General features: G+C 35.8%; 5 protein-coding genes and 1 non-coding gene across 9 annotated transcripts; 3 read left to right on the forward strand and 3 right to left on the reverse strand.

Moving 5' to 3' along the window:
• Positions 1–2939: 2939 nt before the first annotated feature.
• On the reverse strand, positions 2940–10671 carry LOC147279426 (putative helicase MAGATAMA 3). 3 transcript variants are annotated; one of them, XM_086250590.1, is made up of 10 exons: positions 10574–10671; positions 9608–9758; positions 8327–9475; positions 7182–7370; positions 6905–7000; positions 6647–6809; positions 6396–6528; positions 4546–6306; positions 3639–4437; positions 2940–3499 (listed from the first exon to the last, which is right to left on the reverse strand). In XM_086250590.1, the coding sequence occupies exons 2-9, from the start codon at positions 9675–9677 to the stop codon at positions 4009–4011; spliced, it is 3990 nt and encodes a 1329-aa protein (XP_086106716.1). In that variant the 5' UTR covers positions 9678–9758; positions 10574–10671; the 3' UTR covers positions 2940–3499; positions 3639–4008. The 3 variants fall into 3 exon arrangements, with proteins under 3 accessions (XP_086106716.1, XP_086106715.1, XP_086106714.1); XM_086250589.1 differs by having other exon boundaries at positions 6647–6806; positions 8327–9758; XM_086250588.1 differs by having other exon boundaries at positions 8327–9758.
• A 9011-nt stretch (positions 10672–19682) lies between these two features.
• LOC147279427 (uncharacterized) lies at positions 19683–23298 on the forward strand. Its single transcript, XM_086251533.1, is given in 5 exon segments — positions 19683–20065; positions 20161–20720; positions 21145–21231; positions 22833–23077; positions 23080–23298. Coding segments are annotated over 5 exon segments (1275 nt in total). The 5' UTR covers positions 19683–19714; the 3' UTR covers positions 23112–23298.
• Positions 23299–23968: 670 nt separating this feature from the next.
• LOC147279428 (Glycosyl hydrolase family protein) lies at positions 23969–28885 on the reverse strand. The gene is made up of 6 exons (XM_086250349.1): positions 28426–28885; positions 27931–28236; positions 27040–27209; positions 26577–26674; positions 24909–25673; positions 23969–24770 (listed from the first exon to the last, which is right to left on the reverse strand). Exons 1-6 carry the CDS (start codon positions 28837–28839, stop codon positions 24178–24180), a joined length of 2346 nt encoding a protein of 781 aa, XP_086106475.1. The 5' UTR covers positions 28840–28885; the 3' UTR covers positions 23969–24177.
• A 9765-nt stretch (positions 28886–38650) lies between these two features.
• Positions 38651–44694, forward strand: LOC147279429 (Transducin/WD40 repeat-like superfamily protein). Of its 2 annotated transcripts, XM_086250504.1 has the most exons (9): positions 38651–38848; positions 39021–39357; positions 39578–39664; positions 42890–43024; positions 43113–43223; positions 43321–43412; positions 43484–43589; positions 43683–43769; positions 43866–44694. In XM_086250504.1, exons 2-9 carry the CDS (start codon positions 39025–39027, stop codon positions 44277–44279), a joined length of 1365 nt encoding a protein of 454 aa, XP_086106630.1. In that variant the 5' UTR covers positions 38651–38848; positions 39021–39024; the 3' UTR covers positions 44280–44694. The 2 variants fall into 2 exon arrangements, with proteins under 2 accessions (XP_086106630.1, XP_086106631.1); XM_086250505.1 differs by lacking the exons at positions 38651–38848; positions 39021–39357 and adding an exon at positions 41588–41664 and having other exon boundaries at positions 39649–39664.
• Positions 44695–58737: 14043 nt separating this feature from the next.
• LOC147279430 (ethylene-responsive transcription factor RAP2-4) lies at positions 58738–60778 on the forward strand. The gene has a single exon (XM_086250182.1). The coding sequence runs from the start codon at positions 59318–59320 to the stop codon at positions 60413–60415; it is 1098 nt and encodes a 365-aa protein (XP_086106308.1). The 5' UTR covers positions 58738–59317; the 3' UTR covers positions 60416–60778.
• A 6565-nt stretch (positions 60779–67343) lies between these two features.
• LOC147279431 (small nucleolar RNA R71) lies at positions 67344–67450 on the reverse strand. Its single transcript, XR_015123718.1, has one exon. It is a non-coding gene; the product is annotated as a small nucleolar RNA R71 (small nucleolar RNA).
• Positions 67451–72089: the final 4639 nt, after the last annotated feature.

Here is a 72089-nt window from a genome sequence, read left to right on the forward strand (position 1 = left end):
TTTATTTCTTTTTTATATATACTTTTATTTATATTTCTAAATATACCCCTTTAAACTTTCAAAATATTTTAATTCTTAATTTTTCTCTCTTTTAACACGTTTATTATAGCAGTTCTGATTAAAACAAAAAAAAACTCTGTAATTCTCTATTTCATATTGCAGCTCCTTTTTTTTTTCGGTAAGATCCCATGGATTTTTTTGTTTCTATGATGTCTTGATTATTAGAATATTCTTAAGGAGGGGTATTCAGACCACCTAAAATCACTGAGTTGACTACCCCCTTAAATTGTTGCCCATTTTTGTCCCTGCATGCCCATTCTTCAATTTTGGGAATAATTTAATAACCAAAACATCATTAAAACCTCAATTTCAAAACACAAAACCCACCATTAGAGATGCACAAAAAAATTATCACGAACAAACCCCCAAAAATATATGACAACCTATATATTCTCCCAATGAAACAAGGACTCAATATGCTGGATCAAATGTATTTCTTTGTTTCTTTCGAATTTATATATACAGAGTTGTTGATATTGATAATATAATGCAACAAATATGTCAACCCACTAGTGCGAAGCAAGATTTGGGGTCATATGAGTGTTTTCCAATCTAACCTAATTTAAAAGCATAAATATTATAATTGAAAACACATGCAAGTTGACAAAATAAGAAATCCGGCCATGATGGCTTAGCAAGCAAAGAGAGATGCAAGTTAATATGAAAAAGACGCACAGAGCTAAGGGCGATAGAAGATTATAATTTTTTCTTAAGGGCAAATTATATGCAGGTAACTCAAATATACATTTTTATTCACTTGAGTACTTCAATAAAAAAAAATTGTTTAGAGATACTTTAACTATTGATTTTGCACACTCAGGTACCTCAGTCAATTATTCCATCGGGGAAGTCATTAACTGCCTACGTGGCACACTGACATACCTTTAAAAACATGTCACGTGGACAAAAAAATAATAAAAAATCAAATAAACTTTAAAAAATCAAATAATTATTTAAAAAACTAAAAAAAATAAAAAACACAATAATTAAATTAAAAAATAAATACAAAATGCAGTCCCAGTACCCCTCCCACCCCTCCTCCGAGACCCACCCAACCCCAGCCACCTTGCCACTGACCCCACCCACCACGCCGCCGACCCACCCGGCCAACCACCACGCCGCCGACCCACCCGGCCACCCACCCCTCTCATCTCTATCTGCCTCACTCTCTCTCTTTCCCCGCCCCTCACTTTCACTCTCTGCCTCGCTATCTCTCTCCCCGACCGAGCCACCCACCCTTCTCTCTCCCCTCCCCTCCCCTCCCCTCCCCTCCCCTCTCATCTCTCTCTACCTCACTCTTTCTCTCTATCCCTGAAACCCCAGCCCCGACCCGCCCCACCCCGAGCTCTACCCTCCTCGTTCAGATCACAGAGAGAGAAAAAAAAAAAGAGTGAAAGAGTGACAAAAAGAGGAAAAACAGAGTGGAACTGGTGGCCGGAAAAGAGAGGGAGGTGGGTGGGTCACTGAGTTGGGTGGTCGACGCGGGGGAGGAGGAGGGAGGAGGGCTCAGGGCTAGGGTTGGCCTGAGGTTTCGAGGAGAGAGAGAGAGAGAAAGAGAGAGAGAGAGAGAGAGAGAGAGAGAGAGAGAGAGAAGATGAGCGGGGAAAGAAAGGGTGGGTGGCCGGGTGGGTTGGCGGCGTGGTGACTGGGGTCGGCGGCAAGGTGGCTGGGTTGGGTAGGTCTCGGAGGGAGGGGTGCTGGGGCTGCATTTTTTCTTTATTTTTTTTATTTAATTATTGTGTTTTTAATTTTTTTTAAATAATTATTTCATATTTTAAAGTTTATTTTATTTTTTATTATTTTTTTGTCCACGTGGCATTTTTTAAGGGTTTGTCAGTGTGCCACGTAGGCAATTAACGGCATCTCCAACGGAATAGTTGACGGAGGTACCTGGATGTGCAAAATCAGTAGCTAAGGTACATCTGAACAACTTTTTTTTATTAGAGTACTCAAGTGAATAAGAGTGTATATTTAAGATATCTGCGTGTAATTTTCCTTTTTTTTAATATATTAAGAGGAGAGTTATGGAAAGAGAATGAGTCATAAGTGGAAAGACAAAAAAATTCAAAACTCTTATAACCATACGATTTATTTTGCATAGAAATTAAGTCAAAAGCTATTCAGGTAGATTTGAAATTATAAATAATAAAAATATATAAAAAGAATTAAAAATAAAGAGTGCAAATAAAGAAAATGGAAGTGTGAAAATGGCCTCCCAAATTTGTTTGCTGTAATTGATATGTTGACTTAACTGACAGTGTGATTCAAACTCTTGGCTTCCTAAGTTTTTTTTTTTTTTGGCCAATGACTTCCTAAGTTAACTAAAAAGAAAAGATTCCCATTTTTTTTAGGGCTGCTATTTGCACACCCTTTTTTTCTTTTTACACACCCTTTCTTTAAAAAAAAAAAAAAAAAACTCAATAGAAAATACCTTATACCCCATCCATTTTTCTTTTTGCACACCTTTCCTAAACATAAAAAAAAATAAACACACAGCCACACACTCATCCCCGATCACCTCCCTCCCCACCTCTCCTCTCTCCGGCGATGGAGATGGGGAGATGGGGAGATGGGGTGTGTACGGGGTGGAAGATGGGGATGGGGGTGTGTGGGTGAGGGGAGGGGAGGAGAGGGCCAAATGATCTTTTTTCTTGAGTTTTTTTTTCAAAAAGAGTGTGCAAAAAAAAATTTAGGAGTATGCAAATAGCAGCCTTCCAGACTAAGAAAAGATTCCTAAGTTAACTAAAAAAAAAAATTCCCATAATAAGTTTAAATGGCTATTTAAATAATCAATAAAAAAGAAATGACTCGTACCATCTATTGACGATCGGTCGCATGATTCAACCAGTTAAAATACAAACAAACTGAAGGCAAAGAAAGCATCAAAAAATAATTTATATGATTCCACAGCTGAAAGATGTGTATGTACAACGTTAGTTGACACTACAAATGCCGCTACAATTAAATATATTCTAAAACAATTTCTGTACTCCCCCCATTTCTATACAGAAACATTGTAGTAGCAATGCCACCTTTGGCATGTATTGTATGCCATTAAACCTTCAAACTAACAGGAGAAAACAAGATTCAGAAACCCCCACCCTCACTAGAATTTTACATTCCCCCTTCCTTTGTATGGTCGTCATGCATTTTCTTGTCCAAAAAAATGTACATAGCATCCATCATTCAGTTGGGAACTTCTCTACATGGAAGCACACTAACTCTTATCATAGCACCAAGAACCAAGTTGTCAGCAGTATGTTTGTCGGAGTTATCATCAGGATTAGAAGCTTTCCCTTAATCTCATAGCAACCCGAAGTCCAATGTAAAAGCAACATGGGTGATATTACCATCACAGAGGTTGCAGGCTCAAATATTCTAGTATAGAAAGCTTTGCTAAACAGTATGGAAAGCTTTGCTGACCCCACCGTTTTGATTCCTGAGTTAATTGGTAACCAATACATGAGAACAATTGATAAACAACAACGAAAAGGCAAAGAAAAATTACACAGATGTAAAGCATCGCTCAAATTACAAATCTATGTTTTAGGCTGTCTTTTTTTAAGAAAAATTCTTACCTCTGAAGACTGTAAGCTGGTGGATCAAGGGTATGATTTTCCACCATTTACCCAAAAGCATCCAGCTCCTTGCAAGAAATCACAGGAATGAAATCAACCAAAACGACCTTCAGCAAAAGCAACTTTGTGCACAGGTCGATAGCCCCCGCCATCCCCCCTTTATTGCCGAACTTTTCAATTAACTGAAAGCATATCTGGCATAAAGTTCAGCCTTTCTAATTTAATGAGTCCAGCTTCTGCGATCAGCACAAAAGCTATTGCTCCAAGAGATTTGTGGCAGACCAAGGGCAGCATTGCAAGATAGGAAAGTAAAGAATGCCATGACGCTCTCATGATGCAAAAAGAGGATTCAAAAAACAACCATCAATAACTAGATATCTCTCTTTCCAACAACCCCGGCAGAACTTTGCTTCTTTTGTATACCATATTGCCAGGCATCTCTGGATTTATCACCTGACTGATCAAAATCATCCAACGAATTCTCGAATGGTGGTTTTTGAGGCCGGTAACTCCCATTCCTAGAAACTACTGATGCACCAAACTTCTCATCATCTTCTGATGGTGTTCCTGACCTGGATTCCATGTGCATATCCAGTGATCTATGTCTTGGTCCGGCAGACCTCAAACCCCTCATATTAGAGGAAAGCTTTCCTGGTAATGGAGTGTAAGAAGGTCCCTTCGGTACCAGAAATTCTTTGGGAAGAGTCTCCATGTCCACATAACAGTTCCTGGCTTTGGCATCAGTAATCAATGAAGCCCAGTCATCAGATTGAATCAAGGCATTTGCATTCCCCATAACCTGTCAAAACAACAAATTTAAAGGGGTAAACACCAAGGCATGTGCAGGTAGAGAATGTAAGGTTGTCTACAATAAAGCATAAATGAAAAAATAGAAAGAAATCCATACCCAAAGAGCCCTTCTTGCACGAGTGAGAGCTACATTCATGCGGCGAATGTCTGCAACAAAACCAACCCCATGACTTGAAGCCCGCACACAGGACATGATAATCACATCACGTTCTTGGCCTTGGAAAGCATCTACAGTGTTAATATATAGATCCTTTCCTTCTTCTGAATTCAAAGCATCCTCAAACTCACGTTGAAGGCATTTAAGTTGAAGTTTGTATGGTGTGATTATGCCAACAGAAATTTTCCCCATGCCCAAAGATTTTGAGGCTTTTTGGAGATGCTCGTACAAGCGAACGCAAAACTGTGCTTCATGTATGTTCTGATAAGAGACAGATCCCCCTCTATGTGACTCCCGCCCATGGGTAATGTCATAAAATATGTAAGGTCTAAGTAAAGGGTCCTTGTAGTACATCTCATCAGGTAAATTAGCAACACTTTCACTGTCAGTAAGACGTCCTTGGTAGAAGTACCTTGAAGGAAAATCACGGATTTGAGGATGCATCCTATACTGCACAGATAACAACATTGTTGGACATTTTGATTGCTGGAATCTTTCAAAAAGACTTCTACTGTATAACAAGGTTCCAGCCGCCTTGCTAATAACTGTTGCGGGGAGCTGCTGAGGATCCCCAACAAGAACACATCGTGCAGCACCAAGAGAAAGAGGAGGAAGAATTGCCACCTCACTGGCTTGGGCTGCCTCATCAATCACAACCATATCAAAACCATGTGAAAGACGAGAGAACAACTTGCGACCACTGCTTGAAACAGTAGTGAAAACAATTTCAGCCTCATTGGCAAAACTTGCCTCAAGATTAGCACGAGCTTCTTCCAAATTGAAATTGCTACCAGCACGAAACTTGCCTTCCAAAATGAATAGGCGAGACAACTCGACTAGAATTTTATCCCTGCTTTCAACCACAGCCGCAAGGTTCTGCAGCAATGCATCTCGATTCTGGTCTCGAGCCACCAGAACATCAGGATCAACACCAACAGATCCTTGGGAACGAACAGCAGCAGCTGTGACCGTAAGATCTCTTTGAAGATTAGTTATCTGCAGAGACAACTGAGCTTCACGATTTCTTAACTGATGCATCCACCCTAAAACTTCCTCACGACTCTTCACCAAAAGCTGTTCAGTTCTCCGCTCAACAGAAACGGCCTGGGCAGCACGTGTTTGTGAATCAACACCTACACGGGCTACATCTGGCCGATAAACTTTCATCTCACCATCAATGAATCCACGGTCAAGAACACGTGCAAGAAGCTCATCTGTTGCAGCATTAGAAGGAGCACAAACTAACATTCTAGGCTTTGGGCATAGTTTTGGTAGTGTACGAAAGAGATTCTGGTCCATGTTCTGAAGAACCTCATCAATTGATCCCATAGCAACATTATCAGCGCTGCTTTCATTATTTTGCTTATAGCTTTCAGGTGCTAATTTCTTAAGTAAAGAAGTGTAGTACTGCTGATACTGAACCAGATGGATGACGTTTAGCATTCCCCAGACAGTGTGTGTCTTACCTGTTCCAGGAGGTCCTTGAACAAGAGTGAAAGGCCATGGATCTTGCCTCTTTCCACCACTTGTACCAGCAGCTGTATGCATTGCAGCCCATTGGATTGCTGACAGCTGGGGTCCGTTGAAGGTCCTATGCAAATGATCAACGAAATTCGGTGTGAAGCATTCAGGCATAGCAGGGGACTGCTGCTCATATTTTGGGAAGTGTTCAGGACTGGGCTGAAGAATTGCAGCTTGCATCTATGAAATGTAATCTGTCAAATTATTATTCACGCAACAAATAGTAAATGAAAATATACAAAGCCACTATTGACCCAAAAATTTGTCACCTGCAAATTCAGACGACGAAATGCATGCAGTGCAACGTACTCCCGCTGGGTAGTTGCAAGAGAACCAAGCACAGTTAAATACCAAATTCCTTTGGGCTGCAGTTTTCTCAGAATATGATTGTCATCAACCAAGCTGGAATATAGTAATAAAGAGAGAGAAAAAAAAAAATATGTCAACATAGTTACTTGAAGAATACTAGAGGAAAAGCATCATCCAAAATCATAAAAAAAGTATAGAATTATGAAGCAACCTGTTCGACTCATAGGAGTCCCCAACATAAAAATGAAGGATTGCTCCTGGGGGATCACGAGTATCGATAGGAATATGTCGCCTAACAGTTCCAGCCACACGTCCACTGATTTCAGGCTCCTCATTGTCATCAGCTGAGGAGTTGTTCCTTTTGGATCTGACTGCTTCACATAAAATGAGCCAACATTAGTAACACTACCAATAGCATTAAAATCCAATAACATTATTTGTCAACCAGAAATGAATTCACATATCAGACCTGATCCAGGCCTAGGGGTTGAAAGAATTGCAACATCGCCCTCCTTAAATGTCCACTTGCATTCATTTGCTGGAAGGACTATTACATCATACCACCCTAAGCCACCAAAAGTTAGACCTTAGTCAGTTAACAGAACCAGGAAAACATAACACAGGTAATATTAGAGTTGCATCTATACTGGCTTTCTATAAATACATACATAATACTGTTTTACTTTGCCAAAGTTAGTATTGTGGTGTATCACTAAAACTAAGAAAAATTAGATTCGACTTGGTACCTCTTTCTCTCCTCTCAATGCTCCTTACACGAACCATTATATGAGCATCTCTTGAAACACCTTCTGTGAGTTCCTCCCATGTACTGTAAAGTTGTGCCCGACATTCCTCAAACAGCAAGGGTTCAAATACCCTGATATAGTCCTCAACAGATTCAAATCGGTCAGGAACACATTGGAGATCAGTCTCCCCTGGTGCACAGAGAACATTAATTTAGTGAAAAAAAAAGGGTTATGAAGAAAAAAAGGCTTAAAACCCCAAAGGAATGAAAGACAAATAAGTATTTGCCCAGGTATGAGAACACTAAATATAAAAGCAAATGATAACTCAAGTACCAATTACATTTACCCTGGTTGCTGCCTACCAAACAAAGAAAAATTCCATATGAACTGGAAGCTTTTCATAGCTTTCCCATATTCATTTCCACAAATATAAGCTTCAACTCCAAAAAAAAAATTGCACAATTATAAGCTACTTATAAGGATTACAATAGCAAGAAATCTAAAATCTCAGATAAATTTCCTGCCAAAAACAGCAAACGCAATATTTCTTTGTATTCAGTATGTCAATATGAAAGGACTATTCTCCCAATAGGCTCTCCTGATGATTGGACAGCCACCATGAAGCAGTAGAGATCCCCTCCACTAATTGTGGGCCTGGGCAATACAATATCAACTTTTACTTCTTCAAAAACTAATATAAGGAATCACAGTTCACCATAATTCCATATTTCAAATAAAAAACAAACCAAATAAAGCCTGCAGAAATATACTAGAACCATGTAAACATCAAATAAACCCCACCTCCCCAAAAAAAAAATAAACACTATGAGAACATTTGCACACAAGAGGCATATAATGGTGACAAGAATTACAAAGTGAAATTGAGAAAATCAATGAAATCATGTCAACTCGGAATCTCGATTTCACGCTATAATTGTCATCACCTTCCAAGTCTTTTGTGTGCAATGAGTCTCATAATGTAACAATTGGAGGGGCATGGAGCACTGGCATAAGAAAATCAGGAAAGTTGTCAATGCAGATGGACCAAAGCTCCCAAGAGTAACAAATTTGGTAAACCATGTCGCAAAGAACTTAAAGCAGTCAACAATGATGAACACAAACAGAAAAACAGCATTACTTTATACCTGGGTGATGCCAAAAATTTTCATTGGTAACCTCCCGTATAAGTCGCTCTACAGATGTGTCTTGGTATGCGTTACTGATTGCCGTTTGTTTCTTGGCAGGAAGAAGCTTCTTGTTTCCCAATTTGGAATCCATGGAACTTTGAGTGCTAAGAGCTGGCTTCCTATTAGCAACCTGTGAATTCTTTGGCTGCCTCATATCTGTGGGCTGCTTCCATGTACTCTGTCTTGGAACAGGTGGTAAAACCTCTGCAGAAGGATCAGTGTCACCATTTTGCCTTCTAGACCTACCTAGTAATCCATGACTAACATCCCCATTACTTTCAGATTTTGAATCGCTAGACTCTGCAGCAGTCCCTCCTTCACTACATAGAACATCAACTTGTTTCTGGTCCTTAATTATTGACTGTGACTGCTTTTCTCCAATGCGTTCAGTAGGTGGTGGAATAGTACGAACCTCTTTCAGAGTGCGGGTTGTAACAGGTGCAGGAAAGGGCTGTCTTCTTGGTGTTGAACTTTTGATTGGGCCAGCTTGCTTAACATCTTCCAAATTAAGGAACATTGTCTGTCTACTACGTTTCTTTCCCAGCTTTGCTTCATTCTGTTGGTCCATCTTCCTCTTTACTGGATTACTTGCAGACTTGAGTACATGGCTCGCTTCAATGCCTTTAACTTTCTCTTGTTTCTCCTGATAATCCATGGATACATGACCTTTAGCATTGCTGTCTGAGTTTCGGCTACTGTTGCTATTCTGATCATGATCCAATCCTAAAGAAGTACGACTGCTATTATCATCCCTGAGACTTTCAGAAATTTTAACATTAGAAGAATTACCGTCTTGAGCAACACCAAAAACACAACCATCAATCACTCCAGCTTTTCCTTGCTCTTGTGAAGTTTTACCCTGTTCATTCAAAGTGCCAGTTCCAAATGCATCAGCAGATCCCTCAGCATCCGACCACTCTCCTTCTTCTCTTTCCACAGATGGAGCATTTGCAGAAGCAGAGCCTAAAGTTGGTACCAATGTCATGTCCTCGTCATTACTTGGCTTAGACAAGTATGCATTTTTGGGATTCCTATCTCTTGCCTTCTTCTGCTCAGCACCCCCTTCAGAGCCATGGGCATATCTAGGGCGAATAAAAGGCTGAAAACCTGACACGGATGATGCATGTGAGAAAGCATGATTATTAACAATTCCTTGTGTAACAGCTGCTACCGAAAGCATTTCAGATGTGTGTGGATTTGTAGAAGGAAGTGCCTTTTGGGGCTGGAAACAGAAGACACCTTCACTTTCTTCATTGTCCTCAGACGGGGGTTCATTGAGATCAAATAATGGCTTTCCTCGAGAACCCATCTCATATGTAAATACATACAAACTAAACCGTATTTCCAAAAAGGTTGAATGGGAGCTTTTCGTGCTTTTCTTCTACACAGACTGAATAATCAAAAGAGGGTTTTTTAGTCCTAGTGAATTCTACAAGCAAAATTTAGCAAACCAGTCTATCAACAATGGTATGAGTAAGCAATCCAGAATCAAATAATTAATAATGAAACACACCACAAGAGACACTACATGCTCCAAGAAACAGTTATCAAACTGGAAGAATTAAATAAAATAAAAAATCAGAGAACACATAAATTTCACATACTACTATTCTAAGATTCAAAAAGCATAAATTGGTTTTCCAACAAGAAATGGTAGGAATTTTTGTTTAAGTCCCAATTAGCTCTTAAACTCAAACAAAGAATATATAACAGATATATAAGACCCAACAAATGGCACCAAATAACTTAAGCAATAATAAGCAGTTGAGACAATACATATAGAAAACCCTAGACAAAAACTAGAGGAAGGCTTGCAAAACTGATTAAACTAACAAAAACCCAAATCTACAAACACAGTGCCTGATTCAATTAGATTAAATCCACAATTACCTAATCAAATTGAAATCCCAATTGCAATCCCAATCCTCACCAACTGACCTAGCATTCTGCTCTAGGGTTTCATCAACAACCCAACACTCCAAATCCCAAGACCCAACCCCCAAATCCCACTCACATCCAAACAGATCGAACTCACAATCCGTTCAACAAATATTAACGCATTAATCAAATTGGTCAGACCCCAAGATTCAGTCTTTCTCCAATCCCATTATTCATGCTACTGTTCTTCCGCATCACAACAAATCCCCAAAATAAAATATTTAAATTTAAATTTAAATTTTAAAAATATAGCAGATGGAATTGTACCTCTTTTAGAGCTTCTTGTATATTCAAGAGAGGAAAAAAAATATTATCAAAAATAAATTAAGAGAAAGAGACTCTCTGTAGGGTAAGGGTTAGAGAGAGAGAGAGAGAAGAAGAAGAAGAAGAGCAAATATGAGAGAAAACAAGGGCCTGGTGACGGGTTTATATAGGAAATATCAAAGCACTTCGTCGGCCGGTTTTTTCTCCGGCCACCGTTATTTTATTCCCGGCAATTTTTTAATCTGCCCCTTATTTTACTTTATTTATCGTTTCGAGGATTCTAATTTCCCAAAAAGCCCTTCTCTACTCCTACTTATTGCCGATTTGTGTTTTGCGGGGTTTGAATTTGACTGGGACTCCTTTCTTGACAAGGAGAAGGGTAGTTTCGGGATTTTGGTAGCTACGGATTAGGGCAATCCAATGGTTTTGTTTGCGTGTACAACGCTCGCACGTAAGAATCTTACGCTTGAGGACGGTAGTAGAGAGTGTTTGATACTTTGATCTGAATTTCACAGTGGACCCACGGGAGTGCCACGTGGGCGGAGTTCATTGGTGAGCGATGTATGATTCCTTGATTGGATACGTGTGCGGCTTTTAACTCTTTTTATTATTTTTTTGCTTACGCAGGGAACGGTGGAGTTCTCCCAATGTTTGAGGGTAGAAAGGTAATTCGGCGAAAGGAGCGAGAGTACAACCTCACGTGCTTTTAAAGCGGAGGGAAAACACGAACGGAGTGGTATTAGGTGCACGACACGCCAAGTCGAGGCGCGTGGGGAACTCAGTCTCTGTTCCCTTTTGTTTAAATTTAGAAAAGAAACCCTCGTGTAGGTGGAGACCTCTCTATGTTATTCCTCGTTTGTTTGTTGGTAATTACTAAAGTTCAATTGCTAACGTATAAATGTATAATGTCATGAATCGATAATCATAACATTTTTACATAATAAGAAATTAATATTAAATAAAATATTAAATTAAATAGAAATACAAAATTATGGGCAAGAAACTAAATGGAGATAGATATTGGGAAGGCTATCATATATAGCCTGCCATGCCATGATAACATTGTTGAGAGTGGTTGGTTAGATATTCATTTAATTTTGGACATCGCAACTAATTTAGTTGTGGCCAATTCTCCATAGATGGAATTATATCAATGCGGTGTAGACACAAGTACAATATCATGCTGCTAAATTGTTCTATGATTTATTGTTGGGATGATTCACGCATGTGAAACTTGACTTTAAATAGGAGAAAAATTGGTTCCAATAATTTATTTTGCATTCAATTAAGTTGGTTGGTGATTTCCTTTGCATCAAGTGATAAATCTAATAAGAGACCTTGTGCATGCAAATCACAATATATATTTCTATATAGTGATAACTGTGATATACATACTCTGACTTATTTTAGTAGGAATGGTAATAGAGCCGTATTAGGCTAGATTTGTAATTAATACTTCCGTCAAGTTTGCAGTTAACTTTCCCGCTAAATTTGCAATTAAACGCTCCCGCCAAATTTGCAATTAACGCTCTCCGTTAAACATATAATATACTAACACACAAAAATGCTCTAAAATTAACTGGTTAGTAAGTTAATACAAAACTAAACACCTTGTTAGGCCCACCGCACAATGTAATATCAAAATCCGAACGTCTATTTTTTAGGCCATATTTCAAAGATCATTCCTGGAAAAAATCTCCAAAATCGGAAGTCATTTAGTCATTTGATTATAACAACAACTATTTATATGCTTTTATCGAAAACACTGATCGTCTATTTATTTGATCTCAATTAGATGACTAAATAATTTCCGATTTAGTTGATTTTTTGCAATGATAATCTTTGAAGTATAACCTAAATAATTGACGGTTCGGATTATGAGATTAGTTATGTGGTAGTCCCAAAAGTATGATTAGCTTCGTATTAACTCTAACCAGTTAGTTTTAGAGCACTCATCTACTAACACATATCATTTTTTTTAAGGATCATCCATATAATAAAACACAACGGTTTAAATTATCTCCAGGTCCGAATAGCTGAGATCGTTTTGGCTTAAATCTAATGGTCGGTTATCTATTTCTCAAATTTACTTTCTCACCCATAAGGATTGGTTTGCCGCCTCTCTCTCCTTAATTAATTGACGCCTCTTCTCCTTAATTAATTTTTTCAATTTAGTTTCTATTATTTATTAAACTAATTACTCTTGTCAAAATATCGGTGTTTGTGAAATAAAAAAGTTGCTCACGTGAGTGCGGAGAGGCTAGTATTATAATATAACAACATAAACTTACACTATTAAATATAAAATATACACTCCAGTTAACATGAGGGATAAAATATGAGGAATGAGTGAGGAACGACACATATAAAGGTTAGTTTTACTTCAATTAAGTATTGGTTTTACAATCATGTTAAATCCAACTTTTGGATATGTTGTCCTTCATTTGTCTATCGTTCCTCATATGAGCCGAACTCATAAAATACAAACAAAAATCAAAACTATAATTTTAAAACTAATTGTAAAAATACACATTTATTTGCAAAATTAACAGGGTTAAGGTGAGGAGTGGTATCTCAATCTTCATCCCATTAAGGACGGGCCCGAAGGAATGAGGGATCAGATTTACAGAAAAAATAAATAAATAAATTGTCATCCCTATATTTCGGATAAACTGATAAATTACGCATATTTTGTATTTTTTAGAGAATTATATATGATAATGTTTGGGTTTATATTAAATTAAAGTCCAAGATGAAACAAAGTATCAAACCATGTATCCAGAAAATTGTATTTAAAAACAAAAAAAAACCATGCACCATCATCCCATTACGTATTTAGGATATACCTAACTTATATTTTCTAATCAAACTGGCCGGGTCAGGTTATATTTTCTTTATTCTTTTTTGTCTTTTTGTCAATTTTAGAACAGTGAGAAGCCAAAACTCTTTATGGCCAAAAAAAAAAAACAAAACTCTTTGAGATGTATCTGATCGACAATAATCATAATGCTGTCTAGCCAGTGCATTAGGAATTTTCTGCTCTTCTTAGTGTTTTAAAGCTATTATCTAGGGTACAATACAACGGACATGTTATCCAATTTTTTTTTTTTGGGGGGTAACAAAAGTCCTTTTCCGAGGGGCTGCCTTACTTTTTGGAATGAATCATGCCTTCTTCTTTCTAGGTACTTTTTTTTCCTAGTACTGTTTCTTTTTATATATAAACCTTTGTGTATAGAAGAGAAGCATTGCAATTACTTCATCATTATGGTTATTAATAGATAATTAGATATAAGAGGAAATTACAGATTTAGTCCAGTTATTTTATACCTAGTTCAATTTTGGTCCACAATCTTTTTTAAGTTCTGTTTTGGTCCACTAAATGTTCCACTTGTTCAGTAAAGGTCCATATTTGTTTTCTCAAATTTGGCATGCTTTTTATCCTATCAAATCTCACCCAAATTCAGCGAACATATACTTGTTTTAAAGCTATGTATTTCTTCTTTACAACCATATAAAAATCATTCAAATTGGAGTTCTAAAACTCAAGATAATTGACCCCAAAGTAGGGTACCCGAAACTGCCAATTTTTCAAACTTCACCCAATCTCAATTCTTTTAGATTATAATACTCCAAATTTGTTTTTATGACTAAGAAATGATGAAATATAACTTATAGTTCAATTATAATTGAAGAAAACACAACCCAAAGGATTTAAAGTCACAAATCTGGACCTTTACTGAACAAATGAAACAATTAGTGGACCAAAACAGAACTTAAAAAAGATTATGGACCAAAATTGAACTAGGTATAAAATAAGTGGACCAAATCTGTAATTTCCTCTTAGATATAATGGGTATGGTCCTTCCCCTTTTAATTTTTTGAAATCTCCTCACCCTAAGAAAAACCTCCCAGTTATCTCTTAAAAAATCATACGGGCATGTTTCGTATCTTTAATTATAATCTTATATATTGTATTGTAATTTTTGTTAGACGTTTATAAAATGTTTAATATCTCATTATTTTTATGTAATTTTGATAATAAATTAAGAAATAAGGAGTATAATAATTGTGCATACCTCATTTCAATTTCAGTCTCTCAACCTACCCCACCCTCCTTTATAATTCAATTTTCTTTTCTCACTTTTAACGGTCATCACATTGCATTTCAATTTTATATTTTCACATTTTCAGCCGTCATCATAAGGAAGGGTACACTTGGCCAAAAAAGAAAAGAAAAAGGAAGGGTACATTTTTAGTAGGGTCTAATGGAGTAATTATCACAGGCAAAACTAGCTACTATATAGTTTGGTAGGTGCATGGTAACTGTAATTGCCATTTTAAGAAGATGATATTGGAGCGTGACTGAACTACTATTATAGAGTTTGGTGGTGGCACACTGTGGTTCTTGGACACCTATCTAAAATTGCAAACCATATGCATGATATATGTCTCACGAGGAAAATCAGAAAATATAACAAATTAGTCAAAAAAAAAAAAACTAATATAGAAATTGGGTTTTGGTCCTAAGAAATGATTGTAGGTTCTGTACTTCTATTATTCTATATATGCATCAAGGGGCCACATTTTGTATAACATGACAAATCTAGGGTTTCTTTTTTTTTTTTTCATTTATTTGAGGAATACGAGAGATACAAACTTGGATATATTAGATCAGAATAGTTGATTGATCAAAAAAGAGTGCTGCTATTTGGATCCAAACTTGGATATTTACTGACATATTTAATTTAAACACTCATTTTACTAACAAATCACCATTAACAAACACATATATATAAAAAGTGCCCTTATTTGGATTCAATTTTTTGATTAGTAGCTTAAACATACTCATTACTCTTTACACCAACTTTCATTTTAAAAAATATTAAAATTTATTAGTACAACCAATATGTTTTCCTAAACTACCCTTAATAAAACACAACATCACACCCAACAATTCTACTAAACATACCTAACAAACACACCCAAACCCAACACTATCACCACCACCTCCCAACCCCAACGACATCACAACTGGATTCAGCCCCTGCAGCCGCTGCCCCTCATCACCACCGGCCACCACTACCACCCAACTAAGGTAATTTGTTTTCTAAGTTTTCTATTTTTTTTTTTTTTTCATAAATGAAATTTTAGATTTAAGATTTTGTTTTAAGTTATTTGGTACATTTTCGTGTGTTTTATTGCAGGTTGATATTACACTGAGTGATGGTACTTTGGCCAAAGCCGCTGTTCCAAGTGGTGCATCCACATCCACTGGGCACTGGTATATCTCTTATCTATTTTTTTTTTGCTCCCCTAAACGTTATGATATCTCAAAATTGTATGATGATATATGTTTAAAATGAATCAACTGGAAAATCAGGGCTTAGTAGTTGATTGGTTAATTGGTATGCATCTTGTCAAACACATTTTATTAATCATTTTTAGTTGAACTGTCGGAATCTACGAGGCTCTTGAGCTGCGTGATGGAGGGAAAGGGTGTCTCGAAGGTGAGTTATAGCCTCACTAGTCATACTTGGTGTTGATCTATTTGTGATTTATTAGTTGTTTATCCCTCTGTATTGTACTCATTTATTCATCGGCCCTGCTTTGATCGACAAGGTTGGTTGAATGTACTCAAATTTAATGTTTGGAATCTTTTAAATTGGCTTCAATGTTTTTACTTGGCTGTGTAATGCTCTTATATTGTTCCCTGCATATGAACTTTAATGTTTTTTTTGGGCTTAATTATCGATTTACCACTCAAAACTGTAACTCATTCTCACTTTACCACCTGAAAGTTTTTTTGTCCCAGATTACTACCTGTAACTTACATACATGTCCCATTTTACCTTGTTCCGTCAACAATTCCGTTAATGCTGACGATCTGGCCGTTAATGCTGACGTGGCGCGCTAGATGTGCGCCACGTGTCACATATTTTTTTTTTTCGCATTTTTTTATTTTTTTATTTTTATAAACTTTGAAAATTCATTAAAAATAGCTCCGAACTCAGAAAAATACAAGAAAAATTCCTACGGACTCGTCTTGACTAGCACTAATTTTCTATAAGGTTAAATTACCAATTTGCCCTCTAAAAATTTTCAAAAAAATTAGAAAGTCCAAATTTATTTCTAAAAAATTAAAATAAATTTTCCTCTATTAAATAAATTCTAGAATTTTTGTAAACTCTTGGACAAATTCTCAAAAATATTTTGAAAAATTACCAAAAGCTTGTTTTAGAGAATTATTTCGAGACTTTACAGAAATTTTAAAATTTTTATAGAATTTATTTTATAGGGAATTTTATTTTTCTCTAAGACCGAGAGGTCTTTTGGGTAGCAAGTGTTCACGAGAAAGATAATGTTAGTTTTTAGAAGACTAACGGTACAGACCTCATATTTTTTGGAGTTCGGGAGATTATTCTATGAATTTTCAAAGAGTCTAGAGTATTTTAATTTTCTAGAAATAAATTTGGACTTTCCAAATTTTTTGGAAATTTTTAGAGGGAAAATTGGCATTTTGACCCCATAGTAAATTAGTACTAGTTAAGACAAGTCGGAAGGAATTTTCCGTGTATTTTTCTAAGTTCGGAGCTATTTTTAATTAATTTTCAAAGTTTATAAAAATAGAAAAATAAAAAAATAAAAAAATACAAAAAAGATGTGACACGTGGCGCACATCCAGCGCGCCACGTCAGCATTAACGGAATTGTTGACGGAACAAGGTAAAATGGGACACGGATGTAAGTTACAGGTGGTAATCTGGGACAAAAAAACTTTCAGCTGGTAAAATGGGAATGAGTTACAATTTTGGGTGGTAAATCGATAATTAAGCCTTTTTTTTGTTGCATCATGATCCAACTGAACATACTGTTATTCGGTTTGGTATACCGATGGTGTTGGGTATATTTTAAGTCAATTATTTAAAAAAAATTCAAATTAAATGTTTACCCTTAATAGTTAATTTACATTATGATAAAATTAAAAATTAACATTTAATTAAATTATTAGGGCTACTGATAAAAAAAATTAGGTCCAAATAGCAGCACCTATACAAAAATGACTCATTAAGAAGCACACAAAAAAAAAATATATATTCTTTGGCCAAAAAAAAAGAAGCACACAAAAAAAAAAAACTCCTAATTACATGTAAGGAATATACTAATATAGTAATATTTGTCATAGATTTTAGGATCTATACCCTTAACCCACTTCATTCTATGGAAAAAATAACTGATATATCACCACGTGGTATAACCAATCAAACATATAAGGGTATTATTGGACAATGTGTTTATATTAGTAGGGTATAGTATTAATAACATCCACTCCTATTATAACACATAGACTAATTATACCACTTGTCAATATATCGGTTATACATAATAATTTCTCTATTCTATGTCACTAAAATTAAGGCTTGCGAACCATTTTTCAAATATATAAGGTAATGTTCTCTTATCAAATTCATATATCTATCTCATAATTAGCAAACTTCTTGCTAAGATAGATGTGGCTTTCATTCCTACTCATTTTATTATGCTAACTGAAGATGGTATTCATAGATGCTCTTATAACTGACATCAGAAAGTTATGTCGACCAGGCTTTTGGTGGTATTAGATGGAAGGCCTTTTGGCAATCCTCACTCCTTATGTTTGAAAATTAGACTTTGCAATTAGTTATGTTTTTCCGTGATGGTATTATGTGAAAAATGACTCAATTCGAACACAACTTGTTAATTCAAAAGGTAAAAAAATGTAAACGTGAACACCACAAAAAAAAAATAATGGGTAAATATAACACAAAATTCACTTGTTAAGAATATTACTCATATTCACATTGAAGTATTAATTGACTCGCTTCGACCGCAGCACCCATTTTCACAAAATTCACGTATTTGCAAGACCAAGAGCACGTATCATCAATAGATTCACGTTTCGCTCCCAATAAGGAGGAAAAAAAACTCATTAATACTATTCTTTTAACTTTCTTTCATTTTGATTCTGTTTCTTTATTTTTGAAGTTTCTTATACATTATATATTTATATGAGACGTTTAAAATCCCAATCTAAAGTTTTATCTAACTTCACTAGTTGACAAGAATTCTATAGTGCAGTTCTCAATTCCAACGAGACATTCTTTTTTCCCTTGGGATGAAAAGTCTAATTAGACTTCTGACATTCAATTATTTGCTTTCACTTTTGGCATATTCTTTCATTTTCGTTACTTTCACAATCCATAATCTATAAAGAGATAGAAATAGACTTCATAAACATGTCGTATTTTTGCAGATAGCGTGGTATCGTGTAAAAAAATAGTTTAACTCAAATACAACCCGTGAAGTTAATGGGTAACAAAATTGTAATACAAACCTAACATGTAAAAATGATGGACGAAGAAGACATAACTTATTTATCAGTTAGGATTGTTACTTATATTCACATATTAGATGTTGATTGACTCGTTTCAACCCGTCATATTTAACGGGTGTCACATATTGATATGAGAATGACATGTTAGCTCAATTGGTGGCTAACAGATTCACCTAATTTTAACACTACACAATAAACCTCAATCTAAAAACTAAATTTTTCGTACAGAGTACAATTTTAACATATCTAAAGAGAGATCGGGCCCACTAGGTTTCAATATGGGTCGTGTTTGACCTAATATTTTGATATTGGGCTGGTATGTGGACTTGACTCATAGCTTCCTGACCTTTTTTTTTTATTTGGAAAAGGACCTTTTTTTCTCATTCTTTTACTATTGAATTGCTCCTCAATTTGTTGATGTCCTCTTACACTCTCATTTAGATTTTTTTTTTTTTAGAACGACTCTCTCTCATTTACATTAATATTACCTTAATTCCTTTAATAAAATTTATCCATATAGTACTAATTGTAGTGATACATATGGTGGATCATGGATGACACTCAATCTTTTTTGTGGAGATAAATCATCAAAGTTCGAAACTTGTAGGCACTAGTTAGTTAATTAAAAATAAAAAAATAATTGTAGTGTTGCAAAATTTGTCAATTCTAATGATTTGTTCACTTGTATCAAAAGTTTAGTGACTATTGTATTGTGAAGTCAAAAAGGAAGGAAGGTGGAAGTTGTGGAACCAAAAAAAGAAAGGAAGGTGGTAAATGCTGAGATGGCAAAATGAATTCGAACCGTGCCGGAACGCGATTAACTCACCGAGTCATTTCGTTCTAAACTCCCAGAGTCCTCAATTTGCAGCAGCAATGGCGGTTGGGTGGAGACCATTGTTGCCTCTAATCTTAGTCTCAGCTCTGCCTCTCTACGAAGAGTGGGTCTCAACTCCCTCCTGCAAAAGGGTCCCACCAGCTATCCCTGACCTCCACGAACCCACCGAGCAGGAGGACCACCCGGACGACCTCAAGGTCATGATGGTCGCCAATCTCCTCCTCTTGGGCTCCGACGCCGGCTACTTCAACCTCCTCTTCCGAGACTACTACATGTCCAAGTTCTTCACGGTAATCCCCAACAAACCCATTTCCCATTTTGCCCTCGCCCGCTCCATTTATTTACAAACTGAGTTAGCCTGAATGAATGAATTTTTATCAAGCAGAAATCTTTCAACACTCTGAAGCCCGATATGCTGCTAGTGTTGGGCGATATCTCGGCGCGAGGGTACGAGTTGCCGAGGACCAAGTACTTGTCGGTGATTCGCCAGTTTCACAGGGTGTTGGGTCCGTTTCTCGGGCTGCCACTTCACGCTGTTCTCGGCGACCGAGATATCGGGGAGTGCGGTCGGCTGAGTGCGAAATCGGTGAGCTGGGTCGCTGAGAGATTGCCGGGTCTGGACTCGGCGGGTTGTGGGGCGTTTGACATCGGCAATGTGAGCTTTGTTTCGCTCAATGCCGTGGCTTTGCTTTGTGGGAACAATGAGTTGAGGTTCAGTGTTGAGAAGGTGGTGGAGAGAGAAAGCATGGATTTTCAAATGGAAAGGGAGGGCGTGAATGAAGGAATGGATGAGAATGGCCGAGTCAGGAAGAGGGGTTATGACTTTGAGTGGAGAGAGAATCCTATTCCATCTGGGTCTGGTCCTGTGCTCTTGGTTCACTTCCCATTGAACCAAAATGCAACTGCTGCTAAATGTGATGGGAGTTCAAACATTTTGGATGGCAGGTGGGTCTCTCTCTCTCTCTCTCTCACACACACACACACACACACACACACATTTTGATAGTATTTTCTTACTTTTGGGAGTTTGATTAGTTCAACTGGATGTTATACATTTAATCTCATAGACTTACATTCTAGTTCAAGACTGTGGCTATCAGTTTGTTTCTAAGCAAAAGAATCTGGTGTTGAAGTTGAACACATGATCTTAGTTCCCTTTTCTGCACTATTTTTTTTATCATGATCATCTTTGGATATGGTGAATACAATTAGACTATACTGAATGATTTTTTTTTTGTTGCTCTGTTTGAATGATTCTGAGTGATACACTATTGAGGGCCATGCATGTGCTGTTTATTTTGTTTTGTTGCTCTTAGTTTGTACAATGGCTAGAAGTTCTATTTCATGGGTTCACAAACTTTTACTCTAGGGGGCCTGTTGGTACCGGACCATACAAGCTGTTGCACAAGCTACCACCAAATGCTACTGAATATATCTTTCAAGCTCTCAAACCAAGGTGAGTTCATGTTCTTTGCACTTTTATAAGTGGCCCTGACCTTCCCCACACCCCACTTTATAAATAGGCATTTCATATGTAATCAGTCACTAACATGTTTATTAATTGATGCTCCTTGTTATTCTTTTGGCTCTTTAACATACTATATATACGCTAAGGTTACTCCATTGTGACTTGGAGGTAAGAGTTCGACAGGGGAAATAGCCTCTCCATAAGCAAGGGTAAGATGCGTACATCTGATCCTGTCCAGACCCTGTAAGGCAGGAAATGAAACTCAGATATCTGGAGAGGATCTAACAGTTGAGAAATGAGTCCTTATTCAAGGACCTTATTAGAGGATATTCCATATATATACATATTATTTCTATTTGGCTACTGAACTTATGTCCTCATTTATATAAATCAATTAAAAAATAATAATTCAAGTGCTGTTTAGACATGAATTCTACTCTGATTGTGTGTTTTAAAAAAGCATGTTAGTACCTGATGTGTGTTTTAAAATAAAGCATGTTCTGAAGGAGATGACTTCTCTGTCATCTCTGATTATCATAATTTTTAGGTGTAAATTTGCAGTGGTCTTAATTTGTTACATTTCAGAGTATTCCAATATATCATATTAGGTCTGATACGTTATTTATGAATCTTTTCTCTAGCTCATATAAGAGAAAGAGTATAAATTAACTTGATTTATAAATATACCTAGAGTTCAACATAATTTCATATATAGAGAACCAAACAAAGAAGCTTGTACATAATTGTCTTGTTAAGACACAACTAACGTTCCGCTTGAGAAGCCCTATTATTGATGCTTACCTCTGTCAGGTGAATGGCAGCAAGTGTGAGCACCATGTGACGTGTTGCAACCATTTCAAGAGCCACCTCTCTTTCTAGCTAGTATACAAAAATGTTCTCTCTTGTTGTGGCTTTGGGGAAGATGGCTTACTAGGTAGTGATTTTCTAGCTAGTGAACAAAAATGTTCTGTCTCTTGTTGTACTAAGTTGTTTATTGTATTTTTAAGACTTTTTCTTTTAAGAAAAAGAAACAGAAACAAAAACTTATTTCGGAGATGTGTTTTGTTTACATGCCATTTCTATTCTTTGACCATAAACATTGGAAAACAATTTTGTGGCCTGTTTTTGCACAACGTATAGGGTTTTAATTTTGAAAGAGAAACCGCTATGCAGGTGCTATGTTGGAACCTTCTGACTTTCCATTGCTATGGTGGTGGGGGCTGGTAAATTGTCATGCTCTGAAGTTGAGGGGATAAATTCTCCAAATCTCAAGAGTAAACTTTTGTTTTGTTTTTTTTCTTTTCCTTTTTTCTGGGTTTTGGGGGGGGGTGGGGGGCGCAAGGTAATGATGCTTGGTTTCTTTGTGTATAACCTGGCTTGATATATCATTTGCTATAATTAAAAGAAAATTCCTCCAATGTTTTCCCAAAATTTCCACTAACTTTGTGTTACCAAAGTTTTCTAATACTAAACTATTCCTTACTTTATGCTCACATAGGTTTTTTTTTTTTTTTTTTTTAACTCATTGTTGTGACCATAGAGTTCACATCTTTACCGGAAAGCTAATCAGTTTCCTTACTTGTTTGCAGGATTGTTTTCAGTGCCCACACTCAGGAATTCTATGATTACATCCATCCAGATGGAACCCGTGAGGTAACTGTTCCGGCCATGACATGGAATGCAAGGGATGATCCTGGATTTGTTATTGCCATTTTCCAAAGGAAAGGGTCAGTTAGCATCAGCTATTGCGCCCTTGCTAGGGAATCTCACGTTCTAATTGCCTATGTATCTCTTCTGGTTCTTTTAGCTTCAATTATGGTTTTCTCAAGCACAACTAACTTAGGATTTTCAAGACAATGATGACCTGATACATGTACTCTCTGTGTTGTGCATTATTTTTGGTGAAATTTTGTATGTACAATACTGTAGTATTTAGGTAAAGCGAAAGTCTTACTGAGGATATATAAGGCTCTCTGTTATGTGTTATTGGGTAAACCGAAAGTCTTATGTCATATTTGCTTGATTAACCCTTTGCTATGGCCACCGTTGGATTGATGAGAGGCGTACTTGTTTTTGGACTTGCAATTGAGCATTGAAGTTTTGAGTAATGTTAGAGGGACCATGTTTTGGCCTCATTCATATACCTTTTGACAAAGTCTTGATAGATTCTTTCCTTTTCAATGTTTTTATACACCTTTGCAGCAAGGTAGCCTTTCAATCACATAGATGGGCCGCTATTGGAATCGGTGGGATTAGGCTCTTCACACGCTCCTAATTCAGTTTTTGATGGCGTGTCATGTCCATGGTGAATTTGTTCATGTTTGAGCATCTCTATTGCATAGTGTTGTTTTGCCTTTTGGATAATGCTACTAGTTAGACTTATTTTCTTTGAAGATATATATAGGAATACTGCTCAGTAATTTCATGAGGTTGTTCTTGCTACTGCTTCCAACACCAATCACACAGCTCCAATATAGGCTAATGATAGTGACTCGCAATAGCAACACAATTAACACTTCTTTTTAATAATATTTATTCTCATGCTTCTACACCTTTTGATTTGGTCCATTATAACATTTAGGGGCCTTTCTCCTAATTCCAGTATTCCACCATGGCGTGCGTTCATGTTACTATTTTTGTAGTTTTTGTTACATATGAATTTACTTGTTGTGTACACTATTTGGATTACTTGACATTTATCAGTGATTCTCAAACGTGGCTCAGACTCAATTTTATAAAAGCATTTAATTCAATGAACACGAAGAAAGGCAGAGAACAGCTAGAACTGCCTAAGATTATTACCCATTTATGCTCTAATATTTATCATTTAAGATTTGCATTTTGGCTGTTGGCATTGATTGCCAAGGCAATCAAAACATTTTAATCATATTAATTGCATGCTAAATTAACTGTTACAAGAAGCAACTCCTCATATCAAACCATGACATCAAAAGGGTACTCTTCATCTCCTACAAGTAAGAAATAGGAACCTTCTTCTAGCACCATCAAGCCATCCTCGTTTGCATGGCTGAGGTGTTCACAAGGGTTCAACATGAACTCAACTTCAGCTCTTTCCCCAGCACTCAATATCACACTTCTGAACCCAACCAACTGCTTCACTGGACTTCCATTTCTGGGGTTTTTCTGACCCACAAAAAGCAGCACAGGATGCTTACCAGCCATCTCCCCATCATTTTTAACCGCAACACTGACTTTGAACAACTTCTTCTCACAGAACTCTTCACCTAGATCAGGGACTAACTGGTACCGGCCGGAGTCCGAGTCTTTAACCGTCTGACTAACCAATGACTCATTTAAGTAGAGCATGTTTTGGGTTACAGCAGAGGCAAACTCATAAACATAGTTGGAGTAGCTGAGGCCATAGCCAAAATCAAAGACCTTTTGGCCTTTGTAGAATCTGTAAGTGCGTCCGGGATAGCCTGATTTGGGGTCAGCCCTCATTCTCATGTCTGTCATTGGTACTTTGACATAATCTTCTTTATACCAAGTGACTGGCAATCTTCCACCTGCATATATAGCAACATTACATAAATCACACACTTTCTCGGCCAAATTCTCTTATCAAACAGTTTGACATGTTATGTTATGTCAGTTTCAACCATTATTTGCGTATTTGTTACTGGGTTCATTGTCATTAACTTTACCTGGGTTGTGATCACCAAAGATGATTTCTGCAAGGGCAATTCCTCCAGCTTCACCTGGATATCCAGCCCACAAGATGCTTCCAACTTTTGGGTCATACTTGGAAAAAGATATGTCAACTGGACCACCACAAAGCAGCACAAGAATGACTGGTTTCTTGGCAGCTTTAGCCACACTTTTAATGAGTTCCTGCTGCTTACCAGGCAGGCCTAAGTGCACTCTGTCATGTGCCTCTCTCTCTTGGCTTTGGTCCAACCCCATAATCAAAACCACATAGTCTGCCCCCTTTGCTGTCTCAACTGCTTTCTCAATTGTTGCTTTGGGGCACTTGACTGTATCACAACCTGGGTGATACACTGTGTATTTAGCATAGCCTTGCAGTGCTTCCAATGGAGTAATGGATTTGCAAGGAGGGCCATGATAGTTTCCAAGAAGTGTTTCTGAAGCATTGGCATTGGGGCCTATGACAGCAAGTGAAATGCCTTTTAATTTGGGCAGTGGGAGAAGTCTGTCAGAGTTCTTCAGGAGCACTATGCCATCTTCTGCAGCTTCAAGGGCTAAAACCTGGTGCTGTTTGGAGCACACTTGGTCTGGACCAATGTTACCAAAAGGTTGCTTTGCTGGGTTGCCATCAAACAGGCCTAACCTCATCCTTATAGAGAAGAGGTTGTGAAGAGCTCGGTCTATGCTAGCTACAGCCAGCTTTTTCAGCTGGACTGCCTTTTTTGTGTGAAGCTGCAAGTAGGATCCACAATCGACATCCATGCCTACAATATTTTTTCAAACAGAAGACATGTTGCTTAGCTTTATGATATTTCTTTATCAAACTTATTTGGACTAAATAGATACTATGCACTCAATGTAGAATGAGTAATGTTAGCAGAGGAGTGTAAATCCTCTCTGCTCATATTTTTGTGCTAATATTATGTTCATATCCAAAACTAGGTTATTTTAAGTTTTCATTCAGTAATTTTTTTTTTTTTTTTCAATATAAATCTTAAACTCAAAACGTTCAATCCTAAATTTAAAACTCAAAACGACGTTATTTTATATATAAACACAATATCAACATAGAAAACATAAACAAAAAATCATGCATTTTGCACATTTATGAATTATATTGTGACCACGTTTCTGATAGAGATGAGCAATCTACATAAGCAAGTTTCATCTTTAATTCATTATTAGAAATTTAGAGCTGTGATCCATAGCTAAGGTACACAATACAATAGTTTTACTACTCATTCGAGATTTTTGTTCCTTTTTAGATCTCCATTGAAGTTTAGATGGAGTTGTTGTAAAGATTTTACCACTAATAGTAATAGAGTCCTTTCTCAATCTCTATGCATATTTGGTGGGTAACTAAATGCGGTCCATTTTTCTTTTTCACTTGCTTAGCAAAAGAAAGTGAACTAATAATAGAAAGAAGTCCATTTCAAGCAAAGCCCATAAATTTGTGGGCCCATTGGTTCAAAATGGGCCAGACAATGACTTGTAAGATAATGCATGCAGAATTGCAGATGCTAAGGGACTAGATTACATTACCCAAAAAATAAGTGCTCAGAAACAGAAACATAGATCACATCACATGTGAGATATCAAATTTATCGTACAAATTCGAAAAAAGACAAAATGAAGAAAGAAAAGGAAGGGTCCCACTGCAACCCTACCTGCTTTGAGTACATCGACGACTGCATCTTCTGGTGCTTTAGCATATCCTTGCACATCATGAATAATAGACACTGCATCGCAGTCCGATGTTATGTACCTGATTATTCCCCAATAGTTAGTTAACAAATATTAACAACCATATTTTAAATACAATGGCGGTGAATATTAATTTTTCTACGTAATTAAGTAGGGCTCACAATATGTAATCCAACATTCCAACCATTATCGATTGGGTTTAGCAAAATTCTTAATTAATTAAAGCAAAGTGGTGCAAAAGTTAATAATACCACAAAAACCATGATGGAAATTTGATCGATAAAACAAAGATATTAATTTTAAAGTGATATTTAAGTGACAGTTGATGGGTAATCTAATTAGAAGTGTCGTAAAATTTACTCCTACACCCAAATTTGATCTCCTTCCTCCTTAATAAAAAAAAAAAAAGGATATTTAGGTACGTACCCATGAAAATCCCATTGTCGTCTGGCAATATTGGTTAAGAGGTTGTAATCTGCACAGCTTGGGACCCCATTGACACGATTATAAGCACACATTATGCCACTGGCTCGACCTTGCTGTACACAGCTCTGGAAGGGAGGTTGGTATGTGTCTGCTAGGTCTTGCTGACTCACCTGCAGAACCACAAGTCACAACGCATGCAATGCAACAAACAAAATTAGAAAATATGACATTATACAAGATTTTAGTACATGCAGGAAATCTAGGAAAAGTCAAGTGAGGTCTTTTCTCATCATAAAGAAGCAAAATACTCCATGACATTATGACTCATGTCATATTTAATGTAACAACTGTCGGTTCAACAAATTAGATGTTAAAACTACAGTAATTACTAGTATTATAATGAGAAAAATATTAGAAATTATTATAATAATAAAAAGTACATTTTTCTTTAATTTGCTAAAGTGGATAAACCAAATGAAAAGATTCTGCTAATTCAATTAGACATTCAGCTAAAGTTAATTATCTTTTTTCTCTCTAAAGAAAAAGAAAAAATAAAATAAAAGAACTCTAAGGTATGGTGGACTGTCATCTTGTTTTTGGCCCATGCACACAAGTGTGAGGAAAATTTTATGGCATGAATTATTAACTGACATAATTCAAAACCCAATAAAGTGCTTCTGAATTTTGAGATTTTTAGAAGCAAATTAAAATATCATTATCCCAAAAGAAATTAAATATCGTTAATGGCACTTAAGCCAAGAAAAAAGTGATAAAGTGTGGAACCAAAAACCAAGAAACAAATTTAATAAACAATCCCAGCTGTAAAGATTTATGCCCTTTCCCAAGTTCCAAATATTATGCAGATTATAGACCAATAGGTGAAAAACTTACATGAGCATCAAAGGCAAATCGATTCACACCCTTCCAATTGTCCAAATCATAAGCTGTGAAATGCTTGCAACATGCTGAGGCCTGAAGCTGCCCTCCAAGCTTGAGCTCCCCTCCTTCAAAAGAGTCACCTTGAACCCCTCTCACATAGGACACTGCATATTTGCCTGTCACCAATGGGTCCTCGCCAGGTGTCTCTTGCCCTCTGCCCCATCTTGGGTCCCTAAAAATGTTGATGTTTGGAGCCCAAAATGTCATCCCTGTGGCCTGTCCAGCATTGTACAGTGCTCTAGCTTCAGTTCCTATCACCTAAACCACATGAGAGAACCAAAAGCGACATGGGTTTAGTGCGTTTTGGGAGTAAGAGATCAAAGAACGCAAAAACTACGATATGGGTTTTGATCTCCAGCCAAAAAAACGATCTGGGTTGCAATAATTTCAGCCAAAAAAGGTAACTGGTACCGAGTTGAGTTTGTTTGACTCGGTGGGGTGACTCACCTGACCGATTCGATACCAGAGGCGCTCGTTGAAAGAAGCGGCGGTGAGAATGACTTGAGGGAAGCTCGTGGCATGGGAAATGGTGCCGTAGAGTTGAACGCCTTTGCCGACGTTGGCCACGCCGTGTAAGGCCTCGGACCACCACTCGTAGGCGGGGATACCGAGTCGGGGAATCGGAGGGGCCGAGTTGACGAGTTGGGAGATCTTTTCATCCAATGTGAGGCGCGAGACCAGGTCCTGGACTCTCTGTTTGATGGGGAGGGTGGTTTTGCAAAAAGGGTAGGAGGTGGTTGATGGGTTGGATGAGTCACAGGAGTACGGAGGCTGAGTTGACTCAGTAAGGTGAAGGAGGAGGGTGAAGAATAAGAAGAAGAAGAAGAAGGTAAGGGGTGTGAGAGTTTGGAGCTTCATCATTCTGTGTGGTGTTTGTTAGATGAAGAAGTGAATGCAGAAAAAGAGTGAGTTTATAGGGCAAGTACTACTGACTTACTGAGCACTGAGGTATATAAGAACAAAAAACCAGCTCACTCAGCCTCATTAGTCATTATCGTTTTTATATGTAGGTTAAACAATTACTATTTTTGGCCAAAAAAAAAACAATTACTATTTAATTTGAATAGATTCGTGTAAAACCATTGCCAAATATAAATTGGTGACACATTACACATATATCACATTACGTCACCATGTATAACATATTATACACGCATAACACATAATCTTTTTTATTTAGCCAAACATAACCCAACAGGCCAACATGAATTCAGTTCATCCATTTTATGTTCTTATCAATCAATTTAATGTCTGCTTTTCCCCCTTTTGATGGACCTCATGATAAAAGTATTTTTATAATTTATTGGCCAAAAACCTCCAATAACTAATACTTCTAATTTGTTGCCAAAATTCTCATAATCGGGTAGAAAAGAAAGAAATCCACATAATATTTATATGTTTCACGTCAACAAAGTGCGATATTAATCTCCAAGCAAGCAATCCCCATAGGGTTAGTTCTAAAAAGTGGCCTCATTTCATGAAACCCAAAAATTATCTCTATGCACCCCATTTTCATGTTCTAATTTATAAAAAATATATATTTTTTATTTTCTAAGATTTGCTCATTTTTATTATTTTGTATAGGGGTATAGTATTATCATCAAAAAAGTTATTAAAGATTGGGTGCCTATAGAAAATTTTAGGGTGTCCAAATGATAAAGGCACCCAAACTTAAGAGGCCCATTTTGGAGTTCGTCTATAACCCCAGATTGATAGGACATCATTTGGGAATCGTTGACGAACTTGTGCAACCATACCATGAAACAGATCAAATGGGCATGTCACTTACTTCACACGCATCTTAACAAAATTGGACCTGATCTAACAAGCATATTGATGATATTGGGCTCTGAATGCAAATTTTGGACAACCCAGATTGGGAATCAATAAAAGAATATGCTATGCTAAGCCCAACTACTCCAATATATGAGAGCCTCTTTTTTATTGTTCTACAGAGGAGAAAAATTTGCTTGTAATGGTTGTAGACATCATTCATCTCACAATAAATAGTCGCATAATTAGTATGTAAGGAAATGTGTGAGAAAGTGGATGTATATACCGATTACATGCAAGTTTTAATTTCTAAAAGAGATATGGGTTGTTGTTTGGAACATCTTGGTATGGTTTGCTTTGGTACTTTGGTTATGGAATCCAACTATGAACGAAATGAATGCAATGCCACTTCATACCCATTATTATCTTATTTAACTCATGATTGAATTTACCACCAATGATTTGACTATTTGATCGGTGGTGCTTTTTCCTAGTTTTTTTTTTTAATGAATGAGTTTTTTTGTCAATGACAATTCGGTTTAGTAGATGGTATTTAATTTCCATTTATTGGAGTAGATTTTAAGTTCAAACTTATAGATACTAGTTGATTAAAAAAAAAAAAGAGTTTTCTGGAGTACAAATGAGGGCCTAAGGCCCAAAAGAAAAAAAAAAAGCCTACATCAAGAAATTCTTAGGCCTAGAAACACCTAGAGATCAAAAGCGAACATACACAAAATAAAAGGAAAGGGTTTAGCTTCAATACCGAATGGAGTTTGTACCTAGACCATAATTTAAATTGTTAAGAAAAAAATGTATTATGATTTTATCATTTATTAAATGGTCAAGAAAAAAATTTAGGAGTAATTTTCCATAAGATTATATATATTTATTCAAATAAAGAAAGAGAAAAATGACATAAAAACAAAAAAACAAAAACACAAGACAGGTGGATTGTAATTGTTCTTTTCTTCCTCCCTCTATAATAATGGATGAATTAGGGAATTTATTGTAGATAGGTACATTTTGGACACGCAACAGCAAAGCCTTTGTTTCAGTAGAAAAACATGTCATGCATTAAACAAGTATATAATGTGGGAAATCAATGCAGTGCATGTTAGGTACGTATTTATATATTCTATGTCCTAGGCTCCTAGCCTTAACAAATAACAAGTGTTACAATTTCAATAATGTGGGAAATCACTACCATGCATTACAAAATTTTATGGGTGGTACTATATCAATTCCGTTCATCTGCTCACACTTCCATTCCTATTATAAATTTTTTTAAAAAAAAAAAAACCTTCCTAATTTTAACAGAATTACAATTATATCCTTACTCATTTCTCTTATAATTTCATTCCACACCATTTTTAGGTAATGATAAGTGGAATATCAATAGCCAATACATTAATCATAACTTTGAAACTTTCTCAACTGGCCTCCCTTGCTCTCCTGTTTCTATGGTGTTTTGACCATTCTCTATTTCTCTTTGCTTTTGTTTTGCTTAGAATTGCTGGTGGTTGGTTGAGTTTTATGTGTGTTTTCTGCTGTTGTTTTGTCTTGTTTATCTCCTTAATTTGGTTTCGGCGTTTATTTGTTCGGGTTTAGCGTGTGCCTTCGGGCTTTTATGAAGTTCCTTTTCGACAAAAAATAAAAATAAAAATCTCAAACTACTACTCTCTTTTTCACAATCACAAAAATTGCAAATTTTCAATTCAACATTACTTACCCATATATACCAGAAACTTCTTCAAAGTTGAAATTAGTTTGATAATTATCTATAGAATTGGAGAGTTGAATATTTGGGAGACCAAAATGATTGTATTATTGAACTATGTCAAGCACCGAATAATTATATAACACTGTCACGACGCCACGTAATATTATTAAGAGTGGTTATATTTATTGAGAGTAATGTGGAGCAATGTCCTATATCGAAAAACTAGAGATTAGCGTATGTGCTTATAAGTTTTGGGCCTCTTTACCCATTGCCATTTGGTTTTGAGTTAGATTCTCTAATTCTATCATTGTATCAGAGCTTGGTTATATACGTGTAAGACCCAACGGCCACACGTGCTCCCACATCACCCAATACAATTTGTTCACATGTAAGGCTCAAAATCTCGCCACACGTGCAGGGGCGTGTTGAGAGTAATGTGGAGCAATGTCTTATATCAGAAAACTAGAGCTTAGCATATGTATTTATAAGTCTTGGGCCTCTTCACCCATTGTCAATTGGTTTTGGATTTGATGCTCTAAGTCTATCAATATTCTCATATTGTCTTATTTTTCCACTCATATTTTTAAAAAATTGGTAATGAAAAATTTATCTTTTTGTAAAATGACTTCTAAGGACTTGATTAAAAAAATTAATAAATAAATCAACTCTACACACTCATTCTCTAGTACTTATCCATCTCCTTACAACTATTTAAACTTCATAAATCCTAAAATCATTTTATCTTTTTTTCATATCATTAATCCTTTGATTACTGAACATAAAACCATATAATACAAGATTAGATGATATGACAACCAAAATCTAGATCGTCAAAAAGTCTCATTAGAAGTAACCACATGATAAGAATCACAAGAACCAAACACCATGAGGCAAATGTGTTAAGTCCTCTATGACTGCTAATATCATTTAAAGTTTGTGCCAGTGATTTGTGTTCGTAGTAAGCATATACCTACAAACAAACAAAAACAATTTTAAGATAAATAATTAAAGTGAAGCCTGCAAACAATATATGAGTAAGCATATACCGACAAACAAACAAAAACAATTTTAAGATAAATAATTAAAGTGAAGCCTGCAAACAATATATGATTCAACTTCTACAATGAAAGCTTGGGCATTGTTGAATAATGGTCTCAATCACTTTGACAATAGTAGAAAAATAAACTTATATATATATCCATCATATAATTCATCCCTAAACTTCAAATTAAATCCATAAAATCAGTATTCAATTCCTAAATCAAAAGAAACATTAAAATATAATGAATTCTTGATTTTAAAATATAAAAAAAAATTAAAAAATACAATATAGAATAATCATACATTTTAATAGATGTATAGGCATCAACCAAATAGTATCATTGATTTTGAGTTTTGATGAAGAACTAGGGTTTATAGAAGAAAGAAATTATGAAAAAGATAGGTACAAGGGTGGGATGATGATTAAGGGGATGAGAAGAGTGTTTAGTAGGTGAGTGTTTGAGTTAGTATATCAGAGGGTACTATAGGAATAATGAGAGGTGAGAATAATATTCTTGTAATTTTAATAGAGGTGTAAAAATAAGATGGATGAAAAAATATGTCATAGGGTGAGAATGTAAGCACGCAATTACTAATTTTCATCAAAAATATTTTATTGAGCACTGAACCTATAAAAAGGCTAACCGAGTAAATTAATAAGGGGATTTAAATGAAACAACCATAAATCTCTTATGTTGTTTGAAATGAGAATAGGAGAAAAACTATAAATTTAAGTGTGGACCCTAAAAGGGTGGAAGAACTAGATTGGTGGACTTACTTGCATATGCAGGCGTGATGCAGATCTTCCAAAGCGAACCAAAATATTAGCCTACCATGCATTTACCAATTAAAAAAGTAACAATATATGTTAATTAATTGAATATTTGAAGTAGATATTTAGATAAGTACCTTATCTCACAACCTAAAGTATCATTATTTTATGTAAGTCCTGTATGTACCCATGTCGGTACTAACAAATAAAGTCAAAATTTCATGATTAAAGTTAAATTAGAGAATTAATCTTTGATTAAAGCTGATAGGAAATATTTGTTTAAATTAGAATCGTACTAATTAGCTAATCATCAGTTTAATTATTCAATTGTTATGATATCTCAAGGCATTAATATACAAGAATGTTTTAAAATTAACTAGTTAATAAGTTAATACAAAGCTAACCACCATGTTGGGCTCACCACACAATGTAATCTCAAAATCTGAACCGTCTATTTTTTAGGCCCTACTTCAAAGATCATCCCTGTAAAAAATATTCAAATTCGGAAATTATATAGTCATTTGATTATAACAACAACTATTTATATGTTTTTATCGAAAATACTGATCGTCTATTTATTTGATCTCAATGAGATGACTAAATGATTTCCGATTTAGTTGATTTTTTGTAATGATGATCTTTGAAGTATGACCTAAATAATTGACGGTTCATATTATAAGATTAGTTATGTGATGGTCTCAAACGCATTGTTAGTTTCGTATTAACTTACTAACTAGTTAGTTTTAGAGCACTCCTCGATTAATATATATATATATATATGTATATATGCCTTTCTGTACAAATTGACACTTCTTTCTTATGATAAACAGTCTCACATAAATGTGGAAATTAATACTTGTAATAATATTCAACGGCGATTAATACTTGTAATATTCAATTCGTCAAATTAAATACGACGGGGGATTTCAACCAAAAAAAATATACGATGGGAGATATTATTTGTCATGTTTTGGAATTAAATAATTATAAATAGAAAAAAAAAAAACAAATATATATGCAAATCAAATTGGAGGGAAGGCCTAACGTTTGTTTGTATGTGCATAAAATATAAATTCATAACAGTGTGTCTGTATTCGCTTATTCTCGTTTAACATAGAGATGGGAAAATATTAATAAAATATTTTTGTATGAGATTTGAACTCTTAATTTATCTTAATTTTAATTTATTTTGTAACACTCTCATCAACAATTAAAATAAATTGGTAATGAATGCGATATACCCCACAACTATCAAGTATCAAATGTTGCATTACATATGGAAAATTTCTGAATTGGAATATTATGAAAGGGAATAAATAGAAAAAGATAAAAGCTTTCAAAAATCCAATATCACTATCTTCGATCTTTTTCTATGCGATGCGACGGACCATTTGGACCGAAGGCATCTGAATTTGAATATAAATTACAGCTCGTTATATATATTCCCAAGCATATATTGCATGAATCCAATATTCCATCACCTTTTTTGTCATGTAGTCTAATTAAATCTAGACTCTCTAGAGAGCTCTTTACTAATTACCATAGAATTGTTTATATATATATATATATAATTGGGCGGGTATATACCTATTTGATGCTTATGCATGTATCTTACTCTAGTAAAATTGTAAAAATGTGCAACCTTGTATGGTTTTGGTTAGTTTGACCATCTTCTAAATTATTCTATAAGGAGTAAGCCATATTTAATTAGTGTTATAATACATACATGAGTGGTGTGTGAAAGAACTAGGTTGTTGAATGCTTTGATAACATTATGAGCATGTTTCGCAGTGTTTTTAAAAATATTTTCTGACAATAAAAAATATTTTTGATAATTTTAAAAATAATAATTTAAAATGCTTTTAAAGTTATAAAAATATTTTTAGTGCTTGGGAATCCATCCACTCACTCCAAATTGGTCTACTATCACACTCGTTCTGTCTATTGGATATATTCTAGTTGTTAAAGAAAAAACAGATCTTACAAATCTTAATATATGTATTAAGTATTGTAGGAAATTTTCTAGATTTAGTGAAGTTGCATGAGTTTATGAAGTGGCTCTTGCCACTGCAATTTGGCTACTTCCAAATGAAAAATGCCAAGTAGCCAGGGAAACAGACAAGACAACTTTGGTCTCCTACTCACTCTGTCCTTCGATGCTTAAGCTTAGCTCTTCACATGCCTAGGTAGGTTGTACCTCCTTTTTTTTAAGCTAGGTAGGTTGTACTTGAATAAAATAAAAATAAAAGGTCTTTTTATCCAAATGCCACCTGAATTATATGAAGTGTGCTCCGTATTACCAAAATTTTTTTTCTTGTCATTTTACTATCTGAAGTATCAATATGTGCCAATATGGCACATGCTATCTATTTCTGTCAATTTTTCTATTAACTTAAAAGGTAATATTATCAATTAACTTAAAACGTAATATTGTCAATTCATATTATAAAATATCTATAAAAAAAACTAAAATTCAAATACATTTTAAAAAAACAAACCCAGCCAACCCACCGATGGGGCGGCTCCGACGATGGTAGTCAAGGTGGGTCTAGACTTAGAGGGGGTGAGGAACATAAAAAATATTGTATTTTTCTTAATTATACTTAAGGGCAAACTAAGAAATTTGAGAAAAAAGTTGATAATTTAATAGAAGAATTGACTGTAGATACCACATTAGCACATATTGATACTTCATGTGATAAATTGGCAAAAAAAAAAGTTTGGGTGGTACGGGAGTACACCTGCTATAGTCCAGGTGATATTTAGGTAAAAAAGCTAAAATAAAATAAAAATAGCAATTTTCACAATTTTATTTTATACATTTGCATTCAGTAGTCTCATTTCTTTGAATTTTATGCTTTCATTTAGGCCCCGTTTGGAATTGTTGTGGAGGACCCACAAACTTTTGTGGATGACAATTCTCAATCATCCACATCAATTTTGGTGTTTGGTAAAAAATGAAAAAGTGTTTTGCCCTACAATTCTCAACTTCCTACAGAAAAAATAGAAAGCAAGTTTGTAAGTGCTTTTGAAAGCTGCAGTGAATCACAGCAACAATGAAAATTTTATTTTATCCATAATACCCTCATTTTAGTAATTATAAATAGCCACAATAATTTTACATTACAATTTACCAAACACATTCATACTGCTTTTTGTACTCACAGCACTTTTGAAAATATAGTTTACCAAACACTCAACTGTTTTACTTCACAGCTGACTTTACTTCACAGCTACTTTACTTTACAGCTATTTTTTCTCACAACAATCCCAAACTAAGCCTTACTCAAATTTCAAAACATGAAAAAAAAAAAAAAAAAGAGTGTAAATAGAGAAAATAGAGAAAATTTGAGTATAAAAGTCGTCACCCTAAATAGAACAAGTGTGTAAATTATTTTGACTACTGTAAGCCCATTTAATTTGTGGAGGTTGTCCAATTTAATATGAACCATAAATTGTTTTTATTCCCTTATTAAAGAATTTATATATATTGACCCCACTTTAGGATAATGTGTGCCTTTTTGCTTGGGCTAATGGACCGAAATCTCTAGAAGGTAGGTTTTGCATATTAGAATACTTGAGTTAAATACAATGTACATGTCATATCCCATACACATTAGATCGAGCTTGTCTTTAGTACAAATGGTTGTACAATCGCATTAAATGGAAAAAAAAAAAAAATCTATACCCTAATAATAAAAAAATGAATTCATCCATTTTTATGAGTCAAAAGAGGACTATATGCCATACAATGAATACAATAGAATTGGCCTACATACTGTTTTAGGGTTTAGTGAGGACCAGATAAATTAAAATAAATCACTAATTATGAAATAAAGAACCAAGAGGGGGGCCAATGGAATTGTCAATTTTTTCAGATAGTCATGTGTGAAAGATTATAAAGTCCATGCATGTTATCACTATTGGTAAACGCCAGCTCTTTGCTCGAATTTTTTATGGGTTAATCTATGTCTTCATTTCATTGGCTGGGTGGCTAAGGTTTGAAATTTAAGCCTTTGCTTCTTTAACCCTCCACCTTCTTCTAGTTAGCTTCTTCACTTGACCTTGACCAACATTGCCACCATCTTATATGGTCATATCCCAGTTAGTATTTTTTTAACTTTTTGAGAATGGAAAAACTTTTATTAGTTAACCAGAAGTTACATGAGCTTCAAGAACTTTAGAGAGCCAATGTGGACCCCCATATATCCAACTTGTAGATTATGAGCAAAACTTAGTAAAATTGGCTACAATATGAGGCACTTGATTAAAAAATTCGATCGTAATTGGCATATCACAAGATCAAAACACACTACCTGACCGATTGATCCGCAGCCACGTGGATCCATCGGCATTAAAATAAAACATTTGTGAAAATAAAATACTCCTTAAAGCTGCTTTTTAAAATTCTAAAGTAGGTTCATCCAACACTGCAACGTGAAAATGGGCCCCAAAATTAACCAGGAACAATACCTGAAAGCCAAAAATAGGCTCACGTGGGTCCGATGGGACCCCTACTACCGACCACAGAAAAGAAAGCGGTGTACGCTAACCCCTCAACGAACACGAACCACGGTTAAGATCCACCACCCCGTAGTTAATCTTTTAACGCCGTTACGGAAAACATGATCCTGTACGACGCGGCAATCGAGGCGCAAGGGGGACCCGTCATCTGTGTAAGCCACGTGGTGGCACCCGACTCTGCCAAGGTTGTGAACGTCGCGCTGTGAGCCAACCACGTGGATGCCGGATGTCGTAGATGGTGGACTGCACCTCATTTTGGAAGCATTGGAGGTGGGCTCCACTTGTCCACGTAAGTCTTAGTGCTGTAAGTGACTGACAGCTGTAAGGGTCTACTTGCTTATAGGCTTCCGTTTATAGTTCGGATGGGAAGTGTCCTCGGACGACTGGCCAGTCAACACGTGCCACACGGATCAAGTTTCGCTTTTGTCCCTATCATTTGTTTTCTTTCTTAAGATATAATATAACTGTCGGCTAAAAATAAGCTAGCAATTAGCATTTATGAAGAATTCACAACTTCATTAGTGTATTGGCCCAAAAAAAAATACTTCATCAGTGTAGAATTTAGTATAATTAATAGAGTTTAGAGTTTAGAATTTGCAATTGATAATTTCACCATGTATAATTATTATGTTAAAGTTTACAAAATAGGATAAAGCTCTTTAAGTTTTTTTGGACAAGCAATGAACATGCTTATAAAAAGAAGAATAAGTTTGGTAAAATAATGAATTGTATTTCTATTTTCCACTAAGATAATGGCATTCTAGTAATTTCACACCACTCATCTATGGGGTGGGATTTTCAGGTCCGACAAGAGTCTATATAAGTAGAGCACCATGGTTGAAGAGTTCCTCTCTCTTTCCGCAAATCCTTGTCTAGACTCTTCTCCTCCTCCTTCACTCTTCCACAATCTTCGAAAGATTCCTCCTTTCTTTCTCTCACTCACCTCAAAAACACACACTTTTTCTGTTTGTTTCTCGGGAAAACTCTACACACTCTCTTTTTCCCACTCATCCAGCTGATTTTTTTCCCCCAATTTCAAGGTAATTGCTTCACAATTTTCTCATTTTTAGTATTCATTCACTGTTTGCAGACTTGATGATGATGCTTTCGATTGTGTGTGTCTTAATTTTGGAAATTGTATAATGTGAATTTGAGGAATCAAAAGCAAAATGATTGATGGTTTTAAGGTTCTGTGACTGTGAGTGTGTGTAGGCGAATGGCGCACTTCCAGAACGACGAGCTCGAGTACGTCGTCGATGACTTTTACGACGTCGCTGAGTTCGAAGGCAACGACGCTTTTGCTGATAATCAACCCCGGGGAGGAGGCCAAGACGTCGACTCTGACTTCGACGACGACTTTGACGATGTATTGGAATTGCAGAGCAAGGCGAAGACTGATACTTGTGCTATGGAAGCTAGAAACGGGAAGGACATACAGGGAATACCATGGGAGAGGCTTAACTTCACCAGGGATAACTACCGAGAGTCCCGATTGAAGCAGTACAAGAACTACGAGTGCCTCTCTTGCCCTCATCAAGACCTCGAAAAGGTTTCTACTTTGCACCTCCTTCACTGTGTTTCTGTATTTTTCGGCTTCAGAAATGCCTTGTTGGTCTTAAACGCTCCACCTTTACATGCTTTGCTGTTAATTGCTTTTACCCATCATAGCAGGACTCCTCCCCTTTATGTTTTTTGTTTAGATTCTTAAGAGACATGTAGTCTGCGGACTGCCCATATCTGTTTTCTTATTGTGGTAAATTTTATGACAGGAGTGCTTGCAAGTAGAGAAGGGGAAGACCTTCTACGACTTCCACTACAATACAAGGCTTGTCAAATCCACAATTGTGCATTTTCAGGTAGAGACTTTGTTCTTGGTTCTCTTAACTATTTGAAATGTTTTTCAAGAAAATTAGTTTTTGACTTTATTAGAAGCCAAAGCGTAGGATTCTTTTGATGTTGAACTTATATAACATTTCCCTTCCTTTTTTTTTCTTTTATCAAAATATTATCCATATGTTGCGGTGCAATATTTGCATACCTCCCATATTCATGGTCACCTTGCAGTCCTTTGCATAATTTAAGTTCTTACACTACTATTAACATTGATCCTTGCATGTAGTTCATTTGATTGCTCATCATAACATCCTAGCTATTTTTGTCATATGTTGCGCGTTGACTGCATAAAACTTAGATCCTTTTGAACTTTGTGGCTTGCTGCTAGATATAGATATAAGCTTCTTTTATAGCTGTGTTTCACTTTAGTTATATGCATATCATTACTTTGGTAGTTTTGCAGGTCTTATAAAAAAATGTTTTATCCTTTGTGATGGATAATCTTAATTATGATTATGGTTCTGTGCCTGGAAGTGTTCATAATGGTTCTGTTTGTTGGGCTCTATTGTAGATCTTGTATCATCTGAGATATAATTAACTTACCTGTCTAGCCCAAACTTTGGAAAGGTTCCAGCTTAAATTGTAGGGAAAGGATGACTACCGCAACGTTTGTTCTTTGGATTTACAAACTGGTGATACAACTTATCCTTGTTGTCATGTACCCAAAAAAAAAACTTGTTGTGATGGATTCAAGATAGCTCATCGCTGCTCAACTTAGAAATCTGTTTTAATTAAAAAATCTTAAATATTTTGTAAACAGTTATGTTCATTCTTCTCAAAGCAGAATCAATTTCAGCCAATTCAGTTCTATTGAAATCTGGTCACCCTTTTTGGGTCCACTTTCTTCTTTTTCTATAATTTACAAATTTGTATCAAGGATTTCCTTGTTGTGAGGGAATTTTTCAGCAGTGCAATTTTATATCCTTTCAAATAGATAATTGTTCCTCTTGTAAAAGGAATTTTTTCAAATGCATTTAAGATTGATATAATTTTGCACACTGGGATAAGGCCTGAATTGTTTCGGAACTGCTATATGGCCCAAATAAGGGAATCAAGCTGGGGTTGTATTCACCGGATAATTTTTTTTGCAGATATGTTAAGGCTTCTTCCCATATGCTTGCTATCCTTGCATAAATTTTTATAAATTAAATTGTCAATGTTTCAAAGGTACAATATTGAACATTTGCTGGATATTCCTTTCTACAAGGACATGCTTTGATGCCTAGTATGGGGGTGTGAATGCATAATGGCGATGGTATGATATGGTATCTTTTAAGATTTGCAACCTGTTGTTAAAGCTGATGTATCTTCTGAATTGCTTTGACCCTCTTTTCCTAATAAGATTTTGTTTAATATGTGTGAAGCATGTCTGCACACACGTGTGCACATGTCCACACAAATTTGCAGTGTTTTCTGCGTTATTGATGTCATAGATTTTCTCTTTAGGCAGCTAATTGAAATTAAGCTATATATTAGTGATTTATCTTTTGGGCAGCATAGGAGCTAGGTTGTTGGTTCAGTCAATAACTAAATTACCCTCAACCAAGGTATACACTCTTGTATTATTAGTTGTGAACACGTAAGCTTACCAGTCACTTGCATTTTGTGCCATACATGCTAACTTTAGATAAATTAGACCACCTAAATTTTTGGTTCTTACATAATGAACAGCAATTATGTATATGGTTGAAATATGTTTGTAAATGGTTCAAATGCATTTTATACCTTGTCAATTTTCCCACATGCCATTTCTTTTACATATGACAATCATTGTTATGTTGAAATGTTGTTATTGGTGCTTGCATTTTGACTTGTGGTTGTTAATATATTGTTTCTGTTGACTGTTAAATATAATTATATCACTTTAACCCATCTGTTGCATTTAGGACTGCAATTGCTCTCTTTATTTCAGCTTTTAAAGCAGGGTGGAAGTTAGAGCTGCTGGCGCGACATTGTTTATATGGTATGATAGGAAATATCTGAGCATTTAAGAGGCCTCTGTAGAAAATTAGAAATGCCTGTAATTAAGTTGTGTCAATGCGTTCTGATCATCAGGGGCCTTATTAACACTATCCTTGTTTTCTTAGACTTTGAATTTTTGCTAGAATTGTTGGAGGCATCCAGGGCCTTCACATTTGCATTCCCTTGACATATTTGTTTATTGTCAGTTCCAAGTTTACGTTTATGTGATTACATACTATCTGCTATGGTAATATTGTTTATAACATAAGTTTCATCTTTTTGGGGAAATTTTTTCCCTTCAGGAGTTATAAAGTTGTGTGATATACACACGCACACACATTTATATTTGAAATTATTAAGGTGCAATTCGCATTACTACTTTTTTACTACACACTATGTGCTCTCTCTTTTACTGTGGAATGCCATTGGATTGGTCATATCTCATTTTGTTTGTTATTCTATTCTTCTCTGGTGAGGAATGAAAGAGTGGTCATTTTGTGTTGTTGCATTCACACGCACTTTCTTCATGGTTGGATGCACGTGCCTTGTACTGATGCCGTTGTCATTTTAATCTTCAAATTTATGTGCCGAATGACATAGATATATGTTGTCTTTTGGAAGTGAGATACCTGACAAAATACCCTTTTCTGTCACATATCCACAAAAATGCCCATGCATAAGATATCTCCGTCACTTCAGGGCTTAGAGTCAAGTCTTACTTTTGTCACTGTGTGTGCATCCAATTTATATTTTTCTCAAAAATGTATACCGGTCTAGTGTACCATTTATTTTTTTTGTCGGGGTTCTTGTGGTCTATGAGAAGAGACTAGCCATTGCATGGTTTTATATACTGGTCACAGACCTTTAAGTACTACATTAATGCTTTTCTTTTTCATACTTCATTATTGTCTGGTGGCTGGTTAAAATGGCATTGCTCTTTCATTTACCATTATTTGTTTGTCTGTGTGGATAGATACATATATATCCGCTCAGACAAAATGGTTTATGTATTTTGGCTTTAGCAGTGCATTAAACTCTCAGTTGTCTACATATTCTAGTAATGGAATAGAATTTTACATAATGTAAAAGCTTATAGCAAAAATTGTATTCCAGGAGTAAAATAAAACACTATCTTATGATTATTGTAATGATTTTATTTGCTTTCTTGGCTTGTTGGATGTTGTTGCTAATGTGCCCATCGACCTGGTTTGTTTCTTCTTTTGCAGCTGAGGAATTTGTTATGGGCCACATCAAAGCATGATGTTTACCTTATGCAGAATTTTTCAGTAATGCATTGGTCCTCTTTGCTCAAGAGAGGCAAAGAAGTACTCAATGTAGCAAAACCAATTGTGCCTACAGAGGTATGCAAACACTTGATTGGTCAATCAGTTTGTTGCTGAAATCTGGACTCAAAAGACCAGTCTGATTTAAGTTGGTATATTCTTACAGAAACGACATGGGTTGTTGGCTCGACCACTCTCTAGAGTGCAGATAAGCACTATGGCTGTTGAGGAGAATTTATTGGTTGCTGGGGGCTTCCAAGGCGAGCTAATCTGTAAGGTATGGAAGTGCTCAAATAAATGTTCCTTTGTGACTACTGAATCCTCGGTAGCATTTATCTTCCCAATTTCTGATTTTTGTCATTTATTTGGAGCAGAACATGAATCAACCTGGAGTTGCTTTCTGCTCTAAATTGACAACAGACGAGAATGCCATCACAAATGCAGTGGACATTTTCCGAAATCCGGCGTAAGTTCTCGCCCATAGACTGATGTAAGTTGTTTGACTTGAAGATGTATAAACCTACGTTCTCTGTGTAGTGGCTCAACGAGGGTAATGACTGCAAACAATGATGCTCAAGTTAGAGTTTTTGATGTAGAAAAGTTTGCTTGCCTCAGTCGCTTCTCCTTTGATTGGTCTGTAAATGTGAGTGCCCTCTAGAGAAACCATGCCTCACTAGTCATGTCTGCCTGTTCAATCTTTCTCATGTTTTCTTCTTTTGTTTATGTTTCTTGGCAGAACACCTCTGTTAGTCCAGATGGTAAGCTGTTTACAGTACTTGGTGATAGTGCGGACTGCTTGATTGCTGATGCTCAGTCTGGAAAAGTAAGTCGCTTTACTGTTTTCCGCCTATTTATTTTGTTTCTATGCAAGTAATATCCAAAGTTCTGATTTGTTACCAACTTGAACTACTTGGCATAGGCCATTGGGAGCCTCAAAGGGCACTTAGACTATTCCTTTTCCTCGGCTTGGCACCCAGATGGACGAATTTTGGCTACCGGGAACCAAGACACTACTTGCAGATTATGGGATATAAGGAACCTCTCAGAGTCCCTCACTGTGTTGAAGGGCAGGATGGGAGCAATAAGAGGCATAAAGTTCACCTCCGATGGCCGGTTTATGGCTATGGCTGAACCAGCAGACTTTGTTCACGTCATCGATACCAAGTCTGGGTATGTCAAGGCTCAAGAGATCGATCTTTTCGGTGAGATTGCCGGAATATCCTTTAGTCCCGACACTGAAGCTCTGTTTGTTGGGATTGCTGATCGCACATATGGTAGCCTATTAGAGTTCAACAAGAGGCATCACAACCGATATCTAGAAATGGTCTACTAGTGTAGTGCCCTCCAAGTCCAGCACTCGTGGGAAAAGATGGAGGGGTGTATATTTAGCTGAGGGCTCTTTTTATCTTGACTGTGTTTGCTCAGGTCTTGGAATTTATTCTCCGGAATTATTATCAAGAAAAAAAAAAAAAAAGATTTTGTTTTTCTCTTTTCAGTCCCAGCTGATGCAAGTTATAGGTTTTGGGTTTTGTTGCCTCTTTCTGTGAAGGTATATTTTTAGCAAGCGGAAATGGAAAATATAACTTTTGGTTTTGTAAAACTCATTCGGGTAGTCCATGTGTATATTATAAACAAATATTGTTTCCCAGTGCATTTTATTTATTTGTTGGTTGTGTCACTCACTGAGTCACTGAGTCCTATTTTGTACCCTAATGAGAAATAGTGCAAAAAGCGAATGTAAGCCAGAATCTTTCTTTCTGTATCCCTTTACTTGGTCATTGTGCTGTATTCAAAGACAAGTATATTTGTATCTTTCTTGGTTATGTGATGATGTTGGGTTTATGGTTAGAACGATGTCATTTTGAGTTTATGGTTTAGTTTTAGAGTTTATATTTACAAGATTAAGGCTTAAGTAAATGGATTAGAATTCAATGGAAGATGGTCTTTCGAGTTGTCTCAATTGCTGTGAGAAAATTGGAAAGAGATGTTTGACTACTTGGAATCGGATATATTAATATAATATGTCTCACTCCTACTCACTTGGATTTGAAACCGTCCTGAAAAAGACCCCAAGAATGTTTTGGGTGCAATAGCGTGCCGCTCATTCTATGCATGCCTAGAAGAATAGATAGACAGTTTTCATTCAAAGCTGCCCTCATGCTTCCAAGAGCAGCAAAAAATACATAACATCTAGCTTATCCTACTCGGTGACAGTAACCCCACTTATCTCATAAAATTCAATTCAATTCCGTGGTAGGTTTGAATGTTAGTGTTAGTCTTGAAGACGTTTCATGGTAGTTGGATTTAGAGCGGTTGATAAAACAGAAAACTATCAAACTTTCTAGAGTAATGTTAAAATATAGGTGCCAAGGTTGGCTATCTTGGTCATTGATAATATTAAACATGGAGTCAAATTTTCAATGCTTATGCTATTAGAAGATAGTCTAGTGTTCCAGATTCTGAAAACTAGTCTCTTTTTACATCTTTTTAACTATTTCTTATAGTGTGTTTGGATGGAGGAAAAAAACTCGGAATTTGAACAAAACTCAGCATTTAAGAAATTACATGCTCTAATTTCCTTGTTTGGGTCAATAAATACAGAATTTTGTAAATTCTAGGTGGAAAAAAAACTTGGGATTTGAAGGCTGTAAATTCCAACTTTAACTTCCACCTAAATTGGTGTCATTTTCAAAATTCCAATTTTTACAAAAGAAAAATAAGTTGTGCCAACCATGTTGACACTACCACCACTGTAGCCAACATCACCACCACTAACACCACCACCCTCACCACCTCCGCTGCCGCTGCCGCCACCAACACCAAGACCGCCACCACCACCATCACCGCCATTTCCAACACCACCACCACCACCGCCGCCGCCAACACCCCAATTTTAGCCACCACCATTTCTCCAACCGCTTGTGGGCCATCACCCCTACTAATATGGTTAACTCACCATAAACATCATTTTTATTGTTGTCACCATCACCATCACTCTTTTGAATTGATGCATCAAAAATTAAAACTACCATAAATTTTGTATTTAAACTCCATTATGTTTACATGTTATCCAAATAAGAGAATTTACATATTCTAGAATTTTAAATCACATCGTTTTAAATTCCGTCATTTGTGAATTCTTTAGTAATTTCAAACTACTTCATCCAAACGCACCATTAGAGTTTTAAAAATATAACTGTAGAGTAGTGTTGGAATTCCCATTGGGTAGTGCTCGAACCATCCTCAAGCATTATTCAACGGGTTACGAACACCACTCGATATTATATTTTTAAGACTAAAAGAATTGTCAAATGTATTTAAAGGTTCTAAATTTGGACTATTTTTCAAAATTTTCAGTAGTGTTCCATGTAGCTATAGACAAAAACAAACTTTGGACTGAAGAAAATAAGACCATGGGCTCTTTTGAGTTCAATATTAGTATTATTTTGTTCATGTAACAACAATCACTTGTTTTCTTTGCCAAAAGTTTTACGTTCGTCCTGAGAAATATTAAATGGAGCTTTTTCTGTCTTACTGATATTTAGAGAGCAAATCTTATTAATGGGCTGATGACATCAAATGGACTCGTTAGCCTATCCTAGGCCAAGCCCAGTATATCAAAATTAGCAATTTTTTCACTCTTCATCACTTGCACCGGCTAAGGTACATGACTACATGAGACAAGTGAGGGAGCGATGGAAGAAAATAAAGAACAAGAATGATTTGCAAATGAAAACAAAAATCAATTAAAAGGATTTTTAGCTTTTAATATTTGTTCATCTGTACCTCTCTAATTTCTTTTTTTAAAATAAGAAAATAAAGAACAAGTAACAAAATTATTATGGCCCTAATTATTGAAAAAAACATGTAATACTGGTAGTTAACGACATAATTAGAAGGGATTATAGGGTGTTGAAGTGAAATGAGTACATTAAAAAAGTGGACACAAAAGTGAACCCTCTTTCAACTAGTATGTAAAAAGATGAGAATATCCTCATATTCAAAAGGGGTATGAATTATGAATGCATGCATAAGAGGGTATTGTTTTTAGGCAAATGAGTGAAATATAAGAGGGGTATATTTAGTGGCCAAAAAAAGAGGGGTATATTTTGGGAAATAAAAGTGTGTACAGTAAAGGGAATTTCCTTTGTATGATAGTTTAGGTAAGATGCAAACTATGCAAAAAGTACAGAATAGAAAACAAAATTTCCTTGAAAATCTTTTGAAGCTAATGATTTTAACAAATGTTAAGGTATGGGAATCGTAGGCCTTTATAACAGTAAATGCAAAACCCAGCTCAACCCAGTTAGTGTTCTTATTTTTGTTAATGAAACTAAATTAATCTGATGCAACAAAAATAAGAACAAAGCAACAACATTCATTTTGGTCATTAAATTTGGTTTCCAAAAATTTAAATTGATAAGGAAATTACAGTTAATAATATGGTTTTTGGAAATTGAAATTGTGAAGACAGATACTGCATCAGTCCTCCATGAGGCGATGGGATACAACAAGTTCCTGCACAATCAGGTTCAGGTTTTGTGCTCTCTTTACCTCTGCGCCTTCCACTTCTGCTCTAGATTTTTCTCAAAGTCGGTTGCATAGTCGGTTGTTGGTTGTCTGATTTCACCTATTTTCAAAACCGACAACCGAGCTGATTTTACCGTGTCGGGTGATAACAACTGTTGAGGGTTGGTTGTCAATTGCAATCGATTCTCAATGTCGAGTTGGTTTTGGGTCGGTTGTGGAGTAAAACCGACTCATTCCCACGACTAGTTAAAAATAAATAAGTCAATATTTTTTTTTAAAAAAAAAAGGGATAAAACTGACCCAAAAAAATAAGGCGTTGAATGGACAATAACTTTGTAATGATAAACAGTAACCATCATAATTTCTGCTGAAATTATAGTGGAGGTGACCCCATAAACTTGAACTTTTGTTTTTTATATTGATTTATAAATTTTTAACATGTTTATGTAAAAAAACAAAAAGATAAAAAGTATATATCTATAAATATCATTTTTATATAGTAATTATTGCACAATAAGTATAGTTATTGTTGGATAATTAACTATATTATAAAACACAACAAAACATAACAGTGTCTGCTGGAGTTCTATGCTGAGGGTGGGTTCAATAACTTAAAAAGAATTTTTTTTATATATAACTTATGTATTTTACTCTTTAAATTATATACTTTTTTTTTTTAGTCTAAAAGTTGTCTATACCTCTTTAAAAAAATATTTCATGAAATTTCGTTAACCTCCTAAAGCTTTAAGTTTTGAAATTTTTGTTGAAATGGATAGTGTCCTAAAACACCTCTGTTGAGATCCAATCAGACTGAAATTGACCCTACTAAATATCAAATAGCAACAAGCCAACAAGGAATTTATGTTTCCAAATAAGGTAGAATTTTATGGGGCGAAACAACTATACACAAGAAAGAATTTTGTTATGGTGTGAATATAGCTTAGTTGGTAGTGACACAACATCTCTGCAGAGAGATGTGTAGTCCAATCCCCGGTCCCAAAATGATACACATACAAAAAAGGTTTCTTGTTTAACCTTTAAAGAAAAAAAAAAAAAAAAGAAGACTAAAGTTGGTTGAAAAAACCAACATATATAAACTTTCTCATTTTTTTATGAAAAAATAAAAGAATTTCTCATTCTAAAACCTATACTTTCTTAACATGCACAAGCCCATGCTCAACTAAAGTTGAAACCCAAAGTGGTTTGATTTGAAAAACCAACATGGCTTTTTTTTTTTTTTGGCCATTAAACCAACATGATATAGACGAGAAGGGAAAGAAAGAAAGAAAGGAATGGAAATAGAAGACTTTGGGAATTTGCTATGCTCATTTTCATAGTTTCATGCAACATTCCAACCAAGCTGCTAAAGTCTTGATGCTCTGCTCACCACTCAGTCACTCAACTAGCTAGCAAGCTAGGGACAGGACTAGGGTTGAATCAATATATTGGGACTAAGAATGAGACATGCCCATTGAAGACTCTCTCATATATTGGTCCTCTACTCCTATTCATATTCAAACTTTGTATGGTACCTGAGCCTCAGGTAATTCACACTGCAAAAGTGCAAAAGCATTAACCAAAAAGAAGGTTGAAAAAGAAATAACTATGTTGGGAGTCATGAGCAGTGTCGTTGAATAAGATAAATATGAGTACACCCACCAAATCGATTCAAATATCTTGTCTATAATGACATGAAAACTACTTTGAAAATGACAACAACTATTGCTTTGCTTCGCTTCCAAGGATCCAATTCAATCCCACTAACCCCTTTGTTCTACACAGATCATCAATCATGACACCTGCCTTCCCCATTACTTATCATTGTTGGAGAAGATAGATCACCACTAGATTGGAGTTATGTACCTAATTTTTACTGTCGGTAAATAAGAATTATAGATAATTAGGTTTATATTTTTTAAAAAAATAATTTTTAGATAAAAATTGAGAATGTTTTAAAATTTATAAAAAATTATTTTTATTCATAATAATTTATAAAAAAATTCTTTTAATTCATAATAAAGTTCTTTTAATTTATAAGAAAATCTTTTTAATTCATAATAAAGTTATTCTCCGATTTAAAGGGTATTTCCCTCTATTGCATATTAGGTTTTAACTCCAAGATTTTGGGTCCAAAATCTTGGAATTAAAACCTAACATAAAACCGTCAAAGAATAAAAATAAACAGATTTAATTAAAAACTTTAAATCACTACCGGTCTTAGTCTAAGAAAGACTCATAAAATTAACTAAACTCTAAGTCTTCCTAAAAATTATTGATTTACCACTATTTTAAAAAATTTAAGCTATTCGGATATAGGTGAATAATTGTTTTAAAACTCTCATGTAAATGTGAATCTCTATTCAATATTAGAGCTCAACATGTAGAATTCATCTTATATAGAGATGATACAATTAATTACATGGATTCGAACTCATAATCTCCTATTCATCCCATGATAAAGTTGTCGATTTATCACTATTTTCAATTGTTTGAGTTGATAAAATGTGGGCTAACCAATATTATATATTCTAATCTTTTATATAGATAGCAGTTTTGATCACCTCCTTTAACTCAGGTGTATGTTCATCTCTCATCTAAAATGTTGTTATGTGTTTAAAAAATTAATCATGAGTTAATCTATTGTATTTAATTATTTCTAATGTTATAATAATGAGAGAGAAAAATAATTTGACAACTCTTTTCTACTTTTATCCTTATCTTTTATCACTCAACTTTTTTTCCACTTTTTTATTACCTATTAATTTCTCTTTTCTCTTTTATTTAATTATTTCTAATAATTTTTGCTCTTCTCCATTATGCTTCTAGTATTCAAAAAACCACATCCATTTAATAATTTTTGCTTCTTTTTTTTTTTTTTTTGCTCTTCTCCAGTATGCCTCCAGTACCCAAAAAACCACATCCATTTTTTTTTTTTGGTCTTCTCCTGTATACACATTTTATCTACTTTTTTAATTAATTAAAAAAATATTCCAACATTAACACTTTTTTTTTTGCCTAAGAATTCTTCTCTCTTGTCTCATACATGACATTTTCAGGTCAATCTAAGGTGTTGCAACATTTGAAGAGAGAAGAATAGTTGCAACGACATAATTTTTTTTTTTTTTGAACTCATGTAACTTTTTTATTGGATTTTCTATATATGCAAATGAATTGTTTTAGATTTTTGTTTGGCCAACATTTGAGATTAAACTTTGCAAATGAGTTTTTCGTTCGAATTGCAAATGTGTTGTTGGAATATTTTATTTTTTAATTAATTAAAAAAATAGATAAAGGTGTATACAGGAGAAGACCCAAAAAAATGGATGTGATTTTTTGAGTTCTGGAGGCATACTGGAGAAGAGCAAAAAAACAAAAGAAGCAAAAATTATTAGAAATAATTAAATAAAAGAGAAGAGAGATTAACGGATGATAAAAAAAAGTTGAGTAATAAAAGATAAGGGTAAAAGTAGAAAAGAGTTGTCAAAGACCAAAATGGGAATAAACATTAAACATGGCACATGAAATTCCAAGAAAATGTAAACTTCAATAGCTTTGACTTTGTTGTAGCTTTGTGACAAAGAGAGGTGGTTGTAATTATACTTGTTGAAGACTAATAGTAACCTTAAAATTCATTTGATTTCCATGAGCAGCTTGTTTTGAACATGGTCAATAGATTTGGACGCCTAATCAATTAATGCAGGTGTTTTTTTCTTCTTGGTTCCTCTCAAGCTGCTGATCTGAGATAGTTATAGCTAGCTGTAAACAACTACAAAATTACTTAACCTCATTTTCAAAGTTGATGATCTCTTAATTAAACCAGCTACAACCCCCATTTTTAGTTTAGTGTAATAAATCCATTAGAGCTCAAACAAAATACTGGTTTGAAACCCACCTAACCTAGCTAAATTGTGAGAAGTTGTGGTCCTTGTAGCCAAACACCATTGGCTGGCTAAGTACTCTAAGTCTAACCCTTGTATACTAATGATATTTTTTTTTTCTTGGATGACTTTGTTGGGTGATGAAATTGCACAAATAATAATATCTCAATCATAGGATAAAATGGTTGCGTTTTAGTTTTTTTCACGAAATGTAAAGACCTACTCTTAAAAAACATATCAACAGGAAATGTGATTGCATATAAGTATAATTATTATTAATTTATTTAAATCAAACAGAGTTTAAAATAAAGGATAATTCAAACACATAACCTTAGATTTAGAAATAAGTACTCTAAATTACTAGAAGTCTAGAACTATAAATCCCTACAAATACTTTAAGTAATCAAAAAACAAAAAGTACTCAAATGAATGATATAAGATATTCATATAAAGTTACAAATCATCCCTTTTTCGGGTCTTTTTCTAAAATTTGAAAATAAGAAGAACGTTATTTTGAAAATAAGAAGAACGTTCTTGGCCAAAAAAAAAGAAAATAAGAAGAACGTTTTATTCCTTTTTTTTTTTTTTTCCTTTTTTGCTCTTAGATGATGCATGTTGTACACGATCTAAATAGAGAATGCGAAATTGCAAATGGTTAGCCACCAAATATTTGTTATAGGACATCTAAAGCTCGTGTGGGTTTGCTTTGCTAGACCGCGGCCGGAATTTGACATGGACCATAGACCATAGACCATAGATTGGGTCCTCAATAGCAATAGCTCCGTCCATATATATCTCTCTCGGTCTAGTGTAGTGGTTTCTATTCTGTATTGCGGCGGCGAAGGAGGACCGGTGCTCACGAATCTTTGAAACTTTGACACTTGGCTATGTCGTAACGACTGTTTCTTCAGCTGCTGGCTGCTGCAATCAGTGCTATAACAATAGCGTGAGAGTCGAGAGAAACAAACGAAACCGTGTGGAAAAAGCTCGGGTGGACCCACAGAACGCATTCCAATATAACATATTCTTGACTTCCTCTTTACGTTTTTTTTTGTCTCTCTTTCCACCGCCAATTTCTCTTCTCGCGAGATGCCAAACCAACATCTCATGTTTCCTTTTTTTTTTTTTTTTTTCGGCCACTCAACATCTCATGTTTCTAAACCAAAGCGTTTAAACACAAAATTGAGTCTTATTATAAAAAAACAAAAAACGAAAATTATATGGCAGATTATCATTTGAAGTGGAGCGAATTCATGGTCAATGGTGACTCAATAATCTGATAAGTGGAGTAGCTTAAAGATCGATAATTTCTAGAGCCATCACTAGATGCAGTGGACTCAAAAAAATTACGATTCCGTTCGAGTTGGAATTGTGCATGTGATTGGCCAACACATTGTATAATCATGCTTAGAAATTCATATTGATTAAATATGTGGTTAGAGAAGAGTCTGCAATGAATTGTGATCAAATGTGTTAAGAATTGTGTGGATTAAATGCAATTCTCATATCGGATAACTGATTGTCTATAATTGAATTGTTTATTGTTGAATATATCAATGAAATATTTTTCTAAGTTACACTGAGATCTTATCGATAGAATCTCCACACATAATAATTCTCTAAGTGATTAAGTTGAATATAATATAAATGTAGCATGAGAGTGTTGGAAGATAATTACTCTTAAAATTACCATAGTTTGTTGAAATTTGGATTGTAGAGAAAACCATGGTCTTTTGGTGAATAACCATGGACTTTTGATAAATACCCTATACAATAAGTTGTAATATTTTAATTCACATTAGTAATTATTTCATTCTCAACATCAATGGAGAAACAAATTTCATTCTCCACCAAAATTACACTATTCAAGCCAAAATATATATTATATATGAGTATCATTCTCAGATTTCACTATCAATTACTAGAAATGCCTTATTTTTTTCTTAAGATGGAGATATTGAACTTGTGTATATAGAAAGTTCCATGTAAAAAGTAAGTAGAGACTAAATTTAGAGTAGATATGGTATGATGTGAATTTGATGATCGAATACTCAAAACACGTTTGCCTTAGTGTCATATTTTGGTCCAATATTATCCAACAATTAAGCAAATAATAGTTCATTGTTGTGGTTTTTTTGTTTTGTTTTTGTTTTTGTTTTGTGATTTCCATATATACGGGGCTTGATCTCATCATGGAAAAAATTGTTTTACCAAAACCAATTAGCATGAATTTGAGACTAATGCGTGAAATGTGGTAAGAAAGTCAAAAAGTAGCTATCATGCACATGATGATATTAGATAAGAATGAGTTGTAAAGGACCGGCTCTAAGCAAATTTTCATTCAATGAAAAAAAAAAAAAAGCAAATTTCCATTACATGCATTCAATAAAAATACCATTTGTTTTTTGTTTTTTGTTTTGTTTTTTTGTTTTTAAAGACTCCTCCCTACAAATAGCACACGGAGGTTGTTAATACAGCCTGCCCATTTAATGAGCTGAGTGCTTGACCCTTTATTTTGTTTAAAACATTTCAGTACAACCCCTAACTGCTTCAATCCTAAAATTATAAAAAGGTGATATTTATATAAATTTCTTTTGTATTTTTGTTATATATTCATATCAAAAATGAATAAATCAACACAAAAGCATAATAATTTGGAATCATATTTAATTATTCACTATAATTTTGTTAATTACTTTTTATCGGTTACAAGCATTGAAATTATTGAACTTAATATTGTTTTAGGATATATGTCTATGGGGTTTAGGATTTACAATTTATAACTTAAATTCTAGACTTGAGTTCCCTTAAAAATAAAAAATAAAAAATTTATAGACTTGAGAATTATTGCCATCTTAAAATTTAATCAAACTATGAAGTCAAGATTAAACGTGTAAGTAACATTAACATAATTGAAGTAAAAAACTAATAAAATAAAAGAAATGGGAAAAAATGATTGCTTAACGTTAATAATTTGAAAGACTTGAACACAAAGGCATGAGTCGGATGATCCAAAAATAGTGAGGAAATCATTGCATGAATGCAAGATGAAGAATCGGACTTCGGGTTCCGCCCGACATGCCCCAAGATTCATTCCGGATATGCTTAACCCGATTTGGTCAACTAACTTAACCAACGCCTTCTTGCTTTAGTTTACTCACATTTCTCCCACTCAATAAATATATTAAAATATTCAGCACGCTCGCTCTTTTTCTTCCCCGACAGGACTACATAGTCCGTGAACTCGACGTGCAATTGGCTCGCGACATGTGGAGAAGCATCTATTCATTATAAGCCGTACGTGCTGGTGGACGCGTGGGTCAAGAGTTTAAGACTGAGTCTGGCGCCGCAATTGAAGAGCTTGTCCCACTCGCGTGGTGATGCACGTGACATGTTGGCTCCAACTCCACTCTGCGCCGTATCCTCCGCGAAACCCAAACTGTGGTCAACAAAGATTGAACCATGGTTAGATTTAGAATTCAATAATCCTAGAAGGTTCTTGGCCCTCTAATTTGCTAATTGACTTTTTTATTTTTATTTTTATTTATTTTTATATTTTTCTATAGTTTGAGTATGAATTCAAAATCTTTTTTTTTTTGGGTCAGGGAATTCAAAATCATTTAACAAAGTTTTTAAGTTTATGATTTATATATTGTGAATTATAATAAATGATATGAGAAACGTGTGGCTAAACTGCACCTAACATGTAGATGAATTATCATAATCTAGTATCTAATACTAAATAAAAATTATAATATTTAATTTAAAATTAATTGGTAATGAGAGAGAAGTTAATGAGTTTGTATAAATGATACAAACAAAAAAATCATGAAAGGATTAATAGAAATAAAAGTAAAAAATAATTGTTCAAATTTGGGAACAATAGAACAATAAATACTTACTCTACGATTTTTAAAGTTTTAGTCCTCAGATAATAAGGGAAAAACAAATTAAAACATATTTCATATATTTTGTAAAAATAATGCTATTCGCACTCCTTATTTTATCTTTAATTATTTGAAATGTATATTTTATAATCACATATGTTCGACATTATTTATGAATCAATCTTTGTTTCTCAACTTACATAATATTCTTGCATTGTTTTATATTTTTTTTTATATAAGGATAAATGACATGTTGTGTGGCTTATCACGTGTCATTTAAGTTGAAAAAGGAAAAAACTGAAAAAAAAAATTGAGTTTTAGTTCTTGTGATGAAGTGTTGTAAGTTAGAATTGGATAAAATAAGTTATCGATTTGCGATAAATGAGTTTTTTGGTCTAATATGGCGTGCAATGTGTTTTAGATGCAAGTTATTTGCTTGGAGGTAGATTTTCTTCAGGCGTGTTCAATGATTAATCATGGAATATTAGATCCAAAAGAAAACCTAATTGAAGGGTCAGATGGGGCTTACTTGGTGGCCTAAGGTGTTCTAGTTGAGGAGGTCATAGCTTTGTTGGCTAAAGCTAATTTTTTCAATTTTTGTCATCAAACAAGAGAGCATAATAAAATTATTCATTTATGTTGTATGAGCCTATTTTGTTATTTTGGTCAGAGAATGATCATGATTGACTTATAAATTGAATTCAATGTAATTATCTCTAACCGACGTAATAAAATTAACAAAAGAAAAAAATGGGGTGTAACTAAGAAATTAAATTTTGAATTTTAAGAAAATTTTAAAAGTTCAACTAACAAATGTAGAGAAATTTTGAAAAAAATTTCAAAAGAATTTTTGATTTTGATGAAAATTTAAACTAAATTAATTAAAACTTTTAACAAAATTTTGATAATTTCGTTTTAGTAATATTTTGAACTCTCAAAAAAATAGAATTTTCAAAATTTAATTGATGGGTGCAACTAGACCCAAAAGTTAAAAGCCCGAGTCTTTCCACGTAGTCAGCTTCGAATCGCAGAAATCTTCCTAATAGACGAAATAGACAGGGACAACCTCGACCATCTGATACATAATCATGACATCAGAACCTTCCTTTTAGGTCCTCCATCTTCTCTCCTGCTCGATCATCAACGGCTGTCATGACTCCTTTAAGTCTATGTCACTACAACCATGATTGATTGAAACTCAATAGTCCTTTTCTTTAAGTACGCGTATACGACCTTTATTAAATATAATTGCTATTAATTAATTAAGATTGAAGATTAGATCGTGGAGAGGATTGGATTAATTAGTCTTATTAGATTAGGAGGCCAATAAGACCAAAACAGAGTTTTGCTTCATCAATATTATCCTCATCTTTTATATGCTTCTTAATTGTGGAATGTGGGGGCTTTGTCTTAATCACTCAAGATTAGAAACCTGCACTACTACACCACCATACTCATACCTGTTTTAAATAATACTTCTCAAATGTCAAACCCAATCTAGGGGAACTTCGTAAGTGGCAACCGATTATTTTCATCACTAGCCGTCCATCAACTTCTTCAATTTGGTGAACTAGCTTATCTACGGATAAGATTTTATATCATAGAGCTATGTTAAGCATGCATAGTGATCAACCATGCGCGGAGAATTATGAATTATTAATTGGTGTGACATTTTCTTGTTGAATATGTACCAATAAACGACTATTAATTATTTGTATTAATTTTCTTACCAGTGATGCTCTAGGTATCTGGTATGTTAGGGCAATGGATTCCCAATTTAGACAGTACATGTCAAATAAATATTAAGTGATCAATATAGCTTTATAATTTTTTTGTATTTCCATTATATGATGGATTGTCAAATCCATACTAATTAACGACTTGTAAATTATTAAGTAAACTATACATTCAAATAATTGTAAGCTAATCAATAAATTAGATTCACAAATTTTTCGTATACTCATTATATTATTGATTGTCAAATATCTATCATGTTATGTTGCTAAATTATCAGCCTAAAAAACATTCATTTGTATTAACATCCTTCTAAATATTATTATATAAGTAGTTTATATCAATAAACTATCAATCTAGAATATATATTCAAAACAAATATTAACTAATCAATAATTATATTTATAATTTTTTTGTATTCTTTTTGTATTAACTATTGTCAATCATGGATTAATTATTTTTTTATCAAAAATCTAACATGTTATATGGTCAAAATTAACATAATGACCTAAAACTTTCCTTATAACATTGAATTCTATATTTATGTCATAATTATTGTTTATATATATTAGGCATAAATTCAATTTATACACATAATTATATATGCTATTTCAATGGGGTCTACGAACTTTTAAATATTTCAAATATACACCTGATTTATTATGTAAATTGAAAAATGAAATTCCGTTCATCAATTTATTGAGAGATCAGTTAAATGTCAGCTTGGCTTTTGCTAACGGGGATTAATTAGCGACGTGGCACCAACTCAGCATACATTTCCCGCCAAATGAGCAACACATGTCCACTTGACACGGGCCCACACACCCATCACCTCATTCCCGCTCGTCGAACGCTCTCCTGACCATTTAGTCTCCAAAAAACATCACGTTTTCCTCCAAATTCGAATATAAATCTCTCACTTGTGTTTAACGAGCGAGAAAGAGATGATAAGTTTGTGGACCCGTGTTAAGTGGACCTGTGTCGCTCATTTGGCGGGAAATGAGCGACACGGGTCCACCTAATCCCTGACACAGGCCCACAAACTCTCACTCTCTCTATTATTATTAAATTGTGGGCCCGTGTCGCTCATTCGCCGGGAAATGTTTGCTGAGATAGTGCTACGTCGTCAAGTAATCCCATTCAGCAAAAGCCCCAAGCTGTTATTTAACTGATCTCTCAACGAATCAATGGACATAAATTTATTTTTCAATTTAGATAATAGATCGGGTGTATATTTGAAATATTTTAAAGTTTATGAATCTCGTTAAAATAATTTATATAGTGATATGTCTAAATTAAATTTATGCCTATATATTATTGATGTATCTCGTGGGCTTTGTCAAAATTCAAAAGAGAAAGGCAAAGGCGAAGTACTCAAACTCAAATTCAACAGTTGCATTAACTCAACCTTGAAGGTGGTGTGAACGCTATAAACTATGGTCAAGAAATCTGGCACCAAATTTAAGTATGACCAACTCACAAGTCCACTGACAGGTGGCAGTTGGCAATGGACAGGTGTCCATCATTAGGAAAAGAAAGAGTACGTGGAAGATAACCATTGGCCCTGAGTCATTCATTGAATGAGCCATACGTCATGAACAAAACCAGCTTATGAGAGAGGGACGTAATAATAAAAAATACGGCAAGTGGGGCTCAGAGTGAAGATAATTGAGATTAACGGTGGGATTAAGGGAGGTAATTAAGCTCCCAAAGTCTTTATATAAAGGCTTTGGAGCTAGCAGCTGAGAAAAAACAAAGTGAGGTTGAGAGACATTCACAGCTAAAAATAAAGTGAGAAAAACAGTGTGAGAGATCAGATCAAAGTGTGTGATTCTTGGGTTCTTTGTAATTTTTGTTTCATCCCCCCCTCTCTGTAATCCCCCGCTTCTCTGAATCCCTTTCTGTTAATCATCTGTCTTTCATGGTTATGATTTTTGGGTTTGTTTTTAAAATATGAACAAAAAGCAAACTTAGAAGGATTGATTTCTCAGGAAAGCGCAGGTGTTTTCAGAATCGAGATCCAGGTTTTATTTGTTTTTGCTAGCTGCTTAATTTTTTTTTTCTCTTTGAAAATCAGTTTGAAGGGTTATTTTAGTTCCCTCAAAGTTGGTTTTTGTTTTTTTTAAGCTTCTGGGAGTAGAAGAGGTTGATTATTTGAAATCTCTTTGATCCTTTTTGTTTCTTGTAGAAAAAGTTTTCTGGGTTTTTTTTTAATTTTCTCAAAACTCACACCTGTTCTTTAATTTTGATAAGAAACAGGTTGTTTTCTAAGTACTAAGTAGAACATTTTTTCTTCTTCTATTTGTTGTTTAAAGTTTTAATCTTTTAGTGAGTTTGAAGGCATGGCAGCTACAATGGATTTCTACAGTAGCAGCAGAGCTCTTCAAGCATCCTCAGATCCCTTTAGGGGTGAGCTAATGGAAGCACTTGAGCCTTTTATGAAAAGTGCTTCTCCAACACCACCCACTTCTATACCCACAACCCCATCTCCTCCTTCTTCTTCTTACACCCCTTTTCCTTCTACCTCCACCTCTTTCCCTTCTTCCAACTACCTCTCTTTCTCTCCCTCAGTCCCAACCCAGCCCAGTTTGTACCAAGATGGTTGCTCAACCTCTTTGACCCAAGTGTTTGCAGATGGGTTCTCAGTGGGTTTGGAGCAACCCGGTTCAATTGGGCTCAACCACCTAACCCCTTCTCAGATCCACCAGATCCAAGCCCAGATCCAGGCCCAAAACCAACAACCCCACTTACCTTGGCAAAACTACCAACAACCACCACCACAACTTCAACAACAACCACCATCACACACCCTCAGCTTCCTCAGCCCCAAGCCCATCCCAATGAAGCAGTCGGGTTCTCCTCCGAAACCCGCCAAGCTCTACAGGGGTGTGAGGCAACGACATTGGGGCAAATGGGTCGCTGAGATCCGACTCCCCAAGAACCGGACCCGGCTCTGGCTTGGCACCTTCGACACCGCCGAAGAAGCCGCCTTGGCCTACGACAAAGCCGCTTACAAGCTCCGCGGCGACTTCGCTCGGCTCAACTTCCCGCACCTCCGCCACACCGGCTCCTCCGTCGGCGGCGATTTCGGCGAGTACAAGCCCCTGCATTCCTCTGTCGACGCCAAGCTCGACGCCATTTGCGAAGGCTTGGCTGAAGCTCAGAAACAGGGGAAGGCGGGGAAGCAAGTGCGCTCGACCAAGCCTCGCGCCAACTCGTCGTCGGTGGCGGCGCCACCACCGCCGACGGTGAAGGTGGAGACCACCACTTCCTCGTCGCCGGTGATGACGGATAGCGAGGGGTCCGCGGGGTCTTCGCCGTTGTCGGACCTGACGTTCCCGGACTACACCGAGTCGTCGCCATGGGAAAACAGTGCTGTGGACAACACCATGTTGCAGAAGTACCCGTCTGAGATCGATTGGGCCTCCATTTTCGATTAATTAGCATAAATCAATGTGTAATTGTAATTGGGTATGTGTTAGTTTGGTCAAAACAGAGTCACAGTCAGTAATATCTGTAGCGGTCTCTAGTCCAGTGGCTACTGCAATCAAGTTTTTGACGGTTGCAGAGACACATTTTTAGTATATTTGGTTTATTATTAGGGTTATTATTATTGTAGTTTTAGTGGGTCAATTGGGTTTTTGTTGTTAATATTATGATGATGTAAATCTTCATCATGGTCAGCTGGTTTTTTTCTTGCTAGACCATTAGGGTATTGGAGTTGAACTTTCTTTTATGTAATCATCTTCTCTTATGTAACCTCAGTTGGTGTCTATATAATTGAAACGTTTATTATTATGTAATCCCTTTTGTGTTGATTTATTTTTGATGGTTATGGTTGGGAGAGAGCGTGAGATAATGTTGTGATGGATGTGTTTGTGGTGAAGCTTGAAATGGTTCATTTGGGCCTTTCACACAAAACTGGAAGATGTTAAAGAACATGTGATGCTGAGTCATTTTGTGGTCACAGCTCGATCAGATGGAATAGACCTATCTGCTAGGGACCCGGATCCTCTTACCAGATTTTTGTCTGCCAGACTATACAGGCTTTCAATCTCAGCTCCTCAAAAAAATTGTGTGGTTAAGATTTACCATATTTTTAATATCCAAATTTATTTCTTTTTAACCGTTATCAAAAACAAGAAAGTTTATTTATTTGTAGCAAAAAAATGATAAAAGTAGTCGCAGCTCCATCCCAGCACCTTCTTCCCTCCCGATGTAGCCCCCTCTCCCCCTTTGCGGCGATCGCTACCGCCACCGACTTTCTTTTTCACGGCCGGCAGCCACCCACTCCGCTCAGTGAGCAATTTGACTCTCTCCTCAGGAACCCATTGAATTTCTAGCACAAAAACACCCACAATCAAGAACTCCTTTTCTAGCACCAAAATACCCATAATCAGATTCAAGAGAAGGAACAATTTGACCGCCATTCCTTTCCTCTCAATGAACAATTTGTAATCCACCAATTAATCTTCTTTGGTAGTTGATACTTTCTGGGTTTTCTTTCAAAATCTTTAAAATGTTCACTGAGAAGTCGATAGTTTTAGCATCTGGTTTGGTTCATCCTCTTGAATTTTCCGGCAGCCATGGCAGAGGGAAGGAAGGAGGGTAAATGCCCAGGAGAAGACGATGGCTGATTTATCATTAAAGCTGAAGTGTTTTTTTTTTTGGATAAATTATTAAAAGGTTGATGGATAAATATAAAATGGGTTTATTAAAAGTATTAAATAAATGGTAAAATCCTGACCATTAAATTCTTTTCAAGGGTTGAGATTGAAAGTCTGGTATAGTCCGGCAGACAAAAAACTGGTAGAGAATCCGGATCCATCTGCTAGACCTTTAGATTTTGGTGACATTGTGTTGGGTTTCCAGATTGTTCATCCCCAACCCGAGAGCAGATTTGGTACCAGTTTTTGGTACCAGGTTGGTACCAGGCTTTGATCAAAGCCTTTGATCTTAGCTTTCTCTCTCTACTCTCTCTCTCTCTCCTCCAAGATCAATGGCTTTGATCAAAGCCTGGTACCAGCCTGGTACCAAAAACTGGTACCAAATCTGCTCTCTCCCCGGGGATGAACAATCTGGAAAGTATGTTTTTGTTACGCAACTTGCATGGTCACCAATTTCATCATTTTGAACATCAAGAATGACTGTCATCTTTGTTTACCCAAAAACAAGAAAATAAAAAGAATTTACTGGCATCTTAAACTGTCACCAAGTAATTGGTACCCCCCTTTAACATAATTTGGCATCTTCAATTATTTTGTCTCTTTTCTTAATTTAGCTTTCTGCTTTCATCAAGTTAGCTTGCACGTTTTATACTTTGGTGTGCTTCTTGTGGATCAATGTCATTTCTTTTTGGCAAATAATTGTTATGGATCATAGTCGCCAACTTTCTCTGTATCATTTACTAAAAAACTGTGATCTCAGTATTGCTTATTCTATCAAAACCACCATTAACCATTGATCGTTAAGACAAGATTTGGGAATGCACTAATTGTCAATTGGCCACTATGAGTAGATATAATGATTTCTTTTGAGTTCCCAATCCCAAACTATCAGATTCAAGATTCAAGATCAGTACACACAGATTTGCAGTCATTGCTTCAATTTGCTTTCAAAGATCTTAACTTGGTTATAGGCCATTTTGTCCACTAAATAGTGCATAAAATGATTTCTTTCGTCATTGGATTCTCAAACAATTTACGCAAAGATTTAAAGTCATTTATTCAATCTGTTATGATTTATAAATTAGGAGGATAGCTAATGCTAAGCAGAAATTAATTACAAATTCAGGTATTCCAATTTTTTATATGATGAATCATAAACTATGCTAACTATGTATAGTTGTATACTAACAATCACAATGGGAGTTAGACTAAAAGTTGAGCTTCATTTCTTTTGTAATTATATTGTTAGAAAAATAATTGTCATTATTAGATTGGTAGGTAGATGAGGAATATTCTCCCATATTTATGTGCAAGCACAGTCACTGAGGACCCTGACTAATGTGAAAGCAACATGTTAATGCTTATTATAAGAAATTCACATGGTGATAGGAAAATCAAAATATGACTTCCATATTGAGTTGAGAGTTGAGAGTTGAGACTGTTGAGTAGTGCATGTGCCAAGTGATTGTTTTGTTGGTCACACTAATTTTGAGGCACAAGGGATTGTCCTCCTGTCTCTCAAATTAATACTCAATTATTGAATTGAATACTAATGATCTAGAAAATTGAGAATTGGGAGGATTAATGGACCTCAGCAGTAATTGATTCAAGTATTCAACCCTTCAGTTAAGGGGTCAGCACATGTTTTGTTGAGTGTGCATGCACTAAGCAGATGCAGTGTTGAAATTTGAAAGCATAGTTATTAGTTAATTAATCCTTCTTTAGTTGAACTAAACCTTGCAATATCACTGGACCACCTATTAAATTGAACGTTTGTGTTCAACTAGCTTGAAAGCATGTGTGACAATATTCATGAATCATAAACTAATGAATGGGATTGAGAAATTTAGAAAAATAGAATCTAAGTTTAAGTTCAAATGGAAAGGGTAGAACCTAAGTTTCTAAGGATCATTGTCAAAATCGAGTCTTATCAAAAACTGCATCGGTAATAATTTTAAAGTATTTTTCAATCAAAATTTTTTTGTACGCAACTTAAAAAATCATTTATTTAGCGCTTGACCTTTTACAAAAAATCTAAAATTTTAACTTCAAGAGAACGAGATGTTGAACGAGATCCTGCCAATTGAATATTGCTACTAGAATTACGAATGATAAAACTCAAATCAGCTTTGCTTCCCCTTCATTCACATAACCATCAAAATTTAACTTAACAAAACTATCCCACCACACTGAGGACCCTTAAGCAGGTTAACACCCAAAAAGCCTTAAAGTATGAATAAAAGACCAACAGGGTGAGCTTTAAGATGTTTGAAGGTAACAACATTTCTAGTATCCTAGATTTTCCAACATAGAATAAAATTATTTTCCAAAAATAAATTAGTTATAGTAGGCTTAGGATAAATAGGAGAATTCCATATCAAATCAAACCAATCAATAAATGAACCTTGGAAAGATAAAAAAGTAGGACAATTAGTAGAAATTTGTCTCAAACAGACCCTAGTAAAGGAAAAACCCATGAAGAGATGACCCAAAGTTTCCACATCAATATTGCAAAAAGGGCAAGTTGGCTCTAAATGCCAATTTGTTTGGGAAAGCCTATCTTTGGTTAGAAGCCTTAGGATAAGAAACTTAATTCACAATGACATGCAAAGCTGGAAGCTTTGACAACTCAGTTTTTTTTTTTTTTATCCTTTTTTATACTTCTAGACTAAAGTCACTAAACTATGAATCTTAATTACGTTTTACTAATCCTAATTTTCGCATGCGATTAACAGTATTAACCATGTAAAGTTATCTTTGATGCCCCATAATTAAAATTTTTGGCAGACTGTGAAAATAGTTTGTTCATATTCGTTGGTGTCAGCACCACATATACATATCCATCTTTATTCTTATTCTTCCATCCCACTTCCTAGTGTGCATTTTGCATGAGGAAGGTCACAGGTACAACAAAAGAGGGTAAAAGACACACAAAAAAATAAAATAAAATAAAGTTGGTGGGGGTATTTGGAATCCATTTCTTACAAAGTTAAGAATTTGGGTTGGTTATTAAATTGAAATAATAGTTAAATTTCTGTTTAAAAATAACTTGTCAATGTTTTGTGTCGACCATAGATGATATATTCCAAAGCAATGGCATCTATATATGACATGAAGAAGGAAAAAGACGTGTGAAATGGGAATGGAAAGAGTCCAATTCCAAAAGGACCAAAAGTGTTTTAGGAGGATTGGGAAACGCAGATATCCAATGGAATGGAATGATTTTGGCATTTTGCTGTGAAAGGTGAAAGGTAAAGAAGAAAGGTCATTCTATTAGATTAGGTCAGGCTACCTTTGGGACCCGAGGGATATAGATTGTGGAAGAATCTCAACATATCATTATAAACAAACAAAAGCTCCCAGATGGAGACAATGGAATGGACTACCCTTTCCTATCTTTTTCTCTAATGCTGCCCACGCGGTGTTTCTCATTGTTTTTATCATATTTTTTTTCGATTAATCAATTATCGTATATGAGATTTGAATTTGGCTCAAGTATATTTATATCTATATAAATTATAGGGTCTATTTTAAGTTGGTCAATGAATTATAAAATATTTCAAATTTTCCTATTAACTATAGGATTCATTTCAAGTTGGTCCACGAATTATAAAATATTTCAAATTTCCCCATTAACTATAGAGTTCATTTCAAGTTGGTCTACGAACTAACAAAAAACATACAGAATGGCAGACAAAACCGGGTTGACAAAAAAACTGAACCGAACCGGATTATTTATATATATTTTTTATTATTTATTTATTATATAAAAGTTATATATTTTCAATAAAAAAATATAAGGTATTTTTGGAATATGCTAGGTTCGAATCCATGACCACTTGAGGAGAGTAAAAGTGTGAATTCCTACTACGTCATTTAGTCACTTATGATATTAAAGCACATGCAATATATTTATAAGCATACTAATACTTGAAATATAATAATTTATTAAATTATAATTGGTATTGATGGGTGTCTAATGTCTCTGTCTTTAAGCCTATTTTAATTGGTTTTTGTAAGGTTTTTGGGTCAAATAAGGACTTATTGCTTTGTTTTCTATACTTTCAGTTGCTGGGACCATTGAGGAATTTTTGAATGAATATTTGCTGACAAGGCTAGGTGATTTTCCTAATGAAAGAAGGACTCCAAGTCAGCACCTATTGCCTAGTGATGCCGCAGCCCATTCCTAATTGAAGAGGATTGCTTGCTGGAAACGGGACTACATAAGAGGGCAGAGGCGTGGGTTAAAGGCCTTGTTCTTGGCGAAGGCGTGAAGCAGGCTGGGATTGAAGACGTTGGCTGAAGGAAGGACGCCACTTTGGAGAAGAGCAGTAGGCAGTTTGGGTGGTTTTTGTCATGACTTTTATTGGTTTTTCTTGATGGATTTGTGTAACTAAGCATATTGCTAGGGCAGGATGAAGCCCTAAGATGATAATCTAGTTTTATTGTTACTTTGTCTTTGGTTGCTTCCTTGATAATGAGATTATTATTCACTGATTTATACTTGAATAATTACATGGATGCTTGATCACCATCTGGGTTGTTAGTTGAGTTAATTGATGCAAATTTCTGTAGATACCATACAGGGTTTGAGTTTAGCTTCATGTGGGTAAGGTCTGTATATGCCTTGGGTAAATACCATATTCTTGGGGTGTACATGGCTAGCTATTAAATTCCTTGAACTTGAAAGACTCTTTTGCATGACAGATTTGTTCTAAATACCATAGGCAACTTGCATGTGAAAGTAAGAGACTTGCTCTAAATATCATAGGCAAGTCGTGTCTAAGAGGATAGCCAACATTATTAATTAAGTGAACTGAAGACAAGGTGACTAGAAAGTTGGATAGGATTCTTGGTGGTGGATTCTTCGCTCTAGTATTTTAGCCAATTGATTGTTAACATTATTTTTGTTATCTTGTTGCGTTGCTTTGCCCATATCTTAATTAAATATTATCTTATTTATTTATTGTGAACTTCAATGTCTTTGTTTAAATGAGTTGATTAACCAATCCTTGTGGTTCGACCTCGTACTTGCATAATTCTATTCTACTACGGACTTGTGCGCTTGCGAGTAATTTAATTTGGGGTTTTTGTTTGTCTCTTCTTTTAGGCATCTCAAAAATACCTATCAAGTTTTTGGCGCCGTTGCCGGGGATTGCGTCTAATTCAATTCATTAAACTGTCCTTTGCATGGTGGATGACTGGTACACGATCGTCGGATTGTGAACTTGCAGAATTTCAGCCGGAGATTGAACAAAAGCTCAAGGAAATTCGCAGGAAACGTAGAGAGGATAGAGAAGAGGAGATTCGTCAGAGGGAAGAAAGGATGGCTCTTGTACCCAACGAGACAATGGGAGACCTTGACATCCCAACAATTCCGACATCACCATCCAGCATTATTCTCCCTGCGCCAGCCAGGAATTATGAATTGAAAAATATTCATTTTAACATGATTCCTTCCTTTCATGGCTTAAATAATGAAGATCCATTAGTTCATATTCGTGACATTTTTAACATGGTTTCTAATATGCCTTTGACAGAGGGAGTCACGGAGGAGCACCTAAGGATGAAGATTTTTCCTTACACTTTGAAGGACAAGGCAAAGATGTGGCTGAATTCTTTGAGGCCGAGATCACTAACCAGCTGGACCGAGATTCAAAACAAGTTTTTGGAGAAGTTTTTCTCAGCCCAGAAAACCGATGCATTAAGGGACAAGATCATGCAATTCAATCAACAAGCAAATGAGTCATTTTCTGAGGCATGGGAGCGATTTAATAATTTGTTAATTCAGTGCCCTCATCATGGTTTGCCTTCCCTTGTTTTAATGCGTATATTTTATAAGGCACTGACCGTTTCTAGTAAGGCTGCAGTGAATAACTACGCAGGGGGATCCATTAAAAATAAGACCACAGTTGAATGTCAAACTCTGTTTGACAGCCTAGCAATGGAAACACAACATTCAGATGCAAGAGAAAGGTGTGCTGGAGTGAATGAGAGTAACCATTCGAATGTTTTTGCTTCAAAGGCACAGGTTGATTCCATTGCCAGCAAATTGGATGCGCTACTAGCTATGAATGGGAGGACGCCATCACAAGAAATTTGGGCTATTTGCGATGTCATTGGTCATGCCACGATTTCTTGTCCCAATGGGGTTGATTTTCCGGAGTTTGTTCAAGAACAAGCGAGCTTGGTGAATTCCTACAACCGAAATGTTCGGGCTGACCCATTCTCAAATACATATAACCCTGGCTGGAAGTATCACCCTAACTTCTCATGGAGCAACAACAATCAACCACAAGCTCCACGTAACCCTCCCTTTCAACAAACTCAAGCTCCAGTAGAACCGAAAAAGCTTGGAATGGAAGATATGATGCAGCAACTTATGCAAAATCAAATTCAGATGCAACAAATGTTCCAAGAGTCTCAAAAGGGCCAGCAAGCGAACACTAAAGCCATAGCAAGTCTGGAGACACAAGTCAGCCAACTAGCCTCTACTTTGACCGAAAGAGGGATGGGTAGACTACCTAGCCAGCCTGAACCGAATCCAAGAGGATTGGAGCATGCTAAGGTTGTCCGGACTTTAAGGAGTGGTAAGCCATATGATCGGAGAGAAGAAATTGCGGCACAAAAGAAAAAGGAAGCCGAGAAAACCATACCTGCCGCTGCACCTGAAGGTGGCGAAATTGAAAGCCCAAGGAATGTTGCATCCGAGTTGCCTATTGTCAACAAGTATGTACCTACTTTACCCTTTCCTTCCAGGCAGCAAAAACAGAAGCAGAGTGAGTACATGAAGGATATCTTAGAAGTGTTTAAGAGGGTTCAAATTAATCTTCCATTATTAGAAGCCATCAAGCACATTCCCACATATGCCAAGTTTTTGAAAGATGTGTGCACTAACAAGAGAAGATTTGTGGACCATGAAAAAATTGAACTCACTAAGGAGTGCAGCGCCGTCCTTTTCAACAAGATGCCCCCAAAATTACAAGACCCAGGGAGTTTTACTTTGCCTTGTATCATTGGTGAATCTAAATTTGATAAAGCTTTCTTGGATCTTGGTTCTAGTGTTAATCTTATGCCTTTTTCTATTTTCTCACAGCTGGGCATTGGAGAGCTAAGGAAGACATCTGTCTCGCTACAATTAGCGGATCGTTCAGTCACTTATCCTAAGGGTCTTGTCGAAGATGTTCTAATTAAAGTGGAGCAGTTTGTGATACCGGCGGATTTTCTGGTGCTTGACATGGAAGAAGATAGGAATCTTCCCATTTTACTTGGCCGGCCATTCCTTGCTACTGCTGGTGCATTAATAGACGTGCAGCAAGGTACTCTTAAGCTCAGAATTGATGGTGAATCAGTGGAGTTTCGAATGTTTGGCGCTTTAAAAAAACCCAGTGAGGTGGAGGAGTGTCATCGCGTAGATGTTCTTGACCCGATTATACATGCTCAATTTTTAATTTCTTCAGCAAGTGATGAGCTGGAGACATGCCTTACGTGCTCTGAGTTTGAAGAATTTGCCGAGGAAGAGACACTTGAGGTAGTGGCTGCACTTGAGGCGACACCCGCTGCAGCGCCGCGATGGAGACAAGCTGTAGAACCTCTTGGCACGCCACCACCAGCTGCTGTACCTTCCGTAATTAAGCCACCAGTATTAGAACTCAAGTCGTTGCCATCTCACTTGAAGTATGCATTTTTGGGCGAAGCTGACACATTGCCAGTGATTATAGCGTCCGACTTGAGCAAGACCGAGGAACTGAAACTGCTGCAGCTTCTAGGAGAAAATAAATCAGCTCTCGGCTGGTCCATTGCTGATATCAAGGGTATAAGCCCCGCGGTTTGCATGCACAGGATCTTTTTGGAAGAAGGGTCGAAGCCCACCATAGAGGCTCAGCGGCGTTTGAATCCAAATATGAAAGAAGTAGTCCGAAAAGAGGTACTCAAACTTCTGGATGTAGGCGTGATATACCCCATCTCTGACAGCCAGTGGGTTAGTCCTACCCAAGTTGTACCAAAGAAGTCAGGAATCACAGTGATTGAGAACAAAACTGGGGAATTGGTGCCCACTCGAATGCAAACAGGATGGCGAGTCTGTATAGATTATAGGAAGTTGAACTCCTTAACCCGGAAAGATCACTTTCCCTTGCCATTCATTGACCAAATGTTGGAAAGGCTAGCTGGACACTCGCATTATTGTTTCCTTGACGGATATTCAGGTTATAATCAAATTGCTATCGCTTCTGAAGACCAAGAGAAAACTACATTTACATGCCCTTATGGTACCTTTGCCTACCGGCGTATGCCATTTGGCCTTTGCAATGCTCCAGCCACATTTCAACGGTGCATGATGAGTATATTCTCTGATATGGTTGAGAGAATAATTGAAATTTTCATGGATGACTTCTCTGTTTTCGGCTTCTCTTTTGACAATTGTCTCGGAAATTTGAAGATGGTTTTGGAAAGGTGTAGGGAATTTAATCTTGTTCTCAACTGGGAAAAATGTCACTTTATGGTGAAACAAGGGATTGTGTTAGGACATTTGGTTTCAAGTCGCGGGATAGAGGTAGACAAGGCGAAGATTGATTTAATTGCCAATTTGCCACCACCCACATCAGTCAAGGCTGTACGGTCTTTCTTAGGACACGCGGGTTTTTATCGGCGTTTTATTAAGGATTTTTCCAAAATCAGCCGACCCCTGTGCAATCTTCTTTCTAAAGACACTCCGTTTCACTTTGATGAATCATGTTTACAAGCTTTTACCACTTTGAAATCTCTTCTCACTTCTGCACCGATTATGATAGCTCCAGATTGGGGTCTCCCATTTGAATTAATGTGTGACGCTAGTGACTACGCAGTGGGTGCTGTTTTAGGACAGCGGAGGGACAAGCTGCCACATGTTATTTCTTATGCCTCAAAAACCTTGAACGATGCACAACTCAATTACTCCACTACTGAGAAAGAGATGCTCGCTGTCATTTTTGCACTTGAGAAGTTTAGGTCCTATTTGCTTGGCTCTAAGATCGTTGTTTATACTGACCATGCTGCATTAAGGTACCTTATGTCCAAGAAGGATGCAAAACCGAGGCTCATTCGGTGGGTGTTATTATTACAAGAATTTGATGTTGAGTTACGGGATCAGCAAGGCGTGAAGAATGTGGAGGCCATTTCGGTTCAAAAAGGACAGCAGCAAAGATCCTACAAAGTGGTTTTTATTGGCCTTCTTTATTCAAAGATGCTCACACATGGTGTTCAGCTTGTGATCGGTGCCAAAGGGTGGGCAATATTTCTAATCGCAATGAGATGCCTCAGCATGGGATTTTAGTAATTGAATTGTTTGATGTCTGGGGGGTGGACTTTATGGGGCCTTTTCCCTCTTCATATGGCAATGAGTATATTTTAGTGGCTGTGGAATATGTCTCCAAATGGGTAGAAGCAGTGGCTGCCCCAACTAATGATCACAAAGTTGTTTTGAAACTTTTACAAGGCACCATCTTTCCCAGGTTTGGAACCCCGCGTGTCCTAATCAGTGATGGGGGGCGACACTTCATCAACAAACCCCTAAAGACTCTCTTGTCAAAATACAATGTCACTCACAAAGTTGCTACCCCATACCACCCACAAACAAGTGGCCAAGTTGAGGTTTCCAACAGAGAGATAAAGAGAATTCTAGAGAAGACAGTGAGTACCTCCCGCAAGGATTGGTCCCTAAAGCTTAATGATGCGCTGTGGGCATATCGGACAGCCTATAAGACACCAATTGGCATGTCCCCATTCCGTTTAGTTTATGGAAAGGCATGTCACCTTCCTATGGAGCTTGAGCATAGGGCGTTCTGGGCAGTCAAGCAACTCAATTTCGACTATGGTGCTGCTGGTGAACAGAGGAAGCTCCAGCTCAATGAACTTGATGAAATTCGTAATGATGCGTACGAAAATGCTAAAATATATAAGGACAGGACCAAGCTCTTTCATGACAAAACCATCTTAAGGAGGGAGTTCTTTCCTGGACAGAAAGTGTTGCTCTTCAACTCAAGACTTCGCCTGTTTCCAGGCAAGCTCAAGTCGCGGTGGTATGGTCCCTATGTTGTGGTACATGTTTTTCCACATGGTGCTGTGGAAGTAAGACACATTCAGAATGGAACAACCTTCAAAGTGAATGGGCATCGCCTAAAGCCTTACCTGGAATCACCATTCAACATTGAGAAGTCCTCAATACCGTTGGCCGAACCATCACCAGCACCTTAGCCATTCGATATGTCAAGCTAATGACGTTAAATTAAGCGCTCCTTGGGAGGCAGCCCAAGCATTTCCTTGTTTATTTCTTTGTTTGTTTGTTTTACTTTCAATTTTGTGTCATTAATCCTGCACTTACTCTGTTCTTTTTCAGCTCTCAGTGGTCTGTTGCTACCTTCATTGAGGACAGAATTCAAAGTTTGGGGGAGGGGCATAAACTCCCATC

This window comes from Dryas octopetala, chromosome 7 (genome assembly GCF_963921425.1).
Source record: "Dryas octopetala chromosome 7, drDryOcto1.1, whole genome shotgun sequence".
Lineage (NCBI taxonomy): Eukaryota > Viridiplantae > Streptophyta > Magnoliopsida > Rosales > Rosaceae > Dryas > Dryas octopetala.

Coding starts and splice junctions, on each gene's coding strand:
- LOC147279428 (XM_086250349.1), bottom strand. CDS start 28,839: ATGATGAAGCTCCAAACTCTCACACCCCTTACCTTCTTCTTCTTCTTC. Junction 26,675..27,039: donor CGACAATGGGATTTTCATGG/GTACGTACCTAA, acceptor GGGAATAATCAG/GTACATAACATCGGACTGCG. Junction 24,771..24,908: donor CTTTGGTGATCACAACCCAG/GTAAAGTTAATG, acceptor CTATATATGCAG/GTGGAAGATTGCCAGTCACT.
- LOC147279430 (XM_086250182.1), top strand. CDS start 59,318: ATGGCAGCTACAATGGATTTCTACAGTAGCAGCAGAGCTCTTCAAGCA.
- LOC147279426 (XM_086250588.1), bottom strand. CDS start 9,677: ATGGGTTCTCGAGGAAAGCCATTATTTGATCTCAATGAACCCCCGTCT. Junction 7,001..7,181: donor CATTGAGAGGAGAGAAAGAG/GTACCAAGTCGA, acceptor TTGGTGGCTTAG/GGTGGTATGATGTAATAGTC. Junction 6,810..6,904: donor AACCCCTAGGCCTGGATCAG/GTCTGATATGTG, acceptor TTTTATGTGAAG/CAGTCAGATCCAAAAGGAAC.
- LOC147279429 (XM_086250504.1), top strand. CDS start 39,025: ATGGCGCACTTCCAGAACGACGAGCTCGAGTACGTCGTCGATGACTTT. Junction 39,665..42,889: donor CCACAATTGTGCATTTTCAG/GTAGAGACTTTG, acceptor CTTCTTTTGCAG/CTGAGGAATTTGTTATGGGC. Junction 43,413..43,483: donor GACATTTTCCGAAATCCGGC/GTAAGTTCTCGC, acceptor TTCTCTGTGTAG/TGGCTCAACGAGGGTAATGA.